Source organism: Peromyscus leucopus, chromosome 1 (genome assembly GCF_004664715.2).
Source record: "Peromyscus leucopus breed LL Stock chromosome 1, UCI_PerLeu_2.1, whole genome shotgun sequence".
Taxonomy (NCBI): Eukaryota; Metazoa; Chordata; class Mammalia; order Rodentia; family Cricetidae; genus Peromyscus; species Peromyscus leucopus.
Genome location: NC_051063.1, coordinates 193,303,343 through 193,364,290, shown reverse-complemented (window position 1 = coordinate 193,364,290; position 60,948 = coordinate 193,303,343). Strand labels below are relative to the sequence as shown.

The window sequence follows — 60,948 nt, the reverse complement described above, 5'->3', positions numbered from 1 at the left end:
AAGGGGAAGGGCCTATGGAGGGCAGGAAGAGAGCAGGATTTGTTATTAGAGCCAGGGGCAGGTGCCATTGAAATGCATCTCTCTGCTGGTTCAGAAAAGGTCTGGGTCTGGGGTGGAAGGCAGGGTCAGAAATCATTGTGCTGTATCTTTAAGCACAGTGTAACCCTATGGAAGATGCTCTTGTCACTCAGGCCTCACTAGCCAATCAGGCCCTCCAGGCGACCTGCCAGTCAGAATTTGTGCAGGGTCCTTCCGGTCACCAGCTTCAGGCTTGGCTTTGAAAAGAAGCTGGCGCCAGTGTTTTTGTGTCCTTTGCTGCGAGTGCTGCTGCAGGGAGCTGAGCAGAGAGCATAGGGCAGCTGGAAAACCACGCTATGGTGAGCGAGGGGCCTATCCCCAGACTGGGAGGAGCAGCCAGTTGAGTCATAGGAGGCAGTGTGGTGTGTTCTCTCCTGGCTGCGTGGGATCAGTGGCTGGATGGAGAGTTCGACAGGTTCTTGCCTGTCCTGCACGTCCTTTGCAATTCCTGGGCCTTCTGGTAGCCTCTGTGTAAGTTCACTCTGCAGTCTGCATCTGTGCAGAGCATTGGGAGTGGGACTGTGCTTGGAAATAACCTTGTTGTTGACATCACTGTGAAATGGAGGCAGCCTTAGTGCTTATGTTGTTGCTATAAAACACAAATTTGCCAAACTCAGAGTGCCCCGGTCCCTCTCCTATCTTCCAAAAGTACTGCGATGTGAACTCTTCACATTTAAGGTTCAGATGCATCTAGGGTTAATTCTGTGGAGCTTGTAAACAGTATCTCATGTGTAAAGTGGAACTTGATGGTACAAATTCTTACTAGTTCTTAGGAGATATTAATTCAAAGTAGAATTTAGGTAAAGGATGGCTGCATCACAAATACCACAAAGATAAGTAGTATGCTAACCATGTTGGTTAGAAATTAGTATGATAAAGTGTAATTGTGTGTTCCCCAGGATTAACCAGTTACATTCACATAACAAAGGAGACAACCCTGATTTCCAACCAGCAGAAAGGCCCATCCACACATTAAAAAAACAGCTTCTAAATGCTGCTAAAGTGACCATTGCATGGTCACAACCAACATTAAGTCCTGGTGTGCCATAAAGGTATATTAATTCTAGAACAGGGGCCTCTCCAGGCTTTTTGGAAAGCAGTTTTGAGTTGAAGCCTTTCATGTTGATTGAGGTGGACTTGAACCCTGTCTGTAGCCCCACAGGACATTGCTGTTGTTGTCATCCTGACTAACCACCCTAAATCTTGTATTTTACATCTACAGCACCACAGAGTTCTAAAGTTGACAGATTGAGTCACATAGTGGACTGTCCATTTCAGAACAGGGAAAGGATTTGTGTATGGGGCATGGCTTCTCCCTTCAGACCAGAAGAAGAGGAACAGTGTGCTCTGTACACTGCAGGGGGGAACAGACTAGACAATAGCTTGGTCACAGCCTGAAGTTGAAGGCAGTGAGCTAGCTGCAGGGCTCTCCATTACAAAGAAGGACTGATGGGGCAGGAGAGTGACTTTCTGTGTAATCTTCCTGCATGTATTATTTCTTCCATGTGAATGAAGACAGACTGAATTGGTGGGCATACAGTTTTGGGAAGATAGCTTGAACTACCAAGTATTCAGTTTCCAATTAGAAAACTCTATGTAGATATGTGCAATCCTGGCTGACACAGTTCACTCAGATGTTTGAGACACAGGCCATTGGCTGTAATTCCATGTGTTAGCTTGCAACACTCAGTGGCTAATACTTTACATGGGACAAAGTCATACAGTCTCTTCTTAATGGTAGTCTCTCTACCAGGTTATTACCTACTTCCTTTCATCATCAGTATACCCAATTGCCCTTCCAATGATTTTTATCATTATAAAATATTAATTATTGGTATCATTACAAAAATTTATTTTCTTTAAATGCAGTACTGTAATTTTTTTCTATTTATGAATGTTTCTCAGTTTCAGAATTTCATTCCATTTTTTCCTTAATGCTCCTTTTTTAAAATGTATTTGTTTATATCAGTTTAGAACAGTGGTTCTCAACACAAGAGATCATGGCTCCCTTTGGGAGATCAAATGACCCTATCGCAGGACTTGCCTAAGACCATCAGAAAGCACAGACAGTTAATTATATTATAATTCCTAACAGTATCAAAAATATGGTCATGTACTAGCAGTGAAAATATTTTTATAGTTGGGGGTCAGCAAATCATGAGGAACTGTATTCAAGGGTCACATATTTGTGGTTTTGCTGCTTAAGTGACTGGATATCATTCATATATTGGCTTTACATCTTGAAAACCTTCTCATATGTATTGTCTCTTTTTTCCTAATTGCATGAACTGTCAACATGACACAGCTTAGAGTCATCTGAGGGAACATCAATTTAGTATGCCTAGAATATCTGATTACTGTCTCTGAGAGAGATTGTGTTGATTATGATTGATGTTTGAAACTCTTTTGCTGAGTTGTCAATATCTCTAACCATGTGGGCCTGGACTGGACAAGAGAGCTAGTTTAGCACAAGAAAGACAGTGGCAAAGCAAGAGAAAAAGCTAGGTAGCAATGTTTCCTCATGTTCTGTCTTCTTTTGTTACCTTGAGATTTTATCCTATGCTCCACAAGGATGGAGTGTGACCAAGTGTATCCATCAAAGAAATCTGTTCATCACCTTTTTGGTAAGGTAATTTAATCACAGCAACATAGAAGAAAGTTGGAATAAAAAATGGTACCTCAAATGTGATTTTTTTCTTGCTGCAAAGGACTTGAAAGTCTTAGGCCTGCCCTTACAATCCTGAATGGAATTGTTTTGTTGTTTTATTATCTAGCCCAGTGAGGCCACTGATTCATGGCAGCTCTTCTCCCAGGTTGAGAGTGCTGAGGTTATAAGTCATATACTTCTATCAATTGTAAAAAGTTAGTGTTAGATAAGAAGAGCTAGGTTTACTGCTTCTTGTAAGACTTGGACTTGAAAGTGGTTCAGCCAAATGAAAGCTGTATAGCAGAGTCTGGGGAGACTGAGGGCTTTTGTTCATATCCCTTGTGCCATTCACACAGTTGAGGGGGAGCATGATATGGGGGATTTTAAAACAAAAACTCAACAAATGTAGAGTAATGGTAACCAAATTTGGCTACTTGTATGGAATGCAAGAAGAGTTTACTCTACCTTACTCAACACCATCTGAGTTACTGACTCATACCAGTTAGTATATGGAGCCTAGAAATTGAATTTTAAATAAAAATGATTTAGTGTTGGAATTTGTAATTCCCTTCCCAAGAGTAGTACAGCTCCACAGTGGGCTGGGCCCTACCTCATAAATCATTAATCAAGAAAACATCCACAATAGAAGTTCCTCTTCCCAAGTAATGCTAGCTTATGTCATGTTGAGGAAAAGCCAAACAGGACAAGGACTATGAGTTAAGAGCAAGCCTAGGCTTTGTAGTGAAAGTGAAAGCAAGCAAAATATCAAAATAAACAAATAAATCCTCACAATTAGTTTATCTTTTAGAATTACTCTTTTCAAGTAATTTGACCCTATTTCCAAGACTTTGCAATATTTGATTATGAAAGCATCTAGTATCTAGTATGTCTGTATTACCAAACTTGATGAGTTTGTTCAGAGGTATAAAAAAGAGAAGGATGCTTTGGATGTGGGTAGTATTCACTCCAGGTATCATACACTTTGATCTTTATTCCTAAATCATATCTCAGGATGACACCAGAGAAATGACACCCATTGTTGTCCTCTTGCCCACTCATGAACATTGCCCACCATACACAATTTGCATCTTCATATGAATACTCATGGAAAATACAAAGAAAAATTAAAGATTAGTGTAGCTAGAGTTTTCCTGCCTTGCCCACAGTCAGGAGAAACCTCTATCACCCGCCAGTCCCACAGCCACTCAGACCCGACCAACACAGAAACTTATATTGCTTACAAACTGTATGACCGTGGCAGGCTTCTTGCTAACTGTTCTTATATCTTAAATTAATCCATTTCCATAAATCTATACCTTGCCATGTGGTTCATGGCTTACTGGCATCTTCACATGCTGCTTGTCCTGGTGGCGGCTGGCAGTGACTCCTTCTGCCTTCCTGTTCTTTCTTTTCTCCTCTCTGTTAGTCCTGCCCATACTTCCTGCCTAGCCACTGGCCAATCAGTGTTTTATTTATTGACCAATCAGAGCAATTTGACATACAGAACATCCCACAGCAGATTAGGAATATTGAGAAGTGAAAATATCTAGGAGTTCATTAATATGACTTTTTTTGTTCACTAGAGAGCAAAGTTGAATATTGGAACTTAAGTGGGCTGATTAAAGTCTTAGGGAAGCCTCTGAGTAAGATTCAGAAGAGCCATTTAAGGTAAAAGAGTTTGTAAGAAGGATTGAGTGTAAATTAATGGAGCAGATGCTAGAAGTAACGTCTAAAAGGTACCAGAAAATGTGCTATCATTAGGGGAAAGAAAGAACAGCAGCGCATGACTTGTCTTGTTAATGTAAATGAATGTGCTCAATATTTTACAGTTTGAACACACACATTTTTTACAGTGCATTTTTGGAGGCCTTGGACAGCTATGGGCATTGTTTCCTTTTTACGTATGGGTCTTGTGGATCAAACTCGTCTTTAGCCTTGGTTGAAACAGCCTTTATTGTCTGAGGCAACTCCTTAGTCCTCATATTTTTTTTATAACTTATTTATTTGTCAGAGTTAATTTGCATGTGTGTCTAGGGCTATTGTAGCAGGAAGTCTTCCTTTGTCCTGTCTAGCCTGGCTTAAGGTCCTGCAGCCACTTATAAAGTAATCACTCAGAGGCTTATATTAATAACAAACTGTGTGGCTATGGCCTATTGCTCAAGCTGCTTGCTAACTAACACTGCCCATTTCTATTAATCTGTATGTCACCATGTATTTCATGGCTTTACCTATATTCCATTTCATGCTGCTCCTTGGACAGCATAATGGTGTCTCCCGCACTTCTGCCTTTCTTCTTCCTGTCTCTGTCTTGGACTTCCCACTTATCTATAACCTGACTCATCATAGGCCAGAGCAGCTTCTTTATTAACCAATCATAGTAACACATATTCACAGCATGCATAAAGGCCATCCCACAGCACTTCCCCTTTCCTGTCTAATGAAAAAGGAAGGTTGTACCACAGTAAACTTTAACAATGTAAAATTATATATTGCAAGGAGTTATCAAGCAAGAATCACAGTTACAATATCTAGTTCATTTATATTTGGCAAAATTGAATGATTTTTTCTATCATCTATCCTATTTTTGTGAGTCTAAGTTTCATATCTAATTTATCTTTTATCATTAATTAGAGAAAATTATAACTATGTAATCTTCAATTCTATCAAATAACCCAGAAGGATATAATATTACCTAAGTCAACAGGAAATGCAATTGTAAGCAATTTTCAACATTCTCGAAATGATAAAAAAAGGGGAAATGTAGTGATATATTGTGTACCCTAATAAACTTGTCTGGGTATCAGAGGACCGAGATAGCCACTAGATTAGACACAGAGACCAGACAGTAGTGGCACACACCCTTAGTCCTATGACTCCAGAGGCAGAGATCCTTATGGATCTCAGTCCAAGGCTACACTGGAAACAGAGCCAGGCCATGAAGGCACACACCTTTAATCCCAGTACTAAGAAGCACACATGCATTTAATCCCAGGAAGAGACAGGGCTAGGTGGAGAAAGGTATATAAGGCATGAGGAAACAGGGATTAGAGCAGTTCACCTAAGACCCTTTCAGTGAGGACCATGCTCTATAAAATTAAGCTTCTGATTCACATATATGTTTGACCATGAATAATAAATAAGACACCAAGATGCCTTTGAATTAGTAATGATATGGCTTTTCACTAGGCATCTCAAAAAATGGGAAAAATAAAATTTAACCCATACGAGTCATTAGAAGCAAAGTTATTGGAACAGGCATCTCAGAAAACAAGCCTTGTACTTATTAAGTGCCTCACTAGGCTTCCTGTTCAATTCAAGGACAAAGAGCAACTTTGTCATTATTCGCACATTGGGTTAATGGAAGCTGAACACCTGATGTAATTTATCATGGGACCTTAGGTGGGCTCCACCAAATATTTCATGGTCTAATAAATTATGGTGTAGAAATAAACTTATACTTTTAGTCTTTCTCAGCAGTATGGCTTCACTGTTTGCTCACACAGGAGGACATACAATACTTCCTTGTGAAGAGTAATACTTAGTACCTGTGGTAGTCTGAATGTAATTGACCCCCTCATAAGCTTATAAGGAGTAGCACTATTATGAGGTGTAGCTGTGTTTCCAATATGTATGTCCTTGTTGAAGGCAGTGTGTCACTGCGGGGTTGGGCTTTGTGGTCTCATTATATGCTCAAACCATGTCCTGTATTCAAGCCCACTCCCTATTGCCTGCATGTCTAGATATATAATGCCCTGCTCCTTCTCCAGCACCATGTCTGCCTGCACACTACTATGTTGCACCATGATGATAGTGGACAAAACCTCTGAAAATGTAAGCCACCTCAATTAAATGTTTTTCTTTATTAATAGTGCCATGGTCCAGGTGTCTCTTCACAACAATAGAAACCCTAACTAAGGCAACACGTGATTAATTACCCTTTAGAGAGGAAATATTATGAGAAACACTGCTAATTTTACTTTTGATAGAATCACATTTTGCATATGCTTGTGTAGTTGCTCATGTGGTATTAGTCGAAATTCTAGTAATCCACTGTGGTCATTTTTTATTTCCTGTAACATACAATAACAGCTATTTTACTCTTTGTGCTAATAGCACAATAAATAATAGCATAATTGTCTGTCACCAACCTTCTTTTATTTTTTGACCCCAGTAAGATTAAAAATAAAGTGGTATTCCAAAAAATTCAATAGAATACTTGGAAATTCTCTAACTATTTTAGAAAAACATTCTTAAAATTTCATTGGGTAACTGGTAGCTTGAATATTTGCTTTAAAGAGTATTATTACAGCTTCCACCTTTGGAGGCTTAGCATTAAAACAAACTGCCCAGCCAGGCAGTGCTGGATATGCCTTAAATCCCAGCACTTGGGAGGCAGAGCCAGGTGGATCTCTGTGAGTTTGAGGCCAGCCTGGTCTACAGAGCGACACAGAATCCCTGCCTCAAAAAACTGAAAACAAACAAACAAAACCAAACAAATATCATAATTTATAAATAAAGTCGTTAAAATGTTTCTAAATTAGAAAAAGTTTAAGAAAAATAGATATTGACTTCATAGAATAATGAATTCCCATGGTGGAAGAAAACAACCTGGCAATGTAAATATAAAAATTTTCCCACTTCCAATTCTCTTGATATTTATGTAAATATAAAGACAATTATTTGGAAGTTCCCTCTTATGTAGAAAACTGCCCAGCTTGGAATATTTACCCCATGGTATAGCATGAAATGTTTACTGCAATTATTACAAAATAATCAACATATATTATTCATTATACTATAGACTGTGAGTTTTATGCCAACTGGAGATTTCTTTTGTGTCAAACAAAAAATAAACCGTATTCAACTTTATTTGTGAGTGAGTGAGTGAGTGAGTGAGTGTGTGTGTGTGTGTGTGTGTGTGTGTGTGTGTGTGTATGTGTTTTTTTATAGAGAAATGTATTACTGTCATATTCCCTATGTAGACAAATCTGGCTTGAATTCATGGAGATCTGCCTGGCTATCCTACTTTGCTATATCCATTTCTGTGAATGATTTGACTGAGACCAGTAGCTGACACCTGAAATTAATAGATATTATCCTGAACCTCAGGATCTCTGCTCAGGTTTAAGCCTGGACACGAGTGTATTTTGAAAAGGATTTTAGGATGAGTCAATACAAATCAGAGTTGCAATTTTATTTTGAGACATGGTCTCTCTATGTATCTCTGACTGTCCTTGAACTCAGAATGTGGACAAGGTTGGCCCCAAATTCCCAGAACTCTGCCTGCCTCTGCCACTGAAGAGTTGGAATAAAAGGTGTGTGCCATATCATTCACTTGTAATAATTGGATAATGATAATAATAAGTTTATTATTTATTTACTTATGACTGTATGTATGTGCTCACTTATGTGTGGGAAGGTGCGTGTGTGTGTCATGGCTTGGGTGTAAAAGTCAGAGAACAATTTTGGGTGCTGGTCCTTTCCCTTCATTGTGTTTGAGATAGGGTCTCTAGTTTGCTATCACATGTAATTAGGCTTGCAGGATTTCTTCTGTCTATTTTTTATTTTACCTTAAAAGCACTGTATTAAAGGCATGCATGATTACAACAGTTTTTGTTTTTGTTTGTTTTTTGTTTTATTTTATTTTATTTTATTTTGAGACAAGGTTTCTCTGTGTAGCTTTGTGCCTTTCCTGGAACTCATTCACTCTGTAGTCCAGGCTGACCTCAAATTCACAGAGATCCGCCTGCCTCTGCCTCCCAAGTGCTGGGATTAAAGGCATGCTCCCCCCCCCCCCCCCCCGCCCTGCACCTGACATCTATCTTTATAATGTAGAAGTAAAGGGATAGTTAGTTACAAGGTGATTACTTTCTCTGTTATATCATTTTCACAGCCCTAAAGATTATTAAGTAGAACTTTTTGGACTGAGTCTGTTTTGAGTCACAGTCTCAATTTCTAATCCTTTCTGGCTTGGAACTTACTATGTGGTAGATAGGCTAGGCCTGGTTTTTGCAGAGATCCATCTGCCTCTGCCTCTTGTGACCATACCTATGGGGCTAGAGTTTTCCTGCCTTGCCCACAGTCAGGACAAATCTTTATCACCCGCCAGTCCCACAGCCTCTCACACCCAACCAAGTAAACACAGAGACTTATATTGCTTTCAAACTATATGTATGTCCATGGCAGGCTTCTTACTAACTGTTCTTATAGCTTAAATTAGTCCATTTCCACAAATCTATACCCTGCCAATGGCTCGTGGCTTACCGGTACTTTACATCTTCCTTGTCCTGGGGGCTGCTGCAGGCAGTGACTCCTTCTGCCTTCCTGTTCTTTCTTTTCTCCTCTCTGTTAGTCCCGCCTATACTTCCTGCTGAGCCATGGGCAATCAGGTTCTATTTTTTGACCAATCAGAGCAATTTGACATACAGACCATCCCCCAGCACAGCCAAGTGCAGACCATCTCAGACACCTGCACTCAGACCCGTGGTCCTAATCATCCTCTATGCAGACCTGCTCGGTAAAGCCACGAGGAACCCGAGAACGGGCTCCCACAGGACATACGGAACATCCCACAGCATACCTAGGTAAAAGGAGATGCTTATCATAGATTTAGCACAGATATAGTAGAAAGAAAGAACTGTGGGAAAGTGTGGTCTTGTGAAGGAGAGCCACACTTAAGAATTGATTCAGGGCCTTGTTCCAGTTTTGGTTACTCTGTAAGTTCCATTTCAGTGAATATTTAGGCAGCCCCTCTCTCCCTATGTTTGTGTGTGTCTCTCTTTTCTGTGTCTCTCTGTCTTTCTTTCTCTCTTTTTCTTTGGTAACAAGATTATCAGTCAGTTCCTGAGGAGGCTTGTTTGGGATTCTGATTCAATACGGTAAAAACACGGGTCAGAAGAGTTCTGTACTGTGCCTTACTCTACATGAGGTTCATAATTCTGCCCTGGCAATCCTCAGAAAATTGCTTACATCTGGGGAAGGAATAAGTCCATACTCAAAAGGTTTTATATACTTTGGCCTCAAACATGGTTCATTGATACTTGATATACCACTAAAAAAGGAATGTTTTTCTCTATCTACACAGCAAATTTTATTAGTTTTGTGTGATGGTTAATATTGATTTTTCAACCTGATAAGATCTAGAATCAGCCAAGTGCCACTCCTTCAGGTCACCTGTAGGGATTATGTTCTTACTATGTCACCAGCCTGCGACCATGTCCCAGTCTAAAAAGCGGGCATGCACTTCCACAGCTCTCTCTGCCCGGGTTTATCTAGATGATGTTATTCTCTGGGATGTGCATATGAGAGATTAGTTTGTATATTAAGTTCATTGAGATGAGAAGCCTCTTCTCCCTTCCAGAAATGATATCACCAATTCATTCCATGGTTTTGTTACTGTATGATGTAATAATGACTAACATTTATCACTCTGGATCCTGACTGTGGATACAGTGTGATCAACCACCATTACCTGCCACTGTGATTGCTTTTATAAACCTTCTTTTTACTCACTTTTAAAATTTTACGTTTTGTGTGTCCACATGTTCATACCATAATACTCTGTAATGTTGAATAAGAATTCACCCAAGCCAGTCATGGTGTCCCAATCCGATGATCACAGAACATCAGATGCAGAGGCTGTTGTTTTAAGGGTTTCAACATCATCCAAGGACTGAGCGTACAAAGGGTTATGGAGGACTGTCTGCAGGAACAGGTGGAACTACAATGGGCCCAGGAAACTGTAATGTAGGACACTGAGGCAAGAGGCCAGGTAATATTTACTAAGGACTGAGATCTATAAAGTACACCCACAACACAGAGCAAGGTAAACATAGCTGCTAATCCAGCTTGTCTCTCTCTACCAGCAGCCTGATTTTACAATCCAAAGCAAAAGCTTCCAAGCTCCCTACCAGAACCATGATAGCCAGCTTCATTTGTAACCCAAAAGGGGAGTGAATAGAGGAGATGGTGGGGTCAGATAAGGCCTGGAATAAAACAGAAAGGGAATTTATGTGCTCAGAATATATTCATATGAGTGGTTAAGTGAAACGTTATGAATCTATCATAAATATGCTCAAACTCTACAATCTTACAGGTGGTTAGGTAAGTCCGTAAGTCACTCAAATAAAACTCCCTCTATTTTCCTGTGTCGCCATATACTGGCAGGGTGGGGTAACTTTGGTGGGAGCCAGGAAATCTGTCTCAAAGCTACTTTGCACCCGGTATGCAAAAATCCCTTTGTTCTGAGACAATGGCTCAGGAATGCCCTTTGGGCTGATAGAAACAAGTCTTGCTCAAGAAACAAGCCTATGCCTAGGATGCTAGGCAGAGAAGTTCTTGGAAGCACACATAGCATACTAGAAAATCATTGTAGGAACTGGCTAATATATATACAAAAGCTAAAATATCACCAAGACCTCTTAAGCCATGGCTTGACCTTTGGAAATGTCCTTGACCTTTCCCAGTAATTGTGTTTCTCACAATAGCCGAATTCCATTACACTTTCTTGTATCTTGTGGCAATGAACCCGGTAGATGTGAGCAACCGTCTTATTAAATAAGAAACACAGAGCCAATACAGAGATGAAAGCCAAGAGGTCAGAGCAATAGCTAAGAGCTAAAATCCTTACCTTTCACTGTCGTGTTGGTCCTACCTCTTCGACAGAGACCTACTTCCTGTGCCTGTCTTTTTTTTATAGAGTTTCTGTTCTGCCTTCTCATTGGTTGTAAACCCAGCCACATGACCTCCTAGTCACTGCCTGTCTGTACAGACCTCCAGGTCTTCTATGGTTGGTATTGAGATTAAAGGTGTGTGTCTCCAATGCTGGCTGTATCCTTGAACACACACAGATCTACCTAGCTCTGCCTACCAAGTGGTGGGATTATAGGCATTCACCATTACTGCCCAGCTTTAGCTATGTTTTGCTAATAGCTCTGACCCCTGGGCAACTTTATTAATTAACATACAAATGACATTTCAGTACAAATAAAATATCACTATAGAACCCAAAACAAAGTAAGGATGACAGGATATGTGGAATACAAAGTCTGTCTAGGCTGTCTTCCCTTTGAGCATTAGCAATGCACAGTATCAATAAAGTGATTCTTTGATTCTTTGTTAATCTTGTAAGTGTGTGGAGTAATTTCTCCCTTGGATGGCATATTAAATCTAGAACAGCTGCATTTTCAGCCTTTTAGAGAAAATGTTTCTGAGGTAAGCTCTCCTATGTTGACTCAGGTGGCCTTGATTCCAGCCTGTTGCTCTCCTTGTTGTCCTCTCTATTACACCATCAACATTCTTTTTTTTTTAATTTTTATTTATTTTATTTTACAATACCATTCAGTTCTACATGTCAGCCACGGGTTCACCTATTCTCCCCCCTCCTACCCTCTCCCCTTACCCCTCATTCTCACCTCCTCCAGGGCAAATCCTCCCCCAAGGACTGTGATCAACCTGGTAGACTCAGTCCAGGCAGGTCCAGTCCCTTCCTCCCAGACTGAGCCAAGTGTCTCTGTATAAGCTCCAGGTTTCAAACAGCCGACCCATGCAATGAGCACAGGACTTCTTCACACTGCCTAGTTGCCTCCCAAACTAATCAAGCCAAGCAACTGTCACACCTATTCAGAGGGCCTGATCCAGCTGGGGGCCCCTCAGCCTTTGGTTCATAGTTCATGTGTTTCCATTCATTTGGCTGTTTTTTTTTTCAATAATTGAGTAAAACCAAAATTTATTATAAGCCACAGTCGTCCTAGGGACCTCCATGCTATTTATATAGCCTCCATGGTTCTATGGGTTGTGATCTGATTGTTCTTTACTTTATATCTAGAATCCACTTATGAGTGAGTATATACCATGACTGTCTTTCTGGGTTTGGGTTACCTCACTCAGGATGATTTTTTTCTAGTTCCATCCATTTGCCTGCAAATTTCATGCTTTCATTGTTTTTCTCTGCTGAGTAGTACTCCACTGTGTATATGTACCACATTTTTTTCATCCATTCTTCCGTTGACGGGCATCTAGGTTGTTTCCAGGTTCTGGCTATTACAAATAGTGTTGCTATGAACATAGCTGAGCATATATCTTTATGGTATGAATCAGCATTCCTTGGGTATATGCCCAAGAGTGGGATGGCTGGGTCTTGAGGTAGTTCGATTCCTAATTTTCTGAGAAACCGCCATACTGATTCCCACAGTGGTTGTACAAGTTTACATTCCCACCAACAGTGGAGGAGTGTTCCCTTTGTTCCACATCCTCTCCAACATTGGCTGTCATTGGTGTTTTTGATTGTAGCCATTCTGACAGGTGTAAGGTGGTATCTCAGAGTCGTTTTGATTTGCATTTCTCTGATGATTAAGGATGTTGAGCATTTCTTTAAATGTCTTTCAGCCATTTGTGTTTCTTGTTTTGTGAATTCTCTGTTTAGCTCTTTAGCCCGTTTTTTAATTGGACTGTTCAGTATTTTGATGTCTAGTTTCTTGAGTTCTTTATATACAGTGGAGATCAATCCTCTGTCAGATGTGGGGTTGGTGAAGATCTTTTCCAGTTCTGTTGGCTGTCTTTTTGTCTTATTGACTGTGTCTCTTGCCCTGCAAAAGCTTCTCAGTTTCGAGAGGTCCCATTTATTAATTGTTGTGCTCAGGGTCTGTGCTGTTGGTGTTTTATTTAGGAAATGATCTCTGGTGCCAATGAGTTCAAGAGTGCTTCCTACTCTCTTTTCTATTAAGTTTAGTGTAACTGGATTTATGTTCAGGTCCTTGATCCACTTGGACTTGAGTTTTGTGCATGGTGACAGATATGGATCTATTTGTAATCTTTTACATATTGAGATCTAGTTATGCCAGCACCATTTGTTGCAGATACTTTCTTTTTTCCATTGTATAGTTTTGGCTCCTTTGTCAAAAACCAGGTGTTCGTATGTGCATGGATTAATGTCAGGGTCTTCAATTTGATTCCATTGGTCCATATGTCAGTTTTTATACCAGTACCAAGCTGTTTTTATTACTATAGCTCTATAGTAGAGTTTGAGGTCAGGGATGGTGATTACACCTTCAACATTCTTAAATTAAATGACTGTACCACTTCAGAGTTTTAAATTTTTCCATCTGAGTCATATACTAGACTCTCCATTGCAGTCACAGGAAAAGGATTTGCATGTGGAGGAGGCTTCTACATTCAGATCAGATGAAGAAGAATAGTTTATTTTGTACACTGCAGGGGGAAATAGGGCAGGTGATCAACTGCTGGAGTCACCATTATGAATAAGGTCCTGATTGTGGGAGGAGGAGTGATTTTATCATTTCCCAGCCTTTTTAATCCATATCATGTAAATGAACACCAGATTGGTGAGGTACAGTTTGTGATTATTAATTTGAGCCAAAGAATATTGAGTTTCACAACAGAGAACTCTCCAATGCAGATATGTTCAACCCTATTTGACACAGTTAAGTCAGCAAAAAAGGATTGGGAAACAGGCCATTAGATTGTAACTTTTCTGCCGGGCGGTGGTGGCGCATGCCTTTAATCCAAGCACTCGGGAGGCAGAGGCAGGTGGATCTCTGTGAGTTCGAGGCCAGCCTGGGCTACCAAGTGAGTTCCAGGAAAGGCACAAAGCTACACAAGAGAAACCCTGTCTCAAAAAAAAAAAAATAGATTGTAACTTTTCTTTTGTATCTGATTACTGATCTCAGCAGCCAGCATGTGCCTATGGGAAAGGTCAATCTACCTCTTATTAATGGCATTTCCTCTAATATGTTAGGACCTAGTCTTTTTCAATGACAATATAGGTAAGTTTTTTATTTTAAGAATAAATTATATTTATCATTTTATAAAGTCAATTATTGGTATCTTTTTTTAAAATTTCATTTTCTTTAAATGTATTGCTGCTCTATTTTCTGTTTGTTTCTGTTCTCCAATATTTCTCAGTCATTAATAATATCATTGCCTCTTTTCTCTAGTGTTGTTGATTATTTATATCTGTGTAGAGTAATGTCTCCTGTAGCTTCAGCTTGCCTCCTGGCATAAAATTGAGAATTGCTTTGAACACCTAATCCTGCCTCTGCAGCCCAGTGCTGAGAAGACAGTCATGTGACTTCCAGGCTGGGACTTTATGAACTAATGGGTGTCCTCCAATCACTCTGGCTTTTATTGGGCTCATACAAAAGGAGAGGGACCTTTGCAAAAATTGAGTTCATCAAACATCTTTGAATCTGGTGTAGTGTGACAGTGCAGAAGTGGAGAGGCAGAAAGAAGGATGAAAGAAATCTTCATTGCTGGGCCTTGACTGGTCCATGAGAAGGAAAATTAGACCAGTGAATGAGTGTTCTCCACTACCTCTGGCCTTTCCTGGGGACTTAGAGATGAAGAGGGCCCCGTGCAAGGACTGAGTTCCCTGACAACACTGGAGCAGGTGTGGTGACAGTGCAGACAGGGAGGGGCAGGCAGGAGGGTGAGGGCCTTCCTGATGTGACAGCAGTGGAGATTAGCAGTGGGGAGACAGGTCATCAATTTTAGGTGATCCATAAATGTCCTGACTGGTCATGTGTTGGGATCCACAGACCAGGGCAATAAAGAATCTGAATGAAGGACTGACCTTATTGTGAAACCAAATCACTGCCCTTACACTAGTTCAACCAAAATTGAAGGTCTGGGTAAAATGTTGGGCCCTGACTAACAGGACTGGATTTTCCTGGTTTAAGATGTCCAGCCTGAGAGGAAAGGTATGAGAAATCCTCTCAAACAAATCCCTGGAGCACATGGCCATGAAGCCTGTTTCAACTTTTCCAAAGGATTCCTTGACATTATAACTACATCATGTCCACAGTCTCTTTCCTGCCTACAGGCCCTTTCTTGATCCCTCATTGTTTTCTAATTGATGGGCTCTTTTTGCTTTAACAACAGTTGCTGTTTGAATGTGACCTATGTTTGGCTACAGGACTTCCCAGCTATGAGGCAATGGGTGGCTGCACTGGACATTGCGTGTGTAGTGGGATATTCACCTAAAGACCCTGCTCCTTGCAAGAGAAACAGAAAGTGCTCTGGGAGACTGGAACAATTTCCAGTAAAATAAAAATTCCCCAGATTAGGACCCTGTCTCTCCATAGGGTAGAAGGGCAGAGCTGGGAAGGCCTGTGCTGTCTGAGTCCTTTGATCACCTAGTAGGGGAGCTGCTAATGTCCTGAGGCCCAGCTGGGTGAGTTTAGGTAATGTGGGGCTCCTGGAAGGCCTTGCAATTTTCAGTAGCAGTGGGAGGTAAACTGCAGGTCCTTTCCAGGATTCTCTTCTGGTTCTGATGTAAGTAGCTGTACGGGAGACCACAAGCCTTATCATGGGGAATGTGGAGGCCACTGACCCTAAACCTGGAGGAGCACTTCTACTGAGCTTCCAGAGCTGCTGGGACTGGAATGTACTCTGAATCAGAATGTGGTTGGTTCTCTTGGTCCATTTGCTGAACTAGGCAATAAACTTTCTCTTCTGAGAATTCTTGGATGTGGATTCCCTGGAGAGGAGGGGACTCTGTCACCCTGGTTATGGAAGGGCATAATTCTTGAAATATATGTGTCCAGTGTGCACACATAGGCATTTATTTTGATGTGCAATGGGAAGACAGATTTGAAAACTGATGGTTCTGGTTTCCAGAAGTTCTGAGGATTGCTTTCCACTTTCAAGTTTGTCTTATAAATGTGACAAAAAGTTTAGAAATTGGTAGAAAGGAAATGGTTGGGATCATCCTTCAGAAATATGTGATTGGAATGTTTTTAAATTTTTGATATACCTTTCACCGGATTTCAGCAAAGTTTAGTTCCAGGGGAGAAAAGAAGTTCTGAGCTGCCAAGATACTTTAAGTGTGCTGGTGTTGGGCAGGTCCTTTTTCTCGGACAATTAGACATTCCATTTCTTCTCTGTAGGAAACTTGTTCCCTCTAACATCTATGGTATATAATCTATCATATCTTTTAGTTTATGGCAAGAAATGTCTGTAAGTCATGTTTCATGTGTCTCTTAATTGTCTGGGTTTAGGGGCAGCACGTTTTCTTTTGGGTTTCCCAGGGGCTGCTGTCCCCAGTCTGACCCTTCTCTAAGATGGTTAAAACCCTGTCATCTTCTCAAAAAGTGTTTCAAGAGCAAAGAAAAGAGTCAGAAACAGTCCCCCACACACACACTGTTCGGAGTCCTACACAAAACCAACCTAGACATATATATGCCTAACATATATGCATAAGACCTGCCAAAGATCCATGTAGGCACCATGATTGCTGCTTCATGTTCTGAGAGCTACTATGATTCCTGCTTAGAGTTGATTCTCTGGGCTATGTTCTCCTGTGTCCTTGACCCTTTGGGCTCCTACCTTGCTGCCTCCTCCCATCTTCAGCAGGGTTCCCGGAGCTCCAGCTACTGTTTTATAAGGATATTTGCATCTGCTTCAATCAGCTGCTGGAAGAATCCCCTCTGATGACAGGCTAGGCACAATTCTCTGATTATTCTAGAATATAGCTAGGAATCATTTCATTGACTGTTTTTCTTTTTGGTAGATTGTATTTGGTTTTCCTTAATTCTCTGAGCCATTCAACATCCAGTTCCTGTTCACCCAGGCAGTGTTGGGCATAGGCTCCCTCTTGTGGCTAGTCCTCATTTTACACCAGTCATTCATTGGCAGTTACACGAGCTTTGAACTGCTATTGCCCCAGCATACCTTGCAGGCACACCACTGTGGGTCGATGTCACTGTGTGTTGTGCCACGGGTGTGTGGGTTCACTCAGATCCATGGAAAGAAGACCCAGAGGTATCTTAAGAATGAATCTAGCCTTTCAGGGCTGCAGGGGAGATCCAGCCTGGAAGGACTGAAATATTTTCCTTTCACCTAGGATATTTTTATTTCTCTCTATTACAGTTTAGCCAGTTAATTTCCATATGCTCAAAATAATCTGAAAGGAGCTCCCAAAGATACAATGCCAAGTGCAAATTCCTTGATTTCTCAGGTACCATGGTTTTCCAGGTTTCCTGAACCAAGTTTTGCATAGGCTTTGTATCCTTAGGAGTCTCTCATGCAAGAATTACATATGGCAGCTAGAGAAACAACCGGTAATGGTTAAAGGATGGATTAGGGCTAGGTGCTATGTTCTTGAGCCAGGCCAGGTGTGGCTCAGCAGGAATGCAGCCACAGATCAATATTGTGTAAGTGGGTTGGTGTCCCAGTCCTACCACTGGGATCCATCCTTGTGTGGCTAAAGAAGATGGCCAATCCAGGTTTTGCCTCCTTTCACTCCTCCCATTTCTCTCCACTGCTCCCCTCTTCACCAGATCCACTCCTCCTCCATTTCCCTTCGGAATAGAGAAGATATCCCAGGGATATCAACAGAATCCTTCATAACAAGTTACAATAAGTCTAGGCACAAACCATCACATCAAGGCTGGATGAGGCAACCTAGTAGGAGTAAAGTGTTTCAAGACTAGGCAAGGGAGTCAGAGACACCCCCACCACAATCACTACCACTGCTAGGAGTTGCACAAAGACACCAACCTACACAATGATAACATATGCAAAGGACCTGGTGCAGACCCCTGCAGGCTCTGTGATTCCTCTTTCCATCTCTGTGAGCCCCTATGAGCCCCTATGAGCCCCTATGAGCTCCTATGAGCTCTGCTTAGTGATTTTGTGGGCTGTGTTCTCCTGTGATCTTCTTTTAGTTAGGAAATTTTTTTACTATGAATTTTTTTGAAGATGCTCTCTGGGCCTTTGAGCTGAGATTTTTCTATTTCTGTTCCTATTATTCTTAAGTTTGGTCTTTTAATAGTGTTCCAAATTTCCTGAATGTTATGTTTCAGGAAATTTTTAGATTTGATATTTTCTTTCATTGATATTCCATCTCTTCTATCATACCTTCAAAACCTGAAATTCTCTGTTCCATGTCTTTTTTTTTTTTTTTTTGTGAATCTTGCCTCTGTAATTCCTGTTCAAATACCTAGATGTTCATTTCTAGAATTTCTTCAGTTTGCATTGATTTGCATTGATTCTATTTCCATTTTCAGGTCTTGAACAGATTCATTTATTTCTGTCCACTGTTTGCTTGCTTGTTTTCTTTTTGTTTTCTTTAAGGGATTTGTTAATTTTCTCCAATATTTCATTTTTCCTTTTCCTGCTTCCTTTAAGGGATTTATTCCCTTCCTGTTTAAGGACTTCTATCATCTTTATGAAGTTAGTCTTAACTTAATTGTGCTTCAACTGTGTTGGAATATTTCAGCGCTTTCAGTAGTAGGATAGCTGGAATCTGGTAATGATATATTGCTCTTGCTGTTGTTGATTGTATTCTTAGGATGTATCCAGGTATCTAGATTTGAGTTGACTGTGTTTATGTGCCAGTTTCTCAGTCTGTTTTTGTTAGATGGGTGTTTGGTTCCTTGGTTTCTATTTGCTCTCTGGTCTTCTGGTCTGTGTGGTCTATGGATGAACAGGGTTTCTCATCCCAAGTAGGGGGCTGGAAATCTTGCAGTAGGTGTGGCACTTTTTTTTTTCAGGGAATATCTGCTCAAGTTTGGGATTGACCAACAGGAAAAGGGAGAGAGTTTGTTGGTTGTTTAGAGGGGGGACTGAGAGAGTGGAGGAGGTCTTTGGACAGGGGGCCTACATGGTGTGTCTTTTGTGTGAGCAAGTAGTCTCCACCCAAGATGGAGGATCCAAAGCATAGATTTGGAGAAAGGTGAGATTGGGGGTAGTGTTGAGAGTTAGTGAAAGAATGGAGGAGATCCACAAGTGAGCAGCCTATGTGGAATTCTGATGGTGGGCATGACCTCTTGTTCAGCAGGGAGGCTTTGCCTCAGTTTGCCTTCCTATTCTACTAGATGATTGGCTTGTACTTGAGTATAAGATATCCATGTGATTTGGGGGTAGGAACATGGCTTTGCCTCAGTTTGCCTACCTATTCCACTAGATGATTGGCTTGTACTTGAGTATTAGATATCCATGTGATTTGGGGGTAGGTACAAGCTGGAGGCTTGTAATGGGATTTTGTCTGTGGGAATGTAGGAAGTGTAGAAATTTCATGGGCTGCTGGCCTGCCTAGCTGTTCTTCTGGCTGGTGTGACATGGGCATCAGCAGGGGATGTCTGCCTTATTTGGGAGCTAGAATACAGAATATTCCTCTTTTTCTAAATGGAAATATATCCTGTGACATTGTGTGTTGGAAGTCCTTCATTTGTTTCTTGATTTTACAAGATGTGACAGTCAAGGGTCAGAAAAGACTTTGGACATTTGCACAGTTTGGGCTGTTACAGATTGTGAGGATCATTGAACTTAGACTTAATGAATTTTCATTTTTTCCTTTGCATTTATTCTTCTATCATACAATATATCCTCACTCCAACCTTACCTTGCTCCACTTCCTCTAGTGCCCTCTTCCACAAATCCCCATTTCCTCAGATCCACTGCTACTCTGTTGCCCTTCAGAAAAGAGCAGACCTCACAGGGATATTAAACAAACACATCAGAACAAGATGCAATAATATTATGCACAAGCCCTCCTATCAAGGCTGGACAAAGTAACCCAATAAAAGGAAAAGAGTCCCAATCCCTTACAAATGAGCCAGAACACCATCACTCCTACAATTAGGACTCCCATAAACATTTCAAGCTAAAGAACCATAGCACTTATGCAGAGGACCTGGGATAGAGACATGCATTCTCCACAATTGACACTTCAGTTTCTCTGAGCCCCTATGAACCCTGTTTTGTTGATTCTTTGGGTCATGTTCTCCTGGTTTCCTCAACCACTCTGGATCCAACAGTACTCACGCCCTCCTTGCATAGGATTCTCAGAGTTCAAGGTAATGTTTGAGTAGGGATCTCTGCATGTGCTCCCATCAGCCACTGCAGGAAACCTCTTCAGTGACAAATGGGATAGGCACAAGTCTATGATTATAGCAGAATATAGTTATGAATTATTCCATTGATTTTTTTTTCTTGATTGGATGTATTTGGTACTACCCTAGTTCTCTGAGTCATCCAAGTTTTGGTTCCTGGCCATCCATGTAGTGTCTCACATGAGCTTCCTCTCAGAGCATGGGCTTCAAGGTAGGTCGGTCATTGGTTGGCCACTACAGAATCTCTCAGCCACCATTGCCCCAGCATATATAGCAGTCAGGAAAAGTGTGGGTCTAATGTTTTGTGGCTGGCTTGGTGTCCCAGTCCCACCACTGGGAGCTTAATGTGTTTACAGATGATGGCTGGTTCAGCTTCCATATTCTTAATTACTAGGAATCCTCACTAGGGTCATCCTAATAGCTTTCAGGAAGTTTTTGCTGCACTCTTTCCATATCTCCTGCTAAGAGGTCCCCTATTGCAGTCATCTCTCATTGTCTTCTCCCATTTTGTCCATTCCTTACTCGCCTGATCCTTCCTGTTCCCATCCCAACCTGCCTCCAGTGCACACACAATCTCTTTCCTCTATTTCCTTCCTAGGGGAGAGCCATGCATCTCCCCTAGAGATGTTTTGTTACTTAGCCTCTCTGCATCTACAGATTGTACTGTGATTAACTGTGATTACTGTGATTGTACTTTACTTAACTACTAATATCCACTTATAAATGAGTACATACCATGTTTGTCTATGTGCGTCTGGGTTGCCTCACTCAGGATAATAAAGAACTCAAGAAACTAGGCAACAACAAACCAAATAATCCAATTATATGGGGCTACAGCTCTAAACAGAATTCTCAGTAGAGGAATCTAAAGTGGTTGTGAAGCACTTGAAAAAATGTTCAATATCCTTAGCCATTGGTGAAATCCATATCAAAACTACTTTGAGGTTTCTTCTTTTTTTAAAAAAAGATTTATTTATTCATTATGTATACAGTGATCTGCCTGCATGTATGTCTGCAGGCCAGAAGAGAGCACCAGATCTCATTACAGATGGTTGTGAGCCACCATGTGGTTGCTGGGAATTGAACTCAGGACCTCTGGAAGAACAGCCAGTGCTCTTAACCTCTGAGCCATCTCTCCAGCCCGAGATTTCTTCTTATATCTGTCAAAATGGTTAAGATCAAAAAGACAAGTGACAGCTAATGCTGGCAAGGACATAGAGGAAGGAGATTCATTGCTGTTGCAAGTGCAAACTTGTATAGCTACTGTGGAAGTCATTATGCAATCATCAGAAAAAAGGGAGTCAATCTCCCTCAACACCCAGCTATATCACTTTTGAGCATATACCCAAAAGATATGTCTCCATCCTCCAACAAAGACACTTCCTCAACTATGTTCATGGTAGCTTTACCCATAATAGCCCAATACTGTCATGTCTGTTAGAGATTGTTTTGATTGATGATTGATGTCAGAAGGCTCTTCAACTTAGGGTGATGGGAAGGCTCCTCCACCAATGGTGACAATATCCCTAAGAAAGTGTGCCTGGGCTAAAAAGTAGAGCTAGCTGAGCAGGAGACACTGATTAGGCAAGAGAGAGAGCAGGAACTATCTTGTCCCATGGGTTTTGCCTTCAATTGTTAGCTTGATTTTCTATCCTAATCTTCCAAAATGATGGATTATGATCTGACATAATCAGCCAAATAAATGCATTCATTGCCTGAGATTTTTTTTGTGCACGTGTTAGAGGATTTAATCACAGAAGGATAAAAGTAAGTTATGAAATAAATGGAACAAAAAAGTTAGTTTGTTGCTAGGTAGAACCTGTGAGTGTTGTCTTTTGGAAGAATGTGGAAGATATCAAGACATTAGGTGGCAAAAGCCATGGAAAGTTGTACACAGAACTTAATTGTCTGTTCTTTTAGGACCAGGAAATGGGAATGTTAAGAGGAATGGCAGTAAGTGTAGTTTGAGATAATAGGATTTCAGTTGGAAATAAGTAGACTCTATAAAAAAATTAAGCTAGTTGCCATTTCTATGATATTTTGGCTCCAAAGTCTCTCTTATTTTGCCTATGCTCTGGAAATATAGTAAGGCAGAAATAAAAATTAATGGGCTAATTCCTAAAATGGAATATTGAACCCATTGGGTGGTTATTAGTGATGACTGATTCATGTCTACAGTGAAAAGGAAACAACACATTGGGCAGAAATAACTGAACATGAAAAGGTAGTTTCAGAGAGCAGTCAAGTATTGAAACAGGCTGGAATTTTCAAGGAGTTTATCACCATTATAGAGAAGGCCCTTGGTATAGAATTGAAGCCTAGGAAGGTACCCTAAGGGAAAGACTCAATGCTGCTAAACATTCAAATTATGGAAGGAGTAAGCAAAGTGATTCCTACTCACAGTAAGCAACTTCCTACAAGACCTGCTGCACCTGTGGTCCAAGCATGTTAGTGACTATCCCAATTAAGAAGTCATACTTTGCAGGATCACCTATCATGTGCTTGTCCTGGAAACAAGAAAAGTTCAAAATTTGAGGTCACAGATTCTTAGTCTGTGGTTACTGTCTAGCATTGTTGTCAGCATTCTTGTGGGCATCTATGGCAGAGTCAGAAAACCAATGAGCACACTGCAAGAGTTCACTGTATGAAGCTGTGAGGTTTGAAGCCTGGTGTTGTCAGTTTTTTTGTTTTTTGTTCTTTACTCTTTTGGGGGTCGGCCACTCAGCTCTCAAATAAATCACACACAGAGGCTTATTCTTTCTTATTCTGTGGCATTGTATGTTGGAAAGTTCTAACTTCATTTCTGATTTTACAAGATGTCCCTGTCAAGAGATTACTTTGAGTTTCAGAAGAGACTTTGGACATTTGAACAGTGTTAGCACTGTTGCAGATTATCAGAATCAAAGAAGTGACTAAATGCATTTTCTTTATGGATGACCATGAGCCTATAGTGACCTGTGTTAGAATGTAGTTGATTGAATGATCCACCTCCCAGATAGCATGATGTATTTGAACATGTGTCTCTCCTTGCTGACTTTCTTTCCATTGATTGAAAACCTTTAGTAGGAGGAACCCTGTCTCGAAACCCCCCCAAAAAAAACAAAACAAAAAAACCTTTACTAGGAAAAGACCTTCTGAATGAAATTCCTCATTGTGGGTGTGATATGAGTCTCTATAGCCTCAAGCCATTTCCTGTTCTTTGTGTATACTGTGTTGTGGTTGAAACTAATCAGCCAGCTTCCTTGTATTGTCATGCCTTCATTGCTGTATTGACGCTAACTCTAAATCACATAAGATACAGTAGAAACATTTGGTATTCAGGGCCACAGCAGTTTTTTAGCCTGCTGTTTTATTTCTTTTGTTTACTTTTGAAGACAAATTTTTTCTGTGTAGCCTGGCTGTCCTTAAAGTACACCTCTGTACACCAGGCTGGCCTCAAACTCAGAGATCTCCTTGACTCTGGCTCCATTAACAGTGGGCCAATATTCCTGGGTTTTTGTTTGTTTGTTTGTTTTTCTGTTATTGAATATTGGACCCAGAACATAGGTTTTTGTAGATTCAAGCATATGATGCTGTAGTGAGGTTCATCCATATTTTGAAATTTAAAATTTGGCAGAAGGTTCATTCTGTTTTCCAGGATGGCATATATTCATGACATTAATACTGCCTGAGCCTTCTGACTCATTGGATTGCAGGTACATGAACTTCTTCATGTATGTTGTGTACACTTTGAATTTTTTAAATGAATATGAATATTTTAATTGCATGCATGGATATGCACCACATGGGTGCCTGGTCCTCATAGTGATCAAAAAAATGATCTCAGAATCCCTAAACTTGGAATAGTGGATAGTTTTGATTCTCCCATATAAGTAGTGGCAATTGTGCCCACCTATATGCAGGGACATCAAGAGCTCTTTACTACTGGGCTATCTCCTACACTGTGTTGATTATTTATAATCAACATTTATTTTGCTAATGTTTTCATCTATCCTTTTATGACACTTTAAATACACAGTGCCTTTCAGTATAATATGATTGATGTTACAGTTTTAATTGAGATGCTGCAGGTTTCTGAAGATGAAAACCAAACTGGAAGGAATACATGACTCTTTGTAGGAACTTTAGTAAAAACCTCTGAGTTCTTTCTTTTTTTATTGTTTTACTGATTTTTGCATGGGAGACAGGGTCTTTATATGTACTTCTGGCTGTCTTGGACCTGATTCCATAGACTAGGCTGGCATTCAACTCAGAGGCAGATATACCTGCCTCTGCCTTCTGAATGTTGGAGTTAAAGGCGTGAGCCAATACACACAGTTTGTCCATCTTATTTTTCATCCTTTTGGTTAGTAATTTCTCATACAATTTCTCTCATGTGTACTCTGTACTGTTGATCGATTTATTTGTCTCTCTGTTTGTTAATAGACACTTCTCTTGCAAAGGGTACAAAAATGATAGGTATGAACCTCCTATTCAGTTTCCTTCTAAAGTGACTTGGTGATTACATTATAATGTCTGTGTCATGAAATAAGTAAGGGGAGGAACAGAATTATATAAATATACCATCAAAGAAGTATACATTTACAATGTTGTTAGTATCATGTTTTCAGTTGTACACCTGTATTTTAGAATGCAGTGACCTATGATGATGTGCGTATTGACTTTACTTGGGAAGAGTGGACTTTGCTGGATCCTTCCCAGAAGAATCTCTACAAAGATGTGATGCTTGAGACCTACAGGCACCTCACTACTATAGGTAAGACTACTAAATGTTCCTTCATATTTTAAAATAAGGGGACTGCAAGTCCTTGATTATTGATGCTCTTCTATAATTTGATTAAAAAAGAAGAATGATGTGATTAAATCAGGCATGGCTCTAAGGTTCACTGAGCATAGTAAGTCAAATTTTGCACAATGTTCAATAATATAACATACATTTTTCTGGCACTATATTTTAGGATACAGTTGGGAAGACCATAATATTGAAGAACATTGTCAAAGTTCTAGAAGACATGAAAGGTAATTTTCATGTGCAACCTGATACAAATGTGCCTCTAAAGTAGTTGTAATATGTCCTCAAGGTTTTAAGTAAAAGCAACAGTGTTAAAAAAAAAAAAAGCACCACTTAAAGTCCATTGATAATTATTAAATTCTCACACAACCATATATCTCAATTTTAGGTCGGTGAATTTCATTTGCAAGGCATGCTTTTAAGAAAGAAGTCAAGGAAACAATGCCTTAACTGATAACACAATTTGAATCATAGCAACATTATATTTATGCTGTAGAACTTCTGTCCATTTCTTTCATAGCACTCATATTACAAAATGTATACACATTGAAGATGTGATAAGTATATCTCCAAAACCTTCTAACAAACAAACAGTCCATAGTAAATATCTGACATTACTCATGTATTTGTTGTGACTCTGCTGTTTAGTGAGATGGGCTGTTAGAGTCAAGAGTCAATGCAGTTGTGTAGAAGTCTTTTTTTTTTTTTACAATTATTTATTTATTTATTTACTTTTTAAATCTAATTTAATTTTATTTTACAATATAATTTAGTTCTACATATCAGCCATGGATTCCCTTGTTCTTCCTCCTCCCGCCCGTCTCCCCTTCCCCCCAAACTCAACCTTTTTTTTTTTTTTTTTGGTTTTTCAAGACAGGGTTTCTCTGTGTAGCTTTGCGCCTATCCTGGAACTCGCTTTGTAGACCAGGCTGACCTCGAACTCACAGAGATCCTCCTGCCTCTGCCTCCAGAGTGCTGGGATTAAAGGCATGCACCACCACCTCCCTGTGTAGAAATCTTAATCCCTGTACCACATGTCTATGAGTACAGAAAGTAAAACTGAATTCACTGTGGAAATCTTTTATTTCTTTCTGCCGGTCCTAGGTATATTATATGCCACTCTGGATACAAGCCATATGAGCATAGGGATATGGAAAGACATAACATACATCTCTCTCAGAACAATTAGGAGATATGAATCAGTTCCCAGTTTGAGTACTCTTGTTGAATTTGATTCAAGTATACAAGTAATTAGTTTTCCAGGTTCATTGTTAATACATCATCAAACACTGCACTAAAATCCTGTGAGAATGAGGATTATGTAAATATTTCTGTTTGTCCTAGTTCACTTAGGAAATGTAGTATGACTCACAGTACAGGAAAATTGACAAATGCCATAAGGATGGTAAAGCTCTGAGATTTTCCAGTTTTCTTCACACATGTGAAAATTCTCATACAGAAAAAAAGGTTCTGCAAATGGGAATCTTGTAATAAAGGATCTTACCATCAAAGAGGCAAAACTTCTCTTAATGAAGGGAAACAATATGAATGTGAATACAGTGATAAAACCTTATGATCTAGTTCTTTACAATTGCACCACCTTGTAAAATTGTTTAATACAGATATAAAGATTCAACAGTCAATTGAATGTGTTAAAACTTTTACATGTTTCATTATCCTTGCAGGCAAGAACTAAGTCAAAATGGAGAGAGACCTTCTGTACATACTCAATATGTTAAGGCCTTTGCATTTCCTGGTAATATTGAACTGCTTGAAAGAACAAATACTAGTGAGAATCCTTATGAATGCAATCAACCTGTTAAAGCCTTTGCATATCACGATCATCTTCAAAACTGTGAAAAAGTACATACCAGAGAGAAACCCTGTGAATGTAATCAGTTTGATAAAGCCTTTGCAAAATACAGTCATTGTCAAAGGCATGAAAGAACACATATTGGAAAGGAACCTTTTGAATGTGATTATTTTAGTAAAGCTATTGCACAGCACAGTAATCTTCAAAGTAATAAAAGAACACATACTGGGGAGAAACTCTGTGAATGTAAGCAATGTAGTCAAGCCTTTGTATGTCACAGTGCTCTGCATTGTCATATAAGAACACATCCTGGGGAGAAACCCTATGAGTGTAATCAGTGTGGTAAAACTTTTGCACATCCCAGTACTCTTCAAGTGCATAAAAGAATCCATACTGGAGAGAAACCTTATGAATGTACTCAATGTGGTAAAGCCTTTGCAGATCAAAGTACTCTTCAAAGGCATAAAAGAACACATACTGGAAACAAACCCTTTGAATGTAATGATTGTGGTAAAGTCTTTGCACAATACAATAATCTGTGTAGTCATAAAAGAATACATACTGGGTACAAACCTTATGAATGTAAGCAGTGTGGTAAAGCCTTTGCACGATACAGTCATCTTCAAAGGCATGAAAGAACACACTCTGGAGAGAAACCCTATGAATGTAATCAGTGTGGTAAAGCCTTGGCGGATCAAAATAGTCTCCGAGTACATGAAAGAACCCATACTGGAGAGAAACCCTTTGTATGTAATCAATGTGGTAAAGCCTTTACAAGTCGCAATCGTCTTCAAATACATGAAAGATCCCATACTGGAGAGAAACCCTTTGTATGTAGTCAGTGTGGTAAAGCCTTTGTATGTCACACTGCTCTTCAAAGTCATAAAAGAACACATACTGGAGAGAAACCCTATGAATGTAATAAATGTGGTAAAGCCTTTGCTAAATACAGTCATCGTCAAAGGCATGAAAGAACACATACTGGAAAGAAACCTTTTGAATGTAATGATTGTGGTAAAGCCTTTGCACAGCAAAGCAATCTTCGAAATCATAGAAGAACACACACTGGGGAGAAACCCTATGAATGTAAGCAATGTGGTAAAGCCTTTGTATATAACAGTGCTCTTCAATGTCATATAAGAACACATACAGGGGAGAAACCCTATGAATGTAATCAGTGTGGTAAAGCCTTTGCACATCCCAGTACTCTTCAAATGCATAAAAGAACCCACACTGGAGAGAAACCATATGAATGTATCACTTGTGGTAAAGCCTTTACACGTCTCAGTATTCTTCATATTCATATAAGAACCCATACTGGAGAGAAACCCTATGAATGCCATCAATGTGGTAAAGCCTTTAAAGATCAAAGTACTCTTCAAAATCATAAAAGGACCCATACTTAAGAGAAACCCTATTACTGTTAATGATTGTGGTAAAAACCTTTGCATGCCTCAGTACTCTTCAAATGCATAAAATCACATAAAGAAGCCCTGTGTATGTAATCAATTTGGTAAAGCCTTTGAATGTCACAGTAGTCTTCAGAGGCATAAAAGAACACTTATTGAAGAGGAAACCTATAAATGTAATCAGTGCAGATGAGCTTTTGATTGTCACAATTGTTACTGAAAGTATGAAATCAAACTATACTGCAGAGAAACCCTGTTTATGTAGTTAGTATGATTAATCCTTTCTATGTCATAGTACTCTTGAAATGTCTAAATGAACACATACTGGAGAGCAACCCATTGAATGTAATCAGTGTGGTAAAATCTTTGCATGTGTGAGTTTTCTTCAAAATCATGAGAAAGTTTTAGGGGCAGAACCAGAGCCAAAGAAACACACTCTACCCTTGACCAAGTGAGCACAAACAAACCAATTCGTGAGCTTGAATCCAACCAATCTCTGAGCACAAAATCCAGGTGATCTCTGAATGTGTTCAATCTCAGGGATTGATGTCTGACCAATTCCCACCCTGAAAATGTTCTGCCCCTAAGAATTGGTATAGAAGGGCTGTTCAGTTGGCAACTGCTCTTTTCCATCCAGGCAGAGGCAACCATTCTCCTGGATTCCTCCCTCATAAATAAATCTCACGAATAAGTTTTTGGTAAAGACCTTTTGCGAGAGTAGATCAGAAACTCACTAGTGGATTGGAGCAAAGAAGCAATGGACACCTGTTGGAAAACTTTCTTAATGGAGTGGAGTTGAAGAAACAACTTTTCCCTGGAGACCACTATGTTTCTGCAGCAGTTTTCCCCTTACTTAACTGAAGCAGAGAAGTAACAATTTCGGCTAGAGATGAGAAGAAATGGACATTACTGCTGGGAAACTGCATTAGGGAGTAGAGCAGAGCAGCAGTGGACATCTCTTCTGGGAAATACTCTTATCAGAGTAGAGCAGAGCCCAGCTGTAATGGCAGGAAATAGACATTAAATTATTCTTCTACACTGATTTGTGATTTTGCATTAGTGGCACTGGGATTACCTGATACCTACAAGGGAAGATGAGACTTTGCAAAGCCATAGAATGAGATTACCTCCTTTTGCCAAGACAGATCTATCATTTGGGGCCTCTCTGTTTGAAAGAATTATCAGTGGCTGGATTGTCAGAAACCTAACAGTTTAATGGTCACTGAGTTAATTATGTGGGATTTGTGATGGCTCTGTTAATTTCTATACACATAGAATTATAGGTAGTTGGGTAACATTGGTCAAGATCACACTTTTCCTGGCTGAGTTTCCTTTGGTCTTTTGATTAAAAGTTTACTGTACTTTTCTGCTTTTGTTATAGGCTCTTTCTTTCTCCTTTATTCTTTCACAAATGTTGTACATATTCTTGAAAATTGTAGCTTGTAGTAAATATAGAAGTCACATGGTATCACTATGTGTATTATATTTTCATAATCTTATTGAGCATTCTAAGTGCTTCCACTTTGCATGTAGCATTGGAATCAGGAATCCTATGATAAATTGTTGAGAATTTTTTTTGGATTGTATTCAATTCATGCTGCTAATTTACCTTACATAACCTCTTACTATTGACGCATCATGTTTTCATGGATCATTTATTTAGATCTTTGCTTATTTAGGTTTTGTTGTTAATCCATGAAAGACTTTTATTATGTAAAAGTACTCTGTGACTGGGCAGTTGTCACAGCATGTATTCTTGGGGATGACCCTAGTTAACATCCCATTATCTAAGCTGGGAGCTCCATAACCATTTGCTACTCCAGATCCAGAGGATCTGACACCATCTTTTCTTGTATGTCACCTGTATACACAGGGAAGGCATTCTCTTTCATACACAAACACATACAAAATGTGAGGATAAACTAGTTTTCAAAAGTTCTTGTGACTCATAAAGCAAATTGAGCAAAACAATTTGCTTTAAGTGTATAAAACAAATCATACGCTGTTCCTTTAAAAATCTGTTATCTTGCATTTAGTTTGGAAATGTTTTTATTTTCTCACTTGTAGAATACTATTTTAAATTGTGTTGCTTTTGTTTATGCTGTGGGACATTTGTTTAATGATGCAAAAATGTCTGATATTCTTTTATATTCCATTTGTTTAACTCTGAAGCTGTGACACTTGCCTAAAACACTTGATAAGTTTAACAAAGAGCTGAGTGGCCAATAGCTTGATAGGAATTAATGGGCTGGGTTAGCATGTAAAGACTATACTTAGAACAAAAAATGTGGCAGGAAAATAAGAAAGAACACGGAGAGGAAGATGCAAGGGCCAGCCACTCAGGCACACAGCCAGTCTTGGAGTGAGAGTGAAAGTGAAATTTACAGAAGAGAAACAAAAGCCCAGAGACAAATGGTAAATGGAATAAGTTAAGAAAAGCTGGCAAGAAACAAGACAAGCTAATATCAGACATTTCTAATTAATAATACTCCATGTGTGATTTATTTGGGACCTGGGTGGTAGGCTCACAAAAGAGCAAAAACAACCAACAACACTCACTCTCATGTTGCCTTACAAGCAGTTATCAACCATATAAAACAAAATGGTGCCTAAGTGATCCTAATTAATATCTTTTACCTTATTATAAGTGAATGAGTTCCTTTTAGTAATCAAAACTATTTTCTACAACATTAAAACATCAGAAAGCTTCAAGGAAATATCTGCAATTTTTGTGAGACCTCTCTCCTTGCCCAAATAATTTTCTATTATTGGCAAAGGACAGACCTGGAGTGCACAGGATTTATTGCTGGCCAGTGATTTCTAGAGGTGTAATTTTAATTAAGGTCATATCATTGTAGTTTAAGGGCTTTAATGTGTATGTGTAGGCATGACTTTTTTCTTGTTTGGTCAGTGGTGCCATGTATGTTTTTGATTTTGTGAATTGTCATCTAAATTTATTTTTGTTCCTCTAAAAAAACGAAATCCTCACCATTCTTTTCAGAAAATTTACTATATTATGGTTTGAATTCCTTCAGATTTTGTTAGTTTAGGAACTTTCTGTGGAGAGAATGTTTTAGATTCCTCTTTACTATCTTAGAGGCCAACTGCTCCTCATTTTTTAAGATATGTGTGTTTCCAGTTGCCACTACCTTCATGTTTGAGTTTTTGCTGCTTAAGTGATTGATATGGTTAATATAGTGGTTTTGTGTTTTTAAAATCTTCTCATATATTATTGTCTCTGTCTTAATTAGCTTTAGCTCTTAACCTGATGTAGCAAAGTTTAGCAGTGGAGTGCCACTTTACACAGGAGATACTGTTTACATGCTCCACAGAACTAACTCCAGATGGATGCTAAACCTAAATGTGAAAAGTTCAAAGTTCAGTACTTATGGAAGATTCGAGTCAGAAAATCTGAGTCAGAAAATCTGTGTTCGACAGCAACAACATAAGCACCAAGGACCCTGGCATTTCACAGTGATGTCAACAAGGACTTTTCAAACCACAGTCCCATTCCCAGTGCTCTCCACCCAAGCACAGAGTAAGGATACATTGAGGCTGCCAGCTGACCCAGGAATTGCAAAGACCATGCAGGACTACACAGAACCACACTGGAGCATGCAGGACCAGTCAAAAACATGCCAAACTCTGCATCCAACCACTGTCTGCCATCCAACCAGGGGAGGACCCAAAAACTGGCTCCCATGGCTCAACTGGCTCCTCTTCCCAATCTGGAGATAGGCCCCTTGTTCACCATATCATGGTTTTCCAACCACCCATGAAGGTTTAAACAAACAAACAAACAAACCCACAACTGTATTATTCAAGTTGCTCTACAAAAACTACACTGGTAGAATGAATCTCTCCATGTATGTAGAACGTTGATTTAACAGAATGTCTTACAAGCTGTGGTCCAGGTAGTCCAACAATGTCTGCCTACCAATGGAAATTTGAAGAGTCCAGTAGTTGTTCACTTCATGAGGCTAGATATTTCAGCTGGTGTTCAATATACACCAAAATACCAAAGAAGTAGGCACTAATGCTGGTACAGGAATGAACTTGGTAGCCAGTGCTATGTCAAGGAGGCAAAGAGATAGAGTCTCCTGTTTCAATATACGTTGTATATTTAAGCTACAACAGGAAGTGCAAACCAAATTAAAGGTGGATCTTAAACTTCCTTTGATTTTGTGTGTGTGTGTGTGTGTGTGTGTGTGTGTGTGTGTGTGTGTGTGTGTGTTTGAGACAGGGTTTATCTGTGTAGCCCTGGAACTCATTCTGTAGAGCAGGCCAGCTTCAAAGTCAGGGAAATCCAACATTTTCTGCCTCCTGAGTGCTTGGATTAAATGTGTACACAGCCATGACAGAGCTGAAGGTGGACTTAACTTCAAATAATCAAGATTACAGATGGATCTTTAGTTTCAAAACATTAAAAAACCCTCACAGGTACATCAGCTCTTTGGATTTTATTCAATTCTAGAAGTAGTCAGATTGACTACCAAGAATAGTGATAATAACAGCCAAGAAAGAAAAAGTGAGAAAAATTTCTTACCTGCAGGAGGCAAGGAAAGCGTACTTTTCCTAAACAAAGGAAGTATGTGGATTTTACTTAGGAAGTCTGGACATGTTCATGTAGAATTCTTTCTATTCCTAAACAGGTGAATAAACAAATCCACATCTGAACATGATCACAATGTAATGCAGAGACATTTAGGGGTATTCTTACTGCAATGTTATGCACAAACATATATAAATTAAAAACTCTGGAATGTTCATCTTATACCACAAGATCTTAGCTGAAAATCAATGACACAGTGAAAAAACATTGCTTTGGAGCCTATGCAACTTGGTAATATTGATGTTCAATATAAAAGGTAACTGGACCAGTGTCTGTAGCTAGAGTTTTCCTGCCTTGCCCACAGTCAGGACAAATCTCTGTCACCTGCCAGTCCCACAGCTGCTCAGACCCAACCAAGTAAACACAGAGACATATTGCTTACAAACTGTATGACCATGGCAGGCTTTTTGCTAACTGTTCTTATAGCTTAAATTAATCCATTTCTATAAATCTATACCCTGCCACATGGCTCGTGGCTCACTGGTGTCTTCACATGGTGCTTGTCATGGCGGAGGCTGGCAGTGGCTCCTCCCACCTTCCTGTTCTCTCAATTCTCCTCTCTGCTAGTCCTGCCTATACTTCCTGCCTGGCCACTGGCCAATCAGTGTTTTATTTATTGACCAATCAGAGCAACAGATTTGACATACAGACCATCCCACAGCAAATGTCATTCTCACAGATAGAAAAGATAGAGAACACAGATTCAGAAAACTTCTAGGAAAAGTCACGTAACAGCACTGTATACTCTGCTCTTAGATGAATGGTTACAATGAACTATGTTAACCTAAGAATGAAGCTGCTTTTGCCTCTGAACATGCTGGCTCAATAGAGGGCCACAGCTCCTTCCATGCAAGACCATAGGGATGTCATTTAAACTAGCCCAGGCTGCTGTCTGTGTCAGGGCTATGGCATCATTGTAGATACTTCCACTCTGCTCTTTTTCTAACTTAAAAAAAATGTAATTATATGTGTGTTTTCCATGCATGTGTCAGTGTCCAGTACTTACAGGTGTCGGAAAGGTTGGAGGTCCCTCGAGATAGAGTTACAGCAAATTGTTAACTACCATGTGGATTCTAGAAATGGAACCTGGGTCCTCTGCTGACAACAGCCAGTGCTCTTAATTGCTAAGCCATCTCTCCAGCCCCTCTTTTTTTTTATGATTTATATATTTAATACAAAGCTGTCAAAGTTCCAACATGATTTTTTTAGAAGCATATTTGTTTGTAACAAAAGAGTTTGTGCACAGTGTTGAAAATCTACAACTTCTTGTTAAGTTCACATTTGCATTTCACCTTTTTAAATAAACACATATAATCATTATTTTGTACAGATGTTGATATGTAAATACAACATCGAGTTAAGTGGTCTTTCAACATTTTCCACTTAATTTTTTTTTGTTTTTCTCTTCTTTTTATTTGAAATTTATTTTAATAAATCTTTAATTAAAAGATATTTCATCCCTTTTCCCTTTTATTTCTTCATTCACTCCCCTCAAAAATCCCTTCTAAATCCTTCCTTGTTAAGTGTGAGTGAATAAGTATGCTGAAAAACATGAATACAACTTGTTGTATCTATTCTTGTTTGTTGTATATATATGGATAATTGGCTGACCGTGTTGTATTGGACTAATAATTAAGGAGCTCATCCCTGCCTTATTTTCTCAAATGGAGAAGAAATCTACTTTTTAGTCAACATCAGGTATCTGACTCTGACTAGGCTGCCTTGGACAGGAAACATAATTAAAAATAGAAAACATGACAGGCTAACTAGTAGGCAACACCTGGATCCATAAACTGATACCACCTAGGGATCCACCCAAGGATAGGTCAGCAACTAGGGGAAAGTATCTGAAATTTCAAACAATCCAGCCATTAAATATGAATAGATAAGGTCAAGGTCACTAGATGTCTGTGTGAGGTGTCAGGTCCCCTTGAACTGGAGCTACACAGTTGTGAGACACCATGAGGGTGCTGGGAATTGAATCCACATCTCTGGAAGAGCAATCAGTGCACTTAAAGACTGAACCATCTACCCACCTCTATCATTCAGTCTATTAACTACAATTCTAAATGATGGCTTTAGAACTGGAAACAGATTTTACTTCTCTCTCCTTTGTGATTGGAGCACTGTTGGTGTTTCCCTTTTCAGCATCAATTTCCTTAATATTTCAATTTTAATAGATTAAGGAATGAATGCCTACTAGATTAAATTAATAAATAAGTAGCTTTCAACTAAGTAACAAGTGCCTATCCACTTAATAAAAACAAATAACCTAATCTTGCCATGTATCTAATGGCTCATATTATTTTATACATTTTTCAACAAAAATAACTCCCAACTCTGTGCTACACTGTTTTCCATATTCTTTAGCTTTATACAATAGGAAAGGTATTTTCTGCAAAAGTATATAAACTGGTACTGAAGTATTTGCTAGGAGTCTTTGAGATGTGTAGTTAGAGTATAAATCGAAAATTAGAGCTTAAAAGTATAGAAATTTAATTGACTGGGAATTCCAGTTTATTTGTCAGGGTTCTCTAGAGTCATAGAACTTGGAATGAATATCTCTTCTCTCTCTCTCTCTCTCTCTCTCTCTCTCTCTCTCTCCCTGTCTATCTATCTATCTATCTATCTATCTATCTATCTATCTATCTATCATCTATCTATCTATCTATCTATCTATCTATCTATCTATCTATGTGTCTGTCTGTCTATCAATATTTGTGTGTGTATATATATGGTGGAGTGTATGGGAGAGCATGGGGGTATGAAGAGGGAGCATGAGAATTTATTGGAATGCCTTACAGGCTGCAGAACCCAAAATGGCAAGGTATGAATGGAAAGTTCATGATCTAGTAGTTGTTCAGTCCCACTAGGCTGGGTGTCTCAGCTATTTTTTTTTATATGCTGGAATCCCAAGGAAAGAGGCTTCAATGCCAGTGAAAGAATGCATGTACTGACAAGGCCAGTGAAAGCAAAGAAGTAATACATAACCTTCCTTTTCCCCTTATCCTTCCAGCAGAAGGTATGACCCAGATTAAAGGTGTTTCTTCCAGTCTCAAAGTCTGGATTAAAGGTGTGTGTCATCTAGCCTCAAGATATGGATCAAAGGCATGTTATCTTCTTGCCTCAAGGTCCAAATCACAATTGTGCCCTACATTTCTGAATTATAGTTCATTCCAGATACAGTCAAGTTGACAAACAAGAATAGCAATCACAATCTACTCTTTGTCAATTTGACACCCAATTGTGTCTCCTTATGTGATGATTAATTTACAAATGAAAGACAATAACCAGGTCATAGTTGTGCCTAAACATAACTGTCCCACATGCAATTGCAAATGCATTGTGTATTTAGAATAGTGGCAATGTTCCATGAGGGATATCTTTATAGTGTCTTAAACTTACATGTGATAAGAAATGATATTCTCTTAATTGATGTTGCAACATATGGTAAATTGACAGAACACAAATGGTGATATTTTACTTGTAATAAAATGTTATTTGTATGTTAATAAATAAAGTTGCCAAGGGGTCAGAGCTATTAGCAAGTCATAGGAAAGCAGGGCAGTGGTGGCATATGCTTGTAATCCCAGCACTTGGTAGGCAGAGCTAGGTAAGTCTCTGTGTGTTCAGGGATACTGCCAGTATTGGATACACATGCCTTTAATCTCAATGCCAATCACAGAAAACCTGAAGATCTATACATACATACAGGCCTATACATCTATACAGGCCGTGATGAGGCGGTCATGTGGTTGGGTTTATAAACAATGAGAAGGCAGAACAGAAACACTATAAAAAGATAGACACACAGGAATTAGCTCTGGTTTGGAGAGGTAGGACCACTGCAGGAGGAAGGGTGGGGTCTTAGCTCTGACCTCTTGGCTTTCTTCTTTGCATTGGTTCTGTGTTTCTTATTTAATAAGACAGTTGGTTACATCTACATTTGGCACCTAACGTGACCAGAATCCATTAAAAACTGCTTGGCTTGGCTTGGCGGCAGGTCCAGTTTCCGGCCTGGGTGGCCTGACACCCTAGCTTCGCCCAGGTCTGACTGACCCGCATCTGTTGCTACTTGCTTAAAGCTGGTGCTACAAACAACTCAGGCCTGCCCTTCCAAACAGGGCCCCTGCCTGTAAAGCTAAGGCTTGACTTGGCTCAAGCGGCTACGCTTTCTCTCTCTCTCTCTCTCTCTCTCTCTCTCTCTCTCTCTCTGGATTCACACCAGGTGGCTGTTTTAAAATTCCCTTGGATTTCTACTGTTCTATGCAGACTTTGTAAGTCAATTAACATATCTATTTAAAAGAGATTTTTTTTCTTCATTAAAAAATGAGCTTTATGTGTACATTGGAAGAAAATTGGGCTTTGTTTGAAATTTTAGGCACTCTGACAATGGAACAACTATATGAGAAGATTAATATTGATCAAATTATTCAGTTTATTACTTTTCTTTTTTTTTTTTTAAAGATTTAGTTTATTACTTTTCTTATCCTCATTTTACTATTTAAAAAGATAGTCAATTTAAGTACCAGGATGACAGTCATAGAAAAACCTGTTAAATGTGTAAAAATGAATTATGGAGAAATTCAAATTCAGACAGAAGAAATTAACAGTGAAGCTGTTTCAAAATTGCATCATAAGGTTACAGAAAGAAAGCCAGTTTTCACACAATCACCCTTAAAGGGACTGTAAACAGCTCATTCCTAGAAATAATGTTTCTTCAAGGAACACTGGCAACAGAATGCCACTTCCTTCTGGAGTATGCAAAAGGTGTGGTAAGGGAAAACACTGGACAAACGAATGTAGATCAACAAGGGATAGGCAGGGTAATCCTTTGCCTCAGGCTTCTGGAAACTCCCAGAGGGGCCTCAGTCAAGTCCCCACAGTAAATCCAGTTCAAACCTTCCCTGAAGTTGTAGAGGAAACCCCTACTCAAATCAACTAAATAACCAAATGCCTATTAGAATAAATCATGTTGGTCGGGATGATGAAACAGAGAGAATAGGAAATTCAGGAAAAAACATAAAAATTTTTGGCAAACTTCTATTAATGAACAAAGACCAAAACTAACAATAAAAATAAAAGGTGTTTTGTGGGGTGGGTGGTTTTTTGGTCTTTTTAATGGGTTTTGGGTCTGGGATAATTTTCATTGTTTAGGGGGGTTGGTTACAAGTTGTTTTCAAGGGTTAGAAAAAAGGCTAAGCAAAGGAGATTAGATTTAAGGTGTTTAAAAAATGTTTAAAAAAATGAAAGAAAGAAAAGAAGAAAAAGACAATTACTAGGTTTAAATACTTTACATTGGATTGTATTGTTTTATATTATATACAAATTATATATAGTGAAATTGATATTGTTAGAAAATGCTATATATATATATGTATGTATATATATTTCTAATTGCACTTATACCGTTCATTTAACAATGTAATGCAATTTTCTGATCCTTGAATGTTAGTATTACCAACTATTAAGATAAAAAGAAATGAAAGTTAGTAGTTAGACATTACAATAGAACTTGTAGTCATATTAGGTATGTTTTAAAATTTGAGCAGATATATTTTAGATAGACAGGTCATCTTCAAACCCTTCAGAGATCTACAGAATATGGCATTTAAAATGTTTTAATAACTTAGAAATTTTTCTTTTTTGAGACATGTCGGCTCCTGGCAGTACCAATCTCCTTCAGAGAAAATATGGGCATTGAAGAAACTGTATACGGAGTCAACTTTCATTGTGGCAAATGTTAGCCACTGGACAACAAAGTATCCTTGAATCAACAAGACAAAATGGACAGACAGAACACGAAACAAAGGACTACTGAATCTTGCCAAAACAAGTGTGGTTATGGCTTTATCAAAAGGCATCTTCTGAGGCCAGGACAATATGGCACCATCCCTGAAGTGGCCTTCGCAATCTGGAAAAGGTACAGTGCCCTTTTCTTCAAAGGAAGCCAAAAAGACAGTGGGCCAATGGCTTCTGATGTGCAATGGAACAGCAGCTGAAACAGTTATTCTTGAAGAGTAACTAAGCTCACGCCTCTCAATAGTAGATTGGCATTTAATAGAGGGATGTGGAGAAGAATGGGATGCTGAGATGAAGCCATATATACACAGCCAAGAAGAATGGATAGCTGAATTCAAAAACTGTCAACAATTTCCAGAATTTAACATCCTGAATCCTGACATAACACTAGTGGAATTCAGGTGTTTCTGGTACATGGACTGCTCTCACCCAATGTGAGGTTGATCTGTTGACCTTTTGTACATCCTACTTCACAAATGAGTCTGTCAGATATGCTAAGCCTATAGGCTGAATATGATGTCCCAACACTGCAGAGAAACCTCAGGTGACTGTCCAGGCAGCTGGCGGTTTCTGTCAACTCACAAATTTTTTGGAAGTTGATTGCATGCACTTCCTGTTTTTATTTTTGTTAGGTAATATTGTTTCCTTCTTGGGTCTCTGAAGGAGTTGAAGATTAGTTAGTTATAGTTGAAGGTTAGTTAGTTATAGTTGAAGATTAATTAGGATAGAAAGTAAATTAGATACATTTTGGACATACCAAAATAGGATAGATTATGGAATTATTTTCTCTGAATTTGTCAAATACAAATGGACTAGACATTGTTTAGGTATTTATTACTTGTATATATTGTATACAGTTATTGTACTACTGTATATAGTTTTTCTTTTGTTAGTTATAACCTTTTGCTTTTTTTCTTTTTATTAAAATAGAAAAGGGGAAATGTGGCATTTTATTTGTACTGAAATGTGATTTTAATTGTATGTTAATAAATAAAGTTGCCCAGGGATCAGAGCTATTAGAGTCATAGCAAGAGTGTGGCAGTGGTGGTGCACACCTTTAAACCCAGCACTTGGTAGACAGAACTAGGTAGATCTCTGTGTGTTCAAGGATACAGCCAGCATTGGAGACACTTGCCTTTAAGACCTGGAGGGCTGTACTTACAGGCAGTGACAAGGCAGTCACGTGTTTGGGTTTACAACCAATGAGAAGGCAGAACAGAAAGACTATATAAAGACAAACACACAGGAAGTAGGTCTCTTTTGGAGAGGTAGGACCACCACAGGAGGAAGGGTAAGGTTTTAGCTCTGAGCTCTGACCTCTTGGCTTTTTCTTTTACATTGGTTCTGTGTTTCTTATTTAATAAGACAGTTGGTTAAATCTACAGTGTTTTTTTTGGTCTGGTCTGGTAGACACAGGTGCGGACATTGCCCTAATTGCACCAGAATTTTGGCATCCAACTTGGCCTCTTCATGAGGTAAACTTTCAACTGTTAGGAATTGGGACATTATCTCGAGTGAAACAGAGTACAAGATGGCTCGAATGTATAGGTCCAGAAGGACAGAAAGGAAAATTAAAACCATATATGGCTAACATAGCTATGAACCTGTGGGGTCGAGACTTGTTACAACAATGGAATACTCAGATTAATATCCCTCCAATCTCAGAAACAAATCATAAACTAGTACATGTTTCTGAGAGGAATATTAGAAGATATTATTCTAAGTTGTGCTCACCAGCCATCCATGTCATACAATAACAGGGCACAACAACTGATAATCTTCCAAAAACACCAACAGCTCTACCTTTAAAATGGTCAACAGACAAGCCTGCATGGGTTCAACAATGGCCTTTAACAACAGAGAAACTCCAGGCTTTAGAAGAGCTGGTAGAAGAACAGTTAAATGCTCAGCATATTGAAGAATCAACCAGTCCTTGGAATTCTCCTGTATTTGTTATTAAAAACAAATCTGGTAAATGGAGAATGGTAACAGACCTTAGAGCAATTAACAAAGTAATTTAGCCAATGGGCTCTCTACAATTTGGAATTCCTTTGCTTACTCTGCTACCAAAAGGATGGCCTCTCATAGTTATTGATTTAAAAGACTGTTTCTTTTCAATACCCTTACAAGAAAAAGACAGAGAAAGATTTGCTTTCACGGTGCCTACTTATAATAATTCTCAACCAGTTAAAAGATTTCAATGGAGGGTCCTCCCACAGGGAATCTTGAATAGCCCAACACTGTGCCAATATTTTATACAACAGCCACTGGAAGTGGTATATAAAAATTTCCTAAATCTATAATTTATCATTATATGGATGATATTTTATTAGCTGATTCAAATGCAGATACTTTAGAAAGAATGTTTGAAGAAGTTAAGAAAATTTTGCCTTGCTGGAGATTACAAATTGCTCCTGAAAAGATACAAAGAGAAGGTTCTATTAATTATTTAGGATATAAAATAGAGCTACAAAAAATTAGACGCCAAAAGGTGCAAATTAGGAGAGATCGACTACAGACTCTTAATAACTTTCAAAGATTATTTGGAGACATTTCTCATTTAAGAACTATTGTTGGGGTAAAAAATGATGAACCAAATAATTTGTTCAAAACCTTAGAACGTGACAAGGACTTAAATAGTACAAGAGAATTATCACCTGAAGCTGAGAAAGAATTGGCCTTGGTAGAAAAGAAAGTACATGAAGGGCACATAGATCGTATTGATCCAAAGCTGGATTGCATTTCAGTTATTTTACCTTCTATTCCAGCAGGAATATTAATGCAGTGGGAAGATATTATATTGGAATGGATATTTTTATCAAATAAACCAAATAAAAAATTAAAAACTTATGTGGAACAAATCTCTGACTTGATTTGGAAAGGAAAATTGAGACTTCGTCAATTAGCAGGAATAGACCCAGCAGAAATTGTCATACCTTTAGCTAAGGAGGACATTGAAAAATTATGGATAGAAAGTGAACCTTGGCAAAAAGTTTGCAGTAATTTTTTGGGAGAAATTAACAGCAAATGTCCCAAAAGCGATAGAATTGATCTTATAAAGAAATCTGATTGGATTTTGCCTTGAATTGTGTGGAAAAAAAACCCATATCTGGCGTTCGTACATTTTATACGGATGCCAACAAACAAGGAAAGGCAGTTTACAAATCAGAAAATTTAAATAAAGTGGTTCAAAGTCCGTATAATTCAGTTCAAAAATCAGAATTGTATGCTATTCTGTTGGTATTAATGGATTTTTCAGAACCTCTCAACGTAGTAACTGACTCTCAGTATGCTGAAAGAGTAGTATTACATATTCAGACTGCAGAATTTATCCCTGATGCTTCAGAATCAACTTCACTATTCATTCAATTACAAGATACAATCAGGAAAAGGAGTCATCCTTTATATATAACTCACATTCGATCCCATACTTGTTGCAGTAGCGCCCGTTCACCATGTCCGAACGAGGGGCTGCAGATTAAAAAATAAAGACAAGAGACAGTGAGTCATTCACCATGGCTGAAATGCCGAATGCCAAATGCCGTTTATTGATAGAGGGAGAAAACCTTAAATACAGGCTTACAACACAATGGAGGATCCCTGGAGGGCAGAAGTTTGCTACCTGCTACCAAATGTTCTACATTCTTGCATCTAAGTTGTTTACAGCAAATACAGGATACAGGAACAAAGAACCTCTGGTGAGCTCTCCGGTGATCGTTAGGTGAGAAGGAAACCGGCAGGGAATCTGAATAGGGAGGACATCTGGTCAGGGTCGGCAAGCAAGGCAGCAGCCACTCACAGTCGGGGGCCAGGGCCCACAGGTCCCCCCTATTTATTAAAAAAAAAATGAGCTTCTGACTTAGGTTGCGTGAGACGTCAGCAGGTCACTTTACCCATCATAGAGACACCTGCCCAGGCCACACAAGTGCTCTGTCTTAGGTTGATGACTGCCCCCTAAGCATTGCTCATCTCTGAATACTCATTATCATACAGACTCAACCATGTGAGCTATAGAGTAACTGCTGCCAAAGATCTCAGAGTGGTGCTGGGCTTGTAATCTGTGGGACACAGAAAAGACCAACAGAAGTCCTAACCCACCCATAGCCAGGAGGCTAAAGGCAATTGAGCCATTTTCTTCTTAGATGAGCCTTACTGCTAATTGGAGTCCTTGTAAGGTGGTATCCCATAAGCAAATGGAACTTGAGTTTTAATAATTTTTACAACTTTCAAAGCCAATTTTAATGTATAATAGTGGAATTAAATTTATCATGCCCAATAAGATGAAAGATTAACTAACTGTGGTAGCTACTTTTACTGCCAGGGTCTCCATTTTGCTAGCTATAGTAACCAATTATGAAATAGCAATCCCAGAAGCAATAGTAGCAGTGGCCACCACCACTATAACAGCAACAACGGCAACAGCGATGTCAGAGTCTCTTCTGGAGCGTGTGAGCATCATCTGTGTCTAACTGCCATGGTCCACTGGCGTGGACACGGCTCCAGGAACACGAACCACCAAGGCTCATTTTTCTTGATCCCAGCACTACTTAGGCTGGCAGGTCTGCAAGAGAACAACTGAGAACCATAAAGAAAACAAAAAACAAAAACAGCAAACAAGGAGCAGAACTAATGGCCTCAATAATGGCTACATTCAGGCTCACAAATTTTGAGGTATCTTCAAAAAGGCTAGATGAATTTCAGGAGGCCAATAAATGTTGCACAGAGCCATTCCTGAAAAGTAGGTACTACACCAGCTTGAAGAGGGTTGCAAAATGTGAAAAGGCTTAGCTGGCATGCTACTGTTAGCAAATGAAGTTCATTGACCTTCAGAGTTATCCTTAATCTTCAAGGTGTGGCACATTCTCAACATTTTTGAAAAAAGTTACCATACATTACCTTCTGAAGAATCCAGCCACATGGCTACAGTTCCTAGGCTTACAATAATGTTGGCCAAGGCTGTCCATATTGGGCTCTCAATCTCCATTGGCATCAGAAGGGGAGAGTTTTTTACGAAGGCCCAATAGGTCTCTGCCATGTTGGGATTCAGCAGCAATCACAGGGCACACACAGCATTCAGGAACCCAAAGAGGAACCTCATTGTCCTGTAGAAAGACACAAACAGATCCCCAGGCCCACACCAACACTGGATCGGGTCCCTCCAAGTGCCAGTAGAAAGATCCTTTCATCGCGTCAGAGGATGATTTGCAACAGGAGCCCTCCAGTGCTTATCTGCAGCGGATACTCCAGCAGAATCCACCGATAAAAAAATTTAAAATATATAAAACAAGGGAAAGAATAGAATGTGGAGAGAAGAGAGGAGCCCCTAGCTCCCTCCTTTTTACTTTAGCAATACATGTTTTTAAGGTACGATGGCAGTGTTCTACTATAGCCTGCCTTTGAGGATTATAAGGAATACCAGTCTTATTAACAATAGAAAAGTCTTGCAGAATTTTGAAAATCCCGTACTGCTGTAGGCAGGACCATTATCAGTCTTTATGCATTTTGGCACTCCCATGTAAGCAAAAGCATGAAGACAATGATTCTTTACATCCTTAACCATTTCCCCTGAATGGACAGAAGCAAAAATTAAAGAAGAATATGTATCAATAGACACATGGACATATTGTAATTTTCCAAAGGAAGGCATGTGTGTGACGTCCATCTGCCACACATGATTAGGTAAAAGTCCTTGGGGATTAACTCCCAAATGAGGAACAGGTAAAAATTCAACACAAATAGGACATGATTTAACTATCTGGATGGCTTGTTCCGGGGTTATGCCTATATGATGACGAAGAGATCCAGCATTAAGACGATAACATTGATGCAACTGATTAGCCTTATCAAAGGCAGAACAAACTAATGTGACAGCCATACGAGTAATGGCGTCAGCCCTCTGATTACCTTCACTTAGAGGTCCAGGCAATTGAGTATGAGCTCTAATATGGCCCACATAAAGGTTATGTGAGCGGGACCATATAAGTCCTTGTTCTTGCAATAAATATTCATGAATGGGAGAAATGGATGGTATGTAGGCTGTTGTCTCCAAAGGCATAATGGCATGTGCCACATATTGACTATCAGTATAAATATTTACACTCTCATCAGAAAACATCTGTAAAGCAAGCAACAGTGCCTGTACCTCTGCCACCTGGACATAAGTGCCCTGGACTTTCATTCTCTTTACTATGTTACCAGAAACCACCAAAGCAAAATCATGTGAAGTGCCATCAGTAAATACCACACGGGCCTGAGGAATAGGAGTCATCTGTACTATCTTGGGAAATATAACAGGATGCAATTTAAAAAATTGACACACATCATTGGAGGGTAGTGAGTATCAAACCGACCCTGCATGGAGCATGTCAATATGGTCCAATCATTATCATTAGCTTGTAACCATGTTATTTGAGACTGGGTGTATGGGGTCACCACAATATCTGGCTCCTTACCAAAAGTTTGAACACTGATCTTGATTCCCTTAAATATAATCTGAGCAACAGCCTGTGGATAAGGAGTGATGATTTTTGCTGGAGAAGCTGGGGAATGTACCCATAAAATAGGACCTGTTTGCCAAAACACTCCAGTAGGTGAATGAGTAAAACAAAATATCAAATACAGTAAGGGAGAAGAAAGATCTATATACTGCACTTGAGCCTGTTCCAGGGCCTCTTGCACACGTTGTAGGACTACACATCCTTCAGCTGTTAATTTACGGGGAGATGAAGGGTCAGGGTTGCCCTTTAAGACATCATACAAAGGGCGAAGCTGACCTGTTGGAATTTTTAAAGTGGACCGAAGCCACTGAATATCCCCCAGAAAGGTTTGGAAATCATTAAGTGTGCGTAGCTGATCCGTACGCAGAGTAATCTTTTGTGGGTGTATGCCCGTGCATAACAATTCATGACCTAAATAATGATAGGGAAAAGATACCTGTACCTTTTCTGGGTCTATCTGTAAATTAGCCAGGCTAAGAACCTCTCGTAAATTAGAAAAGGCATCAAAAACAAGTTTTTTATCTTTAGCAGCCATTAATATATCATCCATGTAGTGAATTATATAAACACCTGGAAAAGCTTTTCGAACTGGAGCTAGGGCCAAAGACACATAAATTTGACATATAGTAGGGGTATTGGCCATTCCTTGAGGCAATACCACCCATTGATATCTCTGGTAAGGTTCCTTAAGATTTTCTGAAGAACACTGAAAGCAAAGCGAGGACTGTCCTCGGGATGCAAAGGAACGGTGAAGAAACAATCCCTCAAGCCAACCACAATTAAATGCCAATGTTTAGGAATTGCCACAGGGGCAGGCAAGCCAGGCTGTGTTGCTCCCATGAGAAGCATGGTTTTATTTACAGCTCTAAGATCCTGTAATAGCCTCCATTTTCCTGATTTCTTTTTAATAACAAATATAGGTGAGTTCCAAGGTGAATTGGAAGGAATGATATGTCCAGCATCTAACTGTTCCTTAACTAATGCATACACAGCCTCCAATTTTTCCTTAGTAAGGGGCCACTGCTCCACCCATACAGGGTCATTACTCTTCCAAGTGATTTTTATCGGTTGTATTATTGAAGGCTGCTGTGCAGTGCCCCCTATGGAAAAGACCCTAATCCTCTAGTATCCCCAGGACCTCTAGTGACACAGTTTTTGTCTGCTGCAGGGAGTGGGTCTCCTTGCAACATTTTCCCTAAGCCTCTGTCTGGGCAGTAGCCCTGACTCTTCAGCATCTGTTGTACAGGCTGTGTAGTAAGTACAGCTCCCATACCATCTAACACATCCCTTCCCCACAAGTTCACTGGAATGTTAGGTAGCACAAATGGTTGAAAAGTTCCTGCATGACTTTCCTCATCCTTCCAATTTAAGAGTAGCCTGTTCTGTAATGGTGTCTGAGCTGTGCCAATACCTTGTAGGTTAGAGGTAGAATTTTTAAGGGGCCAATTGGGATCTCAGGATTCTTGTGAAATTATAGATATATCCAGCACCAGAATCCAATAATCTTCCAATCTCAATCCCACATAATTTTATTTTTAATTTAGGCTGTTTATCATTAATAACTGTTTGTCAATACACCTTTTCTCCTGTACTTCCAAAGCCTCCAGTTCTATATATCGGCGCCATTTTGAATTTAAAATATGAAAGCAATAATAATTGAGCAGTTCCATCACCAGCTTCTGTTTCCATGGTCCTTTTTACATATGCCAATTATAAAAGCATTAAATACAATCTCTATAGGATTTGAAAAGGTAAACTTTAGGTAATACTCTTCAGTATTTTTATAAAATCTTAAAAAGAAGATTCTTTTTTTTTTTTTATAGATTTCAAGTAACACATTAATGCAAATAACCAATTATTAACAATGTGGACCAAACAATTTACCTGTATTTTATTTACTGGAAAAATAATTTTGTAACCTCTTTATCAGTAAGAGATTATCATTTGTGGGTTTATCTTAGCAACATTATTTAATAAGTTAACAACCCAATCCATTTCAGGTGTTATATTTCTATAGAATTAAACCAAGAATTTCTAGAAAGCAACTTAAATTGCAGAGCCAAATTTTCAGTAATGATCAACAGACAAGAGCACACCAAATATAGTTCAAAATTATGAATTTTTTTCCTTTAGTTTATCTACCATGAGGATCCAAACAGTCATCCAAACATGTATTAAGACAATCAAAAGAACAGAACATCCTTTATTCAAACAGCATTGACTTAGCATTCAATGTCCTGACCAAAACCATTTTTCACCAGAAGTTAGGCCCAGTTTAAACTTTTAGTGCTAGTCCCTTCCCAGTCTCAGCTCGCTGGCTCTGCCCAGTGCTCAGGCTCTATTGCCAGTGCCTGCCTGGGCCTCACTCCATCACGGCTCTGCCTCCCACCTGTGCGTACCTGTCTGCCCGCTGCCGGGCCATCTTGCATGTGCTGCACACGCCTTTGTCTGCCACTGCCACTGGGCATGCGCCCCACACACACAAACTTACGTTTAAACTTCCTACTCCCATGAAGGGACTACCTAACAATGAGTTATTCCCACCATAAGGGAAAACAGAAAAACATTTCCCATGAAGGGATCCTAAATATTGAATTATTCCCACTTTGAGGGAAAAATAAAAAAACATTTGAACCAAAATTAAGCAAACAGACAGCAAAACTTTAACCTCTGGGCTCACTTGCTGTTCAGCCAGCAGCAATGAGGCCTACCTGCTGATTTTTTGTAATTCAGATGCTGCCGCTCTGCACTGGCAGGGAGAAAGAGCTCAGAGTTTCAGCTATCCTGAAAACTCTACAACTGGAAAAAGTCTTTACATCCTCCATTACCACTGGGAAGAGGCTTCTCTCTTTCCTTCATCCTTCCTCTACAGGGCCCCAATCTTTAGGCCTAGTATCAAAATTTTCCCCCCTTTTACTGGGAAAATTCTTTTTTCTTGATTAAAATTTTTTCTCCCTTTTCTAATGGGAAATTTTCTTTCCTTCCCTCTTCTCTATTGGGAAGATTTCCTTTTTTATTTAAAATCTTTAGCTGTCTTGCCCTTACTTAACTTTGGTGCCTTCCTGCTTCAACAGTCCAATTAACTGACTGTGAGCTAGCACCCATTTCAATTCACTCTTACCTTTTTCTTTTTTCTTTAAAATGCTGGCCGGCCTTCCAAGAGTGTCTGTCAGCTTGTTCCTTCTTTCTCAGATCTCGGTAGGGACCTCCATTTGTTGTGGTAGTGCCCGCGTTACTGATACCCATTCACCATGTCTGAGCGAGGGGCTGTAGATTAAAAAATAGAGACAAGAGAGAATAAGTCATTCGCCATGGCTGAAATGCCGAATGCCAAATGCTGTTTATTGATAGAGGGAGAAAACCTTAAATACAGGCTTACAACACAGTGGAGGATCCTTGGAGGGCAGAAGTTTGCTACCAGCTACCAAATGTTCTACATTCTTGCATAAATGTTCTACATTCTTCATCTAAGTTGTTTACATCAAATACAGGATACAGGAACAAAGAACCTTTGGTGAGCTCTCCAGTGATCTTTAGGTGAGAAGGAAACTGGCAGGGAATCTGAATAGGGAGGACATCTGGTCAAGGTCGGCAAGCAAGGTGGCAGCCACTCACAGTCGGGGCCGGGGCCCACACATACTGGTCTGCTAGGCCCTCTAGCACAAGGCAATGATGAGATTGATAAATTATTGATAGGAAATGTGCTGGAGGCCTCAGAATTTCATAAAAAACATCATGTCAATAGTAAAGGTTTAAAAAAGGATTTTTCCATAACCTGGCAACAAGCCAAAGAAATAGTAAAAAATGTCCTACTTGTTCCTTCTACAATCAAACGCCATTACCAGCAGGATGTAACCCAAAGGGTACTCAGAGGAATGAAATCTGGTAGATGGACATGTTTCACTTTGCAGAATTTGGAAAATTGAAATATGTATGCCACGACATTGATACTTATTCAGGATTTCAATGGGCAACTGCTTTGAGTTCTGAAAAAGCTGATTCTGTAATCACTCATTTGCTAGAAGTTATGGCCATCATGGGTATACCTGCACAAATTAAAACTGACAATGCTCCATCATATGTCTCTGTTAAAATGAAACAGTTTTTCCTTATTACAATATAAAGCATATTACAGGTATACCACATAATCCCACAGGTCAGCATTGGAGACACATGCCTTTAATCTCAATACCAACCATTGAAGATGGTTGTCATGTGGTTGGGTTTACAACCAATGAGAAGGCAGAACAGAAAGTCTATATAAAGACAAACACACAGGAAGTAGGTCTCTCTTGGCTGAAGAGGATCACTGAAGCAGGAAGGGTAAGGCTCTTGGCTCTGACCTCTTGGGCTTTTATCTTTACTTTGGCTCTGTGTTTCTTATTTAGTAAGATGGTTACTTCTACAGAATCAACTAACACAATCCAAAGAAAAGGAAAAAAGAAAACAAGAGATAGCAGTATATCATTTCCATTTGCAAATAGGCTCTATTAATTCAAATTGTCCTGTTTTCTTCTATCATGAGATGACAACATGTTTATAATCTGAAAAGGAGGCAACATTTTACCGATGTAGTATTTCAACTAATTTTATTTGAGGATCACGGAGAAATTTTACTTGAGGACCAGCTAAGTGAGAAATGTCTGTGCAAGGGTATGACTTGACCTTGATAACCATATAAAGAGGACCACAAGTAGACCCCACAAAGATACCTTCTGGTCTCCACATATCTGTCATGGCCAAAAAAACCAAAATCACACACACACACACACACACACACACACACACACACACACCAGAAATTGGTTTTATTTGTTTTGTTTTCTTTTGTTGTTAATAAATCTCAATGCCATTATATTATCTAGCATCTCTGGATAATCCCCTGGAAGGCAGTACTTCAAGATGAAGTGCCAAATGGGAAATGAATGGAGATATGAAGAAGCATGGAACTTCAAATAATATATACATATCAATATAATATCAAGCTATATTATGAAATATTGGTGTAGACCACATGGTGACCATAGCTGCTTGACAAATTTCCAGCATTTCAATATTATAGACAGATTACACTTTTCCAGCATTGTTTTACTTTCATTTTTTTTTAATGATTCTCACTATTAATGACTTTCCCTTTGGGAAAATTTGTGCAGGTTGTGGTAAAGGATAAAAATGCATACAATGATATACTCTGTACACAAATAATTCATTGGAAAAAGTCCCTGTCACAATCGACAGAGCAATTCCATGGTGCCCTTCTAATTACACCAAGAACGGGATAGTTAGAGATGTACTAGGCACATCTGATCCTAAGGATGAAATGCTTACTATTCAGATCCAGAGCCTGAGGCAATTAAGGGCAAGAGTTCAGTTAATAAATATAGAGAAATTCGAATGGTATGGTATAATATGAAAATAATAAGACATTATGATCTTCCCTTTAGGGAGTGTTATGAGGGGTATAGGCCCATATAGTAAGAAAAAGAAATTGTAGTAGTGTCTGCTCCCCTGAAGAAGTCATTTTTCCAAGGTCAGGTATTTGGTTAAGGGTCGCCATTCCCTCAGGGGCTTGAGGAAAGTTCCCAGTTGCTAAAGCACTCATTCTCCTTATCTGTGGCAGGAAACACTTTTGGTCCCTTCTTTAACATATGACTGTTGCCTATGGTCAAGGTTAAGTCTAGCTTCCTTAACCCATGATGATGTCAAGCCACACACAAGGTCACAAGCCCTCTTCTCTCCAGCTGAATCTTATATGCAACTATAGAGTATAAAAAGTGTCTTCTTTCAATTAAATGCAGCCATCGGTTCACCCTCACATCATGTCAGTCTCCTCATTCTCTCTCACCCCTGCTGACTCCACACATTGTCTTTGGGACCTGAACACCCTCTCCCCAACAGGTCTCCAGCAAAATACACAATTCATTGCTGGTTATCCTATATTATTACATATCTACCAGACAGAAAAAATGATGTTTTGGATACACACATGGGGTATTTAATGTTTCTTATATTTTATTCTATTAGGAATTTAACACTAACATGGTTCAAGCATGTTGACAAAACAGCACACATTGGGAGTACATCATCTACCCTAGGACTTGTACTCAGGAGGCTGAGACATAAGGACCATGGGTTCAAATGTATCCCTGACTAAATATGGATGTCCAAGCCAGGCTAACAAACAAATAACCTCTCAAGGGAATTTGTGAAATGATGAAAACCAAAACCAGCAACAAGCTCTTACAGACACAGCAGGAGTTATTTTTGGCTATTGTGCATAAAAATGCTATGAACATAGTTGAATAAGTGTTCTTGGGACTGGATAGAGTAGCATCTTTAAGGTATATGCCCAAGAGTACTAAGGATGGAATATGAAACAGATCAATTCCCAATTCTCTCAGGAACCACCACATTGTACTTCAAAGCTGTACAAGTTTGAACTCCCACAAGCAATGGAGGAGTGTTCCCCTTACTGCACATCCATGCCAGCATGATGTTTCTTGTGTTATTAATGTTAGCCATTATGACAGGTGTAAGATAAATCTCAAAATAGTTTTTATTTGCACATCCCTGATGGCTAAGAATGTTGAAAACTTCTTTAAGTGTTTCTCAGCCATTTCAAATTCCTCTGTTAAGAATTCTGTGATTAGATCTGTGTACCCCACTTATATTGGGTTATTTGGCTTGTTCATGTCTAGTTTCCTGAGTTCTTTATTATTCTGAGTGAAGCAACTGAGCACCACATAGACAGACATGAAATGTACTCACTAATAAGTGGATATTAGTTGTTAAGTAAAGAATAATTACAGTATAACCCACAATCCCACAAAGCATAAGTAACAAGGGCAGCTGTAGGGAAGTATGCACAGATCTCCCTAGAAAGAGGGAATAGAATTGATTTTGTGGGTGGATGGGGGCAGAACCAGGCCTTATCAGTTAAGGAAGGGAATAACAGAGAGAGAGAGAGAATACAGGGAGACTTGATTGCAAGAGGGGAGATTTTAGGAAGCAATGTGGAAAACAAATGCAGTAGAAACTTCCTTGAAGTCTTTAGTGTGACTGAATGAGTACTCCAAGAAAGTGAGAATTAGGAACCTAGATTGGCCATCTTCTTTAGCCACACAAGGATGGATCCCAGTGGTAAGACAGGGACACCAACCCATCACACAATCATTGACCTGTGGCTGCATTCCTGCTGAGCCACACCTGGCCTGGCTCAAGAACATAGCACTTAGCCCTAATCCATCCTTTAATCATTACCTGTTGTTTCTCTAGCTGCCCTATGTGATTCTTGTGTGAGAGTCTCCTAAGGATACAAAGCCTATGCAAAACTTGGTTCAGGAAACCTGGAAAACCATGGTACCTGAGAAATCAAGGAATTTGCACTTGGCATTGTATCTTTGAGAGCTCCTTTCAAATTATTTAGAGCATATGGAAATTAACTGGCTAAAATGTAATAGAGAGAAATAAAAATGCCCTAGGTGAAAGGAAAATACTTCACTCCTTCCAGGCTGTTTCTCCCTGCAGCCATGAAGGCTAGATTCATTCTTAAGATGCCTCTGGGTCTTCTTGCCATGGATCCGAGTGAACCCACAATCCCGTGCTGCAACACACAGTGACGTTGACCCACAGTGGTGTGCCTGCAAGGTATGCTCGGGTAATAGCAGTTCAAAGCTTGTGTAACTGCCAATGAATGACTGTAAAATGAGGACTAGCCACAAGAGGGAGCCCATGCCCAACACTGCCTGGGTGAACAGGAACTGGATGTTGAATGGCTCAGAGAATTAAGGAAAACCAAATACAATCTACCAAAAAGAAAAAAAAAAAAAGTCAATGAAATGATTCCTAACTATATTCTAGAATAATCAGAGAATGGTGCCTAGCCCAACTATCATCAGAGGGGATTCTTCCAGCAGCTGATTGAAGCATATGCAAATATCCTTATAAAGCAGTAGCTGGAGCTCCGGGAACCCTGCTGAAGATGGGAGGAAGCAGCAAGGTAGGAGCCCAAAGGGTCAAGGACACAGGAGAACATAGCCCAGAGAATCAACTCTAAGCAGGAATCATAGTAGCTCTCAGAACATGAAGCAGCAATCATGGTGCCTACATGGATCTGTGGCAGGTCTGCATATATGTTATGGTTGTCTAAACAGTGTGTGTGTGTGTGTGTGTGTGTGTGTGTGTGTGTCTTTTCTTTGCTCTTGGGACACTTTTCTGAGAGGATGACAGCATTGTAACCATCTTAGAGAAGGGTCAGACTGGGGGCAACAGGCCCTAGGAAACCCAAAAGAGGATGTGCTGCCCCTAGACCCAGACAATTAAGAGATACATAAAAAATGACTTACAGACATTCCTTTCCACAAACTAAAAGATATGATAGATTATATACCATAACTGTTAGAAGGAACAAGTTTCCTACAGAGAAGAAATGGAATGTCTAATTGTCAGAGAAAATGGACCTGCCCAACACCAGCACACTTGAAGTATCTTGGCAGCTCAGAACTTCTTTCTCCCCTGGAAAAAAACTTCCCTGAAATCCAGTGAACTGTTTATCACAAATTTAAAAACACTCCAATCACATATTTCTGAAGGATGATCCCAACCATTTCCTTTCTACCAGTTTCTAAACTATTTGTCACATTTATAAGACAAACTTGAAAGTGGAAAGCAATCCTCAGAACTTCTGGAAACCAGAACCATCAGTTTTCAAATCTGTCTTCCCATTGCACATCAAAATAAATGCTTATGTGTGCACACTGGACACATATATTTCAAGCATTATGCCTTTCCATAACCAGGGTGACAGAGTTCCCTCCTCTCCAGGGAATCCACATCCAAGAATGCTCAGAAGTAAAGATTATTGCCTAGTTCACCAAATGGACCAAGAGAATCAACCACATTCTGACCCACAGTACATCCCAGTCCCAGCAGCTCTGACAGCTCAGTAGAAGTGCTCCTCCATGTTTGGAGTCAGTGGCCTCCACATTCCCCATGACAAGGCTTGTGGTCTTCCGTACAGCTACTTACATCAGAATCAGAGGAGAATCCTGGAAAGGACCTGCAGTTTACCTCCCACTGCTACTACTAATTGCAAGGCCTTCTCAGAGCCCCACATTACCTAAAATCACCCAGCTGGGCCTCAGGACATTAGCAGCTCCCCTACTAGGTGATCAAAGGACTCAGATAGCACAGGCCTTCCCAGCTTTACCGTTCTTCTCTTTGGACAGACAGGGTCCTAATCTGGGGAATTTTTATTTTACTGGAAATTGTTCCAGTCTCCCAGAGCACTTTCTCTTCCTCTTGCAAGGAACAGGGTCTTTAGGTGAACATCCCACTACACACTCAATGTCCAGTGCAGCTACCCATTTCCTCATAGCTGGGAAGTCCTGTAGCCAAACATAGGTCACATCCAAACAGTAAATGTTGTTAAAGCAAAAAGAGCCCATCAATTAGAAAACAATGAGGGATCAAGAAAGGGCCTGTAGGCAGGAAAGAGACTGTGGACATGATGTAGTTATAATGTCAAGGAATCCTTTGGAAAAGTTGAAACAGGCTTCATGGCCATGTGCTCCAGGGATTTGTTTGAGAGGATTTATCATACCTTTCCTGTCAGGCTGGACATCTTAAATCAGGAAAATCCAGTCCTGTTAGTCAGGGCCCAACATTTTACCCAGACGTTCAATTTTGGTTGAACTAGTGTAAGGGCAGTGATTTGGTTTCACAATAAGGTCAGTCAGATTCAGATTCTTTATTGCCTTGGTCTGTGGATCCCAACACATGACAGTCAGGACATTTATGGATCACCTAAAATTGATGATCTGACTCCCCACTGCTAATCTCCACTGCGGTCACATCAGGAAGGCCCTCACCCTCCTGCCTGCTCCTCCCTGTCTGCACTGTCACCACACCTGCTCCAGTGTTGTCAGGGAACTCAGTCCTTGCACAGGTCCCTCTTCATCTGTAAGTCCCAAGGAAAGGCCAGAGGTAGTGGAGGACACTCATTCACTGGTCTAAATTTCCTTCTCATGGACCAGTCAAGGCCCAGCGATGAAGATTTCTTTCATCCTTCTTTCTGCCTCTCCATTTCTACACTGTCACACTACACCAGATTCAAAGATGTTTGATAAACTCAATTTTTGCAAAGGTCCCTCTCCTTTTGTATGAGCCCAATAAAAGCCAGAGTGATTGGAGGACACCCATTAGCTCATAGATTCCCAGCCTGGAAGTCACATGACTGTCTTCTCAGCACTGGGCTGCAGAGGCAGGATTAGGTGTTCAAAGAAAATTCTCAATTTTATACCAGGAGGCAAGTCGATGCTACAGGAGACATTACTCTACACAGATATAAATAATCAACAACACTAGAGAAAAGAAGCAATGATATCATTAATGACTGAGAAATATTGGAGAACAGAAACAAACAGAAAATAGAGCAGCAATACATTTAAAGAAAATGAAATTTTAAAAAGTGATACCAATAATTGACTTTATAGAATGATAAATATAATTTATTCTTAAAATAAAAAACTTACCTATATTGTCATTGGAAAAGACTAGGTCCTAACCTAATAGAGGAAATGCCATTAATAAGAGGTAGATTGACCTTTCCCATAGGCACACGTTGACTTCTGAGATCAGTAATCAGATACAAAAGAAAAGTTACAATCTAATGGCCTGTTTCTCAATCCTTTTTTGCGGACTTAACTGTGTCAAACAGGGTTGAACATATCTGCATTGGAGAGTTCCCTGTTGTGAAATTCAATATTCTTTGGCTCAAATTAATAATCACAAACTGTACCTCACAGATCTGATGTTCATTCACATGATACGGATTAAAAAGGCAGGGAAATGATAAAATCACTCCTCCTCCCATAATCAGGACCTTTTTCATAATGGTGACTCCAGCAGTTGATCACCTGCCCTATTTCCCCCTGCAGTGTACAAAATAAATTATTCTTCTTCATCTGATCTGAATGTAGAAGCCTAGCTCCACACGCAAATCCTTTTCCTGTGACTGCAATGGAGGGTCGACTACATGACTTAAATAGATAATTTTAAAACTCTGAGGTGGTACATTCATTTAATTTAAGAATGTTGAAGGTGTAATATAGAGGACAATAAGGTCATTGCCCAGGAGAGCAACAGGCTGGAATCAAGGCCACCTGAGTCAACATAGGACAGCTTATCTCAGAAACATTTTTTCTAAAAGGCTGAAAATGCAGCTGTTCTAGATTTAATATGCCATCCAAAGGGAGAAATAACTCCACACACTTACAAGATTAACAAAGAATCAAAGAATCACTTTATTGATACTATGCATGGATAATGCTCAAAGGGAAGACAGCCTAGACAGACTTTGCATTCCACATATGCTGTCATCCTTACTTTCTTTTGGGTTCATTGCTGCAAGCCACAGGAAAGTGTAATGGAATTCGGCTACTATGAGAAACGCAATTACTTGGAAAGGTCAAGGACTTTTCCAAAGGTCAAGTCATGGCTTAAGAGGTCTTGGTGATATTTTAGCTTTTGTATATATATTAGCCAGTTCCTACAATGATTTTCTTGTATGCTATGTGTGCTTCCAAGAACTTCTCTGCCTAGCATCCTAGGCATAGGCTTGTTTCTTGTGCAAATGAGGCACAGACCCTCCTTTCTATCACAGCCCAAAGGGCATTCCTGAGCCATTGTCTCAGAACAAAGGGATTTTTGCATACCGGGTGCAAAGTAGCTTTGAGACAGATTTCCTGGCTCCCACCAAAGTTACCCCACCCTGCCAGTATATGGTGACACAGGAAAATAGAGGGAGTTTTATTTGAGTGACTTACAGACTCGTTTACCTAACCACTTGTAAGATTGTAGAGTTTGAGCACATTTATGATAGACTCGTAATGTTTCATTTAACCACTTATATGAATATATTCTGAGCACATAAATTCCCTTTCTGACTTATTCCAGGCCTTATCCCCACCACCTCCTCTATTCACTTCCCTTTTGGGTTACAAATGAAGCTGGCTATCATGGTTCTGGTAGGGAGCTTGGAAGCTTTTGCTTTGGATTGTAAGATCAGGCCTCTGGTAGAGAAAGACCAGCTGGATTAGCAGCTGTGTCTACCTTGCTCTGTGTTGTGGGTGTACTTTATAGATCTCAGTCCTTAGTAAATATTACCTGGCCTCTTGCCTCAGTGTCCTACATTACAGTTTCCTGGGCCCATTGTAGTTCCACCTGTTCCTGCAGACAGGCCTCCATAACCCTTTGTACGCTCAGTCCTTGGATGATGTTGAAACCCTTAAAACAACAGCCTCTGCATCTGATGTTCTGTGATCATCGGATTGGGACACCATGACTGGCTTGGGTGAATTTTTATTCAACATTACAGAGTATCATGGTATGAACATGTGGACACACAAAACGTAAAATTTTAAAAGTGAGTAAAAAGAAGGTTTATAAAAGCAATCACAGTGGCAGGTAATGGTGGTTGATCACACTGTATCTACAGTCAGGATCCAGAGTGATAAATGTTAGTCATTATTACATCATACAGTAACAAAACCATGGAATGAATTGGTGATATCATTTCTGGAAGGGAGAAGAGGCTTCTCATCTCAATGAACTTAATATACAAACTAATCTCTCATATGCACACCCCAGAGAATAACATCATCTAGATAAGCCCTGGGAGAGAGAGCTGTGGAAGGGCATGCCCGCTTTTTAGACTGGTGACATAATAAGAACACAATCCCTACAGGTGACCCTGAAGGAGTGTCACTTGGCTGATTCTAGATCTTATCAGGTTGAAAATCATTATTAACCATCATACAAAACTAATAGTATTTTCTGTGTAGATAGAGAAAACATTCCTTTTTTAGTGGTATATCAAGTATCAATGAGCCACGTTTGAGGCCAAAGTATATAAAACCTTTTGAGTATGGACTTATTCCTTCCCCAGATGTAAGCAATTTTCTGAGGATTGCCAGGGCAGAATTATGAACCTCATGTAGAGTAAGGCACAGTGCAGAACTCTTCTGACCCGAGCTTTTACCTTGTTAAATCAGAACCCCACCTAAGCCTCCTCAGGTACTCACCGATAATCTTGTTACCAAAGAAAAAGAGAGAAAGAGAGACACAGAGATACAGAGAAGAGAGATACACACAAACATAGGGAGAGAGGGGCTGCCTAAATATTCACTGAAATGGAACTTACAGAGTAACCAAAACTGGAACAAGGCCCTGAATCAATTCTTAAGTGTGGCTCTCCTTCACAAGACCACACTTTCCCACAGTTTTTTCTACTATATCTGTGCTAAATCTATGATAAGCATCTTCTTTTACCTAGGTATGGTCACAAGAGGCAGAGGCAGATGGATCCCTGCAAAAACCAGGCCTATCCTTTCTACCACATAGTAAGTTCCAAGCCAGTAAGGATTAGAAAGTGAGACTGTGACTTAAAGCAGACTCAGTCCAAAAAGTTCTACTTAATAAACTTTAGGGCCGTGAAAATGATATAACAGAGAAAGTAATCACCTTGTAACTAACTATCCCTTTACTTCTACATTATAAAGATAGTTGCCAGGCGGTGGTAGTGCATGCCTTTAATCCTAACCCTTGGGAGCAAGAGGTAGATGGATCTCTGTGAGTTTGAGGTCAGCCTGGGCTACAGAGTGAGTTCCAGGAAAGGCACAAAGCTACACACAGAGAAACCTTGTCTCAAAACTATCAAACTAAAAAAAAACAAAAAAGAACTGAAAAACCAACCAACCAACCAAACCAATAAACAAAGACAGTTGCATTCATGCATGACTATAATCCAGTGCTTCTAAGGCAAAATAAAAGGTAGACAGAAGAAATCTTGCAAGCCTATTTACATGTGATAGCAAACTAGAGACCCTGTCTCAAATACTCTGAAGGGAAAGGACCAGCACCCAAAATTGTTCTCTGACTTTTATACCCAAGCCATGACACACACACACACCTTCCCACACATAAGTGAGCACATACATACAGTCATAAGTAAATAAATAATAAACTTATTTATTATTATTATCATTATCCAGTTATTACAAGTGAATGATATGGCACACACCTTTTATTCCAATTCTTCAGAGGCAGGCAGAGTTCTGGGAATTTGGGGCCAACCTTGTCCACATTCTGAGTTCAAGGACAGTTAGAGATACATAGAGAGACCATGTCTCAAAATAAAATTGCAACTCTGATTTGTATTGACTCATCCTGAAATCCTTTTTGAAATACACTCAAGTGTCCCAGCTTAAACCTGAGCAGAGATCCTGAGGTTCAGGACAGTATTTCGTAGTTTCAGGTGTCAGCCACTGGTCTCAGTCAAATCATTCACAGAAATGGATATAGCAAAGTAGGACAACCAGGCCGATCTCCTTGAATTCAAGTCAGATTTGTCTACATAGGGAATATGACAGTAATACATTTCTCTATAAAACACACACACACACACACACACACACACACACACACACACACACACTCACAAAAACAAAGTTGAATACAGTTTTGTTTTTTGTTTGACACATTAGAAATCTCCAGTTGGCCTAAAACTCAGTCTATAGTATAATGAACGATATATGTTGAATAGTTTGTAATAATTCCAGTAAACATTTTATTCTATACCATGGGCTAAATATTCCAAGCAGGACAATTTTCTATATAGGAGCGAGCTTCCAAACAATTGTCTTTATATTTATATAAATTTCAAGAGAACTGGAAGTGGGAAAACTTTTATATTGTTTACATTCCCAGGTGGTTTTCCTCCACCCAATTATTCTCTGAAATCAATGTCTATTTTTCTTAAACTTTTTATAATTACAAACATTTTAACTGCTTTATTTGTAAATTGAGATATTTGTTTGTTTTTGGTTTTTTGAGGCAGGGTTTCTCTGCGTGGATTTGGTGCCTGTCCTTGATCTTGCTCTGTAGACCAGGCTGGCCTCGAACTCACAGAGATCCACCTGGCTCTGCCTCCCAAGTGCTGGGATTTAAGGCATATCCACCACTGCCCGTCTGGGCAGTTTGTTTTAATGCTAAGCCTCCAACTGTGGAAGCTGTAACAATACTCTTTAAAGCAAATATTCAAGCTACCAGTTACCCAATGAAATTTTAAGAATGTTTTTCTAAAATAGTTAGAGAATTTCCAAGTATTGTATTGAATTTTTTGGAATACCACTTTATTTTTAGTTTTCCTGGGATCAAAAAATAAAAGGAGGTTGTTGACACGCAATTATACTATTATTTATTAGCACAAGGAATGAAGTAGCTGTTATTGTATGTTACAGGAAATTAAGAATAACTACAGTGGATTACTAGAATTTCTATTAATACCACATGAGCAACTACACAAGCCTATGCATAATGTGATTCTATCAAAAGTAAAATTAGCAGTGTTTCTCATAATATTTCCTCTCTAAAGGGTAATGAATCAC

General features: G+C 39.4%; 1 protein-coding gene across 1 annotated transcript; it reads left to right on the top strand.

Annotated features, from left to right (window-relative positions):
• The first annotated feature begins 383 nt into the window (after positions 1-383).
• LOC114685186 (zinc finger protein 431-like) lies at positions 384-30,166 on the top strand. Its single transcript, XM_037202261.1, has 4 exons — positions 384-549; positions 25,207-25,333; positions 25,536-25,596; positions 27,055-30,166. Exons 1-4 carry the CDS (start codon positions 478-480, stop codon positions 28,586-28,588), a joined length of 1,794 nt encoding a protein of 597 aa, XP_037058156.1. The 5' UTR covers positions 384-477; the 3' UTR covers positions 28,589-30,166.
• Positions 30,167-60,948: the final 30,782 nt, after the last annotated feature.

Excerpts from the sequence above, each read along its gene's own strand:
- LOC114685186 (XM_037202261.1), top strand. The coding sequence starts at position 478 with ATGGAGAGTTCGACAGGTTCTTGCCTGTCCTGCACGTCCTTTGCAATT. Across the intron at positions 25,334-25,535 it reads CAGGCACCTCACTACTATAG|GATACAGTTGGGAAGACCAT; the intron begins GTAAGACTACTA and ends ACTATATTTTAG. Across the intron at positions 25,597-27,054 it reads AGTTCTAGAAGACATGAAAG|GCAAGAACTAAGTCAAAATG; the intron begins GTAATTTTCATG and ends TTATCCTTGCAG.